The 59,564-nt window shown below is 34.4% G+C and overlaps 7 protein-coding genes and 1 long non-coding RNA gene across 14 annotated transcripts; 4 read left to right on the top strand and 4 right to left on the bottom strand.

The window, feature by feature from the left end:
• The first annotated feature begins 1,725 nt into the window (after positions 1-1,725).
• Positions 1,726-3,940, top strand: LOC148212032 (uncharacterized). The gene is made up of 2 exons (XR_015790381.1): positions 1,726-1,791; positions 2,534-3,940. It is a non-coding gene; the product is annotated as an uncharacterized LOC148212032 (long non-coding RNA).
• Positions 3,941-7,819: 3,879 nt separating this feature from the next.
• TMK1 (transmembrane kinase 1) lies at positions 7,820-11,280 on the top strand. Its single transcript, XM_022285846.2, has 2 exons — positions 7,820-10,294; positions 10,497-11,280. Exons 1-2 carry the CDS (start codon positions 7,954-7,956, stop codon positions 11,024-11,026), a joined length of 2,871 nt encoding a protein of 956 aa, XP_022141538.1. The 5' UTR covers positions 7,820-7,953; the 3' UTR covers positions 11,027-11,280.
• Positions 11,281-13,435: 2,155 nt separating this feature from the next.
• Positions 13,436-18,710, bottom strand: LOC111011770 (uncharacterized). 2 transcript variants are annotated; one of them, XM_022285657.2, is made up of 7 exons: positions 18,153-18,707; positions 15,809-15,971; positions 15,158-15,358; positions 14,836-15,081; positions 14,514-14,661; positions 14,146-14,386; positions 13,436-14,030 (listed from the first exon to the last, which is right to left on the bottom strand). In XM_022285657.2, exons 1-7 carry the CDS (start codon positions 18,472-18,474, stop codon positions 13,693-13,695), a joined length of 1,659 nt encoding a protein of 552 aa, XP_022141349.1. In that variant the 5' UTR covers positions 18,475-18,707; the 3' UTR covers positions 13,436-13,692. The 2 variants fall into 2 exon arrangements, with proteins under 2 accessions (XP_022141349.1, XP_087978422.1); XM_088122296.1 differs by having other exon boundaries at positions 13,862-14,030; positions 14,108-14,386; positions 18,153-18,710.
• A 3,858-nt stretch (positions 18,711-22,568) lies between these two features.
• On the top strand, positions 22,569-25,996 carry EXO70C2 (exocyst subunit exo70 family protein C2). The gene has a single exon (XM_088123325.1). The coding sequence runs from the start codon at positions 22,891-22,893 to the stop codon at positions 25,012-25,014; it is 2,124 nt and encodes a 707-aa protein (XP_087979451.1). The 5' UTR covers positions 22,569-22,890; the 3' UTR covers positions 25,015-25,996.
• Positions 25,997-26,297: 301 nt separating this feature from the next.
• Positions 26,298-28,522, bottom strand: LOC111011798 (HSP20-like chaperones superfamily protein). 2 transcript variants are annotated; one of them, XM_022285693.2, is made up of 3 exons: positions 28,216-28,522; positions 27,246-27,559; positions 26,298-27,163 (listed from the first exon to the last, which is right to left on the bottom strand). In XM_022285693.2, exons 1-2 carry the CDS (start codon positions 28,352-28,354, stop codon positions 27,273-27,275), a joined length of 426 nt encoding a protein of 141 aa, XP_022141385.1. In that variant the 5' UTR covers positions 28,355-28,522; the 3' UTR covers positions 26,298-27,163; positions 27,246-27,272. The 2 variants fall into 2 exon arrangements, with proteins under 2 accessions (XP_022141385.1, XP_087979452.1); XM_088123326.1 differs by having other exon boundaries at positions 26,298-27,157.
• Positions 28,523-32,378: 3,856 nt separating this feature from the next.
• On the bottom strand, positions 32,379-35,230 carry LOC111012024 (Leucine-rich repeat protein kinase family protein). Of its 2 annotated transcripts, XM_022286050.2 has the most exons (3): positions 35,078-35,230; positions 33,735-34,877; positions 32,379-33,326 (listed from the first exon to the last, which is right to left on the bottom strand). In XM_022286050.2, exons 1-3 carry the CDS (start codon positions 35,184-35,186, stop codon positions 32,656-32,658), a joined length of 1,923 nt encoding a protein of 640 aa, XP_022141742.1. In that variant the 5' UTR covers positions 35,187-35,230; the 3' UTR covers positions 32,379-32,655. The 2 variants fall into 2 exon arrangements, with proteins under 2 accessions (XP_022141742.1, XP_087979635.1); XM_088123509.1 differs by lacking the exon at positions 35,078-35,230 and having other exon boundaries at positions 33,735-35,071.
• A 3,164-nt stretch (positions 35,231-38,394) lies between these two features.
• Positions 38,395-48,567, top strand: ATSRL1 (PRP38 family protein). Of its 4 annotated transcripts, none has more exons than XM_022285805.2 (5): positions 38,395-38,545; positions 41,652-41,965; positions 44,657-44,737; positions 45,814-45,885; positions 47,329-48,567. In XM_022285805.2, exons 2-5 carry the CDS (start codon positions 41,678-41,680, stop codon positions 48,274-48,276), a joined length of 1,389 nt encoding a protein of 462 aa, XP_022141497.1. In that variant the 5' UTR covers positions 38,395-38,545; positions 41,652-41,677; the 3' UTR covers positions 48,277-48,567. The 4 variants fall into 4 exon arrangements, with proteins under 4 accessions (XP_022141497.1, XP_087978975.1, XP_087978977.1 ...); XM_088122849.1 differs by lacking the exon at positions 38,395-38,545 and adding an exon at positions 38,576-38,684; XM_088122851.1 differs by lacking the exon at positions 38,395-38,545 and having other exon boundaries at positions 41,926-41,969.
• A 1,694-nt stretch (positions 48,568-50,261) lies between these two features.
• GAD (glutamate decarboxylase) lies at positions 50,262-57,176 on the bottom strand. The gene is made up of 7 exons (XM_022285804.2): positions 57,016-57,176; positions 56,652-56,856; positions 51,982-52,182; positions 51,531-51,745; positions 51,192-51,445; positions 51,059-51,111; positions 50,262-50,978 (listed from the first exon to the last, which is right to left on the bottom strand). The coding sequence occupies exons 1-7, from the start codon at positions 57,099-57,101 to the stop codon at positions 50,493-50,495; spliced, it is 1,500 nt and encodes a 499-aa protein (XP_022141496.1). The 5' UTR covers positions 57,102-57,176; the 3' UTR covers positions 50,262-50,492.
• Positions 57,177-59,564: the final 2,388 nt, after the last annotated feature.

Genomic DNA, 59,564 nt, shown 5'->3' with positions numbered 1-59,564 from the left:
GAAAATGAAAGCGTGTAGAACTCAGATCTGTCGACTTTCTCTTCGATAAAGTCGTAGGCATAGCCTTAAAGTTAAGGGCGAGGTTCAAACGAAGAAAGGCTTACGGTGGATACCTAGGCACCCAGAGGCCAAAAAGAGAAGGACTTTCCCTCTGGAGGTAGGAAAATCATGATCGGAATAGCGGACCCAAAGCTATGGAACTTGGGTGTGTGTCTTTTGTCGAAATGGAATGGTCTTATCCTTTTATTTTTGAGGGGATGATAAGGCTGCTAATCCTGGTAAGAACCTTCTCAAGTAGGAAGCTTTATTTATGCTATTAAAATAAGATTAAATATTGAAATGAGAGAATATATATATTATTCACCACAGTAGCATAAGTGATATACAATAATTATACTAATACTACTAAAGTTGTAAAACATATACGAATCATGGATAAGGCTGCACACGAGTTGAGTTGAGGCTTAGAGAATTTTTTGGACCAACCCGAAAATTCAAATTTAAATTGTGTAATGAAACCTTTGCGTTTTGGATTAATTGTTGTTTGAATTCTTTTGGGTTGGGGATTTCTTTTACAACCCTAAATTGTGGTAATGATAAACCTTTGCTTTATGTGGAGGAGAGAATTAAATACAAATTTTATTTATTTATATTTAAATTATGTGATCCGTACCATCTCTACTTGATTATAGGGACCCTCTTTGAAAATAATGGTTCACAAGACTTTTTAACATATTACAATTTCAAAAATATTATATTGCCAACTGACCTAAAAGAGAATTTTTGGTATTTATTCAATAATTCATTAGATAATTAGTTAGTTTTCATATATATTTGATAGAATCCAGTTTTTTCACAAATATATATACACTTTAGTTTGAGTTTATAATTATCCAACCAATTTTACAGGCCAAAATTTGAGTTTATAAATATTTTTTTCAAGCTCAAATAATTGATTATATGAGTTATAGTAAAGAACTTAATATTTTTTAAGACATTCTCTATTATATATATTTTGATTCGATTTTCCACCCCACGACTATTTGAAATAAAAAATATATATTACAAAGAACTTGATTAACGATAATTAATCACCATAGGCCAGTACTTAAAATCATATGAAAAGATTTTAGATGACACTTCAAATTTTGTTCGTACAATAATCATAGTTGATAGTCCAGTTTAGAGGATGAAGTGGGGACACCCCTACCTCTCATTAGCTGCCTTTGCTCAATCCATGTCACGTGACGGCGGTGTCTTAAATTGGAGGAGTAAAGAGAAGAAAAATTAATGAAGGAGGCCGCCATAATCATATTTATTTTGGCTCGGGAAGAGGGCCAAATCTAGGCCATGTTACTGTGAGGACAAAGCGAATTAAGCCACATGCCTCATAAAATTAGATCCACAATCCATGCGTTGTGGTCCAAATTGCAGAAAATGTAACTTCAAAAATAAAATAAATAAAATACTGCCATTGGGTAATCGATATTGATCTACAATTTCTTCTCATGAAAAAAAATATTGATCTACAATTTTATGAGCTGTAAAATATTTAGGATAACGGATTTCATATATATTTTTTTCTTGGGTAGGAATTCAACCATTTCATACACTAACTTCGTGTGGCACTCATAAATAATATTTTAGTTGAATCTAACAAAAATTTAGTTTAAAAATTTTAATAATTATGTGTATTTAATCTTTAAATTTTAAATTTTTTTTCACAGTACAACAAATATAAGGAGGAAGGATTCATCTCCCGATAAGAAAAAGGATATCGTGACTATTGAGGTATATTTATGTTGGTCCTTACCTAAAGATCATTGAATCATATGTGGTTTATTGATTAGAGTAACAAGTGATTTGATGTGGATAAAATAAGATTGTGCCAAACATGTATATTATGACCACTTGTGCACCAAAATCTTTTGATTCGCCCAACTTGTATTTAATTTATTCGTTTGTTCTAGGATGTCACGTTAGATAAAATCATCGTTTAATAGTCCAGTTAAAACTAAAAACCTAAAAGATAATTGAAAATTTTGAAGTAAAAAAATGAAAGAAACACGAAAGAGGTTTCTGGGACTTAAATGATTGATTATTATTGAGACAGAAAAAGATAAAAATGTGTATAATTTGCATAATTTAAACTTTTGTCAAAATATTTAAATATTTATTTGACAAATACGGGGTAATATTTTCACATTACATTCTTTAGAAATTTATGGTGAAATGTTTTGTTAAACATTGCTAAAATTGAGGATGTGAGTCTTTGTGAGACATTAAAAACAGAATCGGCTGAAAATTTTGGAGATCCAATATTCTATCTTAGAAGTATTTTTATATCTAAGGTCCAGTCCTTGTTTCATCTTTCTTCTTATTATTATTATTAACATGTGTGAATAGGTGATCGAATTTACCACCCCTAAATTTGAGATATATGTTAATTACCACTATTTTTAAAATTTATATTTGATTTCTTATAATGTCTTTGACTTTAATACGTTATTTTCATCTTACTTGTTATGGGGAGATAAAAGAAGAAGAGACCAAACTACGGGGGCTAAAGGAAACCCGAGAGAAAGCACGAACCAGGAAAGGGGGGCCGGCACCCGACGACTTGGGCCGACCCCTGACCGACCAGTGGTAAGCACCGAGCAGTTCCCAACCCCCCGTTCGAGAACTGAAGCGGTTCATCCTGACCGTTTTGCATTCCCACTTGAAGTGTCCCGCCTTAATTCTCAATTCGACCTAAAGCCCACAACGAATGAGCGGGCCGAATATTGAGATGTGTGAGGATTCGACTGGGGTAAACCCTAAAGGAACTAGAACTCGACTTCTACAAAAACACCCTACTCTCTACATCTTAATTCCATTATCCATCTACTCTCCTTGCTAACTTAGGCATCGGAGCCCGTGTGACTAGAGTCACACCGGTTTAGGTTTGATTGGTTTTGCAGGTTCTTTGTCCCCTGATCATCAAGTTTGGGCGAACCTCGGAAGGAACCGGGAGAGCATTCACGCATCAACAATTGGCGTCGTCTATGGGGACGATTTAGATCCAAAAGTCAAGACGATCAACAAGTCGACCGAGAACTGCTCAGACCCGAGAAGGTACGATCCAGATCCAAAAGTCGAGGCGATCGACAAGTCGATCGAGAACTGCTCGGATACCAAGGACTGCTCGGATCCGAGAAGGGACAATTCAGATCCAGAAGTCGAGACGATCAACAAGTCGACCGAGAGCTACTCAGGATCCGAGAAGGTCTAGGGTGAAACGAATCGACAAAATCCAGGACCGATCCTGAGAGAAGCAAATCGACATGAATTCTGGAAATATACCACAACATGCTGGCCACAAACGTCATACGACTAGGAGGCTGCCTTTACCCGAGACAGTCAAGGGTGAAACATGTCGACAATTTTCCGAGCAGGCCCTGGGTGATACAAGGCGACAGACTCCAGGGCAGAAAGAGCAACAGACAGAAATTTCTGAACGACAGGAAAACAAATGGGCTACTTTAGAAAAGAAGATTGCAGGAGTGAACCGAAACATGTCTCTCATTCTTGAGAGACTTGAGCAACAAACTGAGAGTCCACCAACACTGGTACGAGATCCACGAAAGCTCCCACGAGTGGAGACGCGAAGAAGTCGACGAACAGCCCATTGGCATGGAGTAAACTGGTAATGGAAGGGAACGACAAACCACGGAATGATACTACCGTCGACAGGAAACCCGACCAATCCTCAAGAACACCATGCTACATAAAGAAAAATCGCTTTTTAGGGATGGGTGGACCGACGCTAGAAAACCACCGCTGATAGCCTAAGGATTTTGTGAGGAAGAAGATCGTTTTTGAGGGAGAGGAAAGAGGGAAGAATCACGATGTTGTGGAGGAGAATATTTTTTTGGAAAGAGAAGAATGAGAGGGGAGGAAGGAAACTAAAATTTGATTTTGGTATTTCCCAACAAAGAGAGAGGGGAATTTATGTCTTTTGGCTTCTTTTTCTAACATAAAAGATAGAGGAAATAAAAAAAAAAAACATAAAAGAGAGAAAATATTTATTTTAAAAGGTAGGGCAAAAATAAAGTGATTTGAACGGGTTACTTTTGCCGTTTTTCCTAATTTTTAAAAGTTACCTTTTTTTTACTTTTCAAAATTTGACTTATATTTAAAAATATTTGCAAACAATTAGATGATAAATGCATATACAGAAACACAAAGGTAGAAGTAGTGTTTTTAACTCTAAGCTTAAATTGTAAAATAAAAAATCAATAATGACCTAAATGATGAGAGGAATCGCTTAGTATATTTAGCCCAAATTATATTTAGTTGATTTTTATATTTAGTTATTGTTTTTTCTTTAAAGAAAACCATAAATAAAGATAAAAATTATAGTAGTTTTAAATATTCAAAGTATTGCATAAATATGGGAGGAATTTAAATATAAAATAAAGAACAATTATGTAACATACTTCTTTTTTTTTCTGAAAACTGAAAATAAAAAAAAACAATTTCATATGTTTTTGTTTTTAGAAAATGGAAAATGAAAAAAAAAACAAAAATATTATCAAACATTATCACATAACTATTTTGATGAAAATATACTATAATCTACGTTAATTCTAATTTCTTTTTTTGAGAAAATAATCACAAAATATAATAATCTCCAATTTATCTATAGCAAATCATTGATCACTTATTATTGACCAATAGATTATGAGTTCAAATCTCCACACCATAACTTACTGTGATTAAAATAAAAAAGTTAGCCTATCATTATATTACTTACTAAAACCTAAAAATATAGTCAATCAATAGCTATTTAGTTGGATATAGTACGTCATCACTAATGATAGGTTCATCAACAATTATTACATAGTCAAGATTCTTATTATTAGAAGAAACCACTTTTCTCTCTGTTCAACAAGAAATCAATTTTACAAATAATAAACTATTAAGCTCTATTCAATAGTACTAAACGGTTTTTTTACCACATGTACGAGTGAGAGATCAAAACTCACAATCCCTTGATTGGATAGACATATATATCAATTATTATTGAGTTATGTTTGGGTTCTTTTTTAAAGTATCACAAAGACATCTTTTAAATTATGAAATGGTCATAAAACTAACTCATAGTATTTTAAGATTTTGGAGATGTCTAGCGCATGTGTTAAAAGACAAACTCGAAAGGTTGGAATAAGTTTAAAGGTACAGCTATTTGTAGGCTATTACAATTGAGCTAGACACGAGGTAACATGTTCTAATGGTCCCAAAAAAACTAAGTGTTTGTATCAACAAAAATGTTACTTTTCTCCGAGGAAAATCACATAAAAGACAACAAATCTTGAAGTAAGAAAATGTCGGATTAGTTGGCTCCAGCTAAAAAGAGGAGCTGTTGTCATGAGTAAGGTAGGTATTTCATCATAATTAAGAGATTTGAGAGACAACCTGATTTTGATCATCTATTACATGAGCTTAACTGAAATCTAAATTATTGTTATAGATGAGTTAACTGAAATCCAAATTGTTATCGTAGAATGATAGAATATTGAAGAACCAATACCTTTAAGAAAAAAAATGAGTAAAGTCAATGAATTCCAAATCCATCGAGAAACTATACATATCTTCCTAACGAGTTAAAACTTATAGGTTACAAATGAATCTACGAAAATAAAGAAGGAAGTAGATGAAAATTGGTACAACACTTTGGCAAGACTGGTATTAGAGGCAAGAAGAGGGAGTGGCGGACTATTCTTGAAGGGGTTGTGCATGCTCAATATATATTACCTTTTTATAAAGATATAATAATGATACAGTGACAAGTTAATATAAGCATAGCTCAACGATAAAGACATCTTGCTCCTTTTTTAGAGGTCAGGAAATTCTCTATCTGCATATTTGTTGTACTAAAAAAATTATATAATGACAAAAGTAAAGGGACTTGAGAACCATAACATGGTAAAATATATTAGAAGAGTATCATAGTAGTACCAAGATAGTTTATAGGCAACATATATATTGATTTGTGTTTATAGGCTCTCCAAATACTCAAGGATTTGAAGTTACAGGTTTCTTTTTTGATACAACATATGGGGGTGGGAGATCGAATTCACAACCTCGTAGTTGAAGATATATGCTAATTACCGCTAAACTATACTCGCTTTGGCAATTTGAAGTTGCAAGTTACTTGGAGAGGATCTTTAATCCAGTAATACAAGGTATATATGTCACGCCCTCTAAAAGTAAAGTGGGAGATCACATTAAATATAAAATATGTTGAACTAGTTTGGTCCAAATCTCGCAATTATTAAACTAATATATTGTCTTAAGGCAAATAATTAACATAAGTGGAAGATTACTCAAGTTGGTCTCAAAGCATAGTAATTTATAAGTATTTTATTAGATACAAACAAAACCATCAATTTATTTATCTCTCCTAGTACCCATTAACTGAAAACATGTTTATAAAAATGCCCATAATATCTGCAAAAAGCCCTTGAGCAGTGTGTTTCCAGACAAATTAACTCTGAAAATATGTTCATACGTACACATATATATAAATATATATATATATTTTTTCTTTTTTCTTTTAGAGAAAGAGAGAGAAAAAGTGAGGACCAAGACAGAGCGATACCATATGAGGAGAAGCTGGAAAACAGAAAACAGAAAACAAAAGGAAGTAGAGAGAGAGAGAGAGTTGAATAATAAAAGAGTTTGTAAACAGTATCTTTTATTCATGATTTTAAATATCCGACACGTCGACACTTCCATCAATATACCTATGTTTTCATGGATTCGACATCGACATTAGGGATAAATTGACATTTTTATTATAGTACAACAAAATCAACAAAATAAGAAAAATATCAACAAAATATAATTAATATATACATAATATTAATATTAATTATTTTTAACTAATTTAGAAATAGGAAAATGCTTGTTCGTTAATTTAAATATTTTTATGATTTTTTAATTTTCTAATTTTTACAGAAATATTTATTGACATCGATATTTTATCGATATTTCCATTAATATTTCTATGAAGTTGAGACATCGATCGATATCAATATTTAAAATCTTGATTTTAGTTTGATTCGAAGTTGATATTAAAACTGAAAAAATGAAGGTGTATATATGGAAATGATCCAATAATGGCAATTCAAAAGAGAGAGAGAGAAGCATATGGGGCAGGAATCAGACCAACTCGATTACAGCCTTTCACTGTGTATCTCTCCTTTTGTTTTTCTGAGATGTGGTCCCTCTCCCCCACCCTCCCATGTGCTTCCCATCCCATTCGCTCTCTCCCGTCGTCTCGAAGATACGTGTCTTTCTTTAGTTGAATTATGTTTAAGTTAATCTTCGTTCAGCTCGTAATCTAAAAAATACGTATAGTTGAACTATACTCAAGTTACACAAGTTACATTCTTTTTGTTTCATGATTTCAGACTTGCGTGTGTTAACTAATTTAACAAATTGAACTATGTTCTATCCTCTCCACTTCATCTGCAATCTTGAAGATACATGTCTTAACCAGTTGAAGTATGTTCAAGTTTATATTCACTTTTTGTTTAATGATTTCAGACACACGGGTCTTAACCAACTTAACCAATTGAACTATGTTTCATTCTATTCCCTTTGTCTATAATCTCGAAGATACGAGTCTTAATCAGTTGAACTATGTTTAAATTGATTTTCACTTTATCCGTCATCTTAAAAATACGTGTCTTAACGTTAAACTATGACTCTGACTTCGTCCACTCAAATTGAACTATGTTTAGATTGAGACAAAAAAAAGGATTCTGGCAAACCTTTCAATAATTTATCCTCTGTGTTGGAACTGCCAACCTTTCTTTCGCTCACTTTCTTCTTCTCCATCTGAGCTCCAAGCTATGCTCTGAGCCATCCACGCCCAAATCTCTCTCGCTCTCTGTGTTTTCCTCTATGGAGAAGAAAACCCAGTTGGGATTCAACCATTTTCTGCTGATTTCTCTGTTTACTTTCTCCTCAATCTTCTTCTCTGCCAAGTCCCAAGAACTGACCATTGATGCTACTGTAATGCTGGCTCTGAAGAAGAGCCTCAACCCCTCTGAATCCCTCGGCTGGTCGGACCCTGACCCCTGCAAATGGAACCATGTCCTCTGCTCCGACGACAATCGGGTCACCCGGATTCAAATCGGCCGCCAAAATCTCCAAGGTACGCTCCCTTCAAATCTCCAAAATCTCACTGCCCTTGAGCGATTGGAGCTCCAATGGAACAATATCTCCGGCCCTTTACCCTCCCTTAGCGGATTAGCCTCTTTGCAAGTCCTTCTCCTTAGCGACAACCAGTTCACTTCGATTCCGGCCGATTTCTTCGCCGGAATGACCTCTCTTGATGCTGTTGAAATTGACAACAACCCCTTCTCGGCGTGGGAGATTCCGGCCAGTCTCCGGAATGCTTCCACTCTTCAGAACTTCTCTGCTAACTCTGCGAACATCTCCGGTTCGATACCGGAGTTTCTCGGCGGCGGCGACGACATTCCGGGGCTGACAAATCTGCATCTCGCTTTTAACAATCTGGAGGGGGGGCTTCCTTCGAGCTTCTCTGGGTCTCAATTGGAGTCTCTGTGGGTTAATGGGCAAAAGAGTGTCAATAAGCTAAGTGGGAGTATTGATGTTCTACAGAACATGACTTCTTTGAGTGAAGTTTGGTTGCATTCCAATTCATTTTCCGGTCCTTTACCAGATTTCTCGAGGTTGAAAGATCTACAGGTCTTGAGTTTGAGAGATAACAAGTTTACTGGTCCTGTGCCGAGTTCTTTGATGAACTCTGAGTCATTAAGAGTGGTGAATTTGACTAATAATCTGCTTCAGGGTCCAATTCCAGTGTTTAAAACAGGAGTTGCTGTGGATATGACTAATGGTTCGAATAGCTTTTGCAAGCCAGATCCTGGTGTGTGTGATACACGAGTAAATACACTGCTCTCCATTGTGAAATTTATGGGTTATCCTCAGAGATTTGCAGAGAATTGGAAGGAAGATAACCCATGTAATGATTGGATGGGAATCTCTTGCAGGAATCAGAACATAACCATCATAAACTTTCAGAAACTGGGGCTTTCTGGTGTGATTTCTCCTGAGTTTGCTTCCCTTAAGGCACTGGAGAGATTGGTTCTTGCTGATAATAACCTCACAGGTTCTATCCCTGAGGAACTTACAACCCTTCCTTTTCTAACTGAGTTGGATGTTTCCAACAATCAGCTTTCTGGGAAGATCCCAAAGTTTAGGAGTAATGTAATGGTGAGTACCAATGGCAACCCCAATATCGGGAAAGAAATGAGTAATCCGTCCCCGAGTGGTGTTCCATCGTCTGGAAGATCGCCTGACGGGAAGATTGCGGGTTCTAACGCTGGTGAGAAGTCTGGGGATGGGGATAAGAAACCGAATTCCATGATTGGAGTCATTGTGCTTTCTGTAGTTGGTGGTGTGTTTGTTCTTTTCTTGATTGGATTGGTGGTTTTGTGTGTGTATAAAATGAAGCAGAAGCGGTTTAGCCAGGTGCAGAGCCCGAATGCAATGGTTATTCATCCCCGGCATTCGGGTTCGGATAACGAAAGTGTAAAGATCACAGTTGCTGGATCAAGTGTGAGTGTAGGTGCAATTAGTGAAACACAATATGGTGGTAGCAGTGAGGCTGGGGATATCCAGATGGTTGAAGCAGGGAACATGGTGATTTCGATTCAGGTGTTGAAAAATGTCACTAACAACTTCAGTGAAGACAACATTTTGGGACAGGGAGGTTTCGGAACAGTCTACAAAGGAGAATTGCACGACGGGACGAAAATTGCGGTGAAGAGAATGGAGTCGGGAGTCATTAAAGGCAAGGGACTAGCAGAGTTCAAGTCTGAAATTGCAGTTTTGACAAAGGTTAGGCACCGACATCTCGTCGCTCTTCTCGGATATTGCTTGGATGGGAACGAGAAGCTTCTCGTCTACGAGTATATGCCTCAAGGTACACTTAGCAGGCATCTTTTCAACTGGCCAGAAGAAGGGTTGAAACCTTTGGAATGGACAAAGAGGTTGACCATTGCATTGGATGTAGCAAGGGGTGTTGAGTATCTACATGGTTTGGCACATCAAAGTTTTATACATAGGGATTTAAAGCCTTCAAACATTCTTCTTGGAGATGATATGAGGGCGAAAGTTGCAGACTTCGGTCTCGTTCGCCTAGCACCGGAAGGTAAAGGTTCTATCGAGACGAGAATTGCTGGGACCTTTGGCTATTTGGCACCCGAATATGCAGGTACTTGCCTTCGTATCTTTTTAATTTTTGTGTGCTGCACCTATGTCAAAACACCTTCAGTGTTAGATTTCAAATTTACACAGAAACTTATACCATGGCTTAGTTAGAACTTTAGCATCTTTTCATGGCAATGTTAGGAAGCTTATATTTAGTGCCTGTGTTTGCGATGACTCGATACTAATATAGATGTCCTGTTTTGCAGTTACTGGTCGGGTAACGACTAAAGTTGATGTATTCAGCTTCGGTGTGATTCTAATGGAGCTAATCACCGGGAGAAGGGCCCTCGACGAAAGCCAACCTGAGGAGAGTATGCACCTTGTAACTTGGTTCCGCCGGATGCAAATCAACAAGGACTCCTTCCACAAGGCCATTGATCCAACCATCGATCTTACTGAAGAAACGTTCGCCAGCATCAGCACCGTGGCTGAGTTGGCGGGTCATTGTTGTGCCCGGGAGCCATATCAAAGGCCTGATATGGGTCATGCAGTCAACGTCTTATCATCTCTTGTTGAGTTTTGGAAACCAACCGATCAAAATTCTGAAGACATATACGGCATCGACCTTGAGATGTCGTTGCCTCAAGCGCTCAAGAAATGGCAGGCTTACGAAGGTAGAAGCCAGATGGAATCGTCTTCGTCGTCCCTTCTTCCAAGCTTTGACAACACACAGACCAGCATACCGACGCGGCCATACGGATTTGCAGAGTCTTTCACTTCTGCAGATGGAAGATGAAAACTATTCTAATGTAAAAGATCACCTCTGGCTTTACAAGTTATTCCCATTTGCTTCTTGCAAAATAGTGTTTATATCTTGACCCTTCCATTTCCGCTGATTTCTCTATGTTTTTAGTATGGATATGTATTATTAGTGCTTGAACCAGAAAAGACTGTGAAGAGATGGGGAAAGGGATATTTAAATTTATCTCTTTAACTCTGAAACTTTTTGGGGACATTTTGTTAGAACTAAAACCTTAATTCTCCTTCTCACATCTTTGAGAGTAAATTTGGTTCTCGATACAAATAACTCAAAAATAAGTACAATTTCGTCATATTCTTAGATGCATTTCTAGATTATAAAGAAAGCATAACAAATAAAAGTAAATAATTGAAGTCTCCATTTCGTTTTTTTATTTTTTGAAAATTATGCTTATTTGCTCATTACTGTTTTAATATGTTTAAACTTTTTTTTGGAAACATATTTAACTACTTTGGTTAGTATTCAAATTTTAGCCTAGATTTTAAAATTAGATGCAAAACAAATAAATACATTAGTAAAAGTAGTGTTTCCAAACTTTATTTCTAAATATAGAAAATAAAAAAAATAAAATAGTTATCAAAAGAGAACATGAGAGAATAATTTTCTTTTGCAAGTTCTTTTCATTTGCAAGTGTTGGGTCATTGGCTCACTTAGGCCCAAATAAATATGTTTCAAAAAAAAATTAAGCTTGTACACACAACTTGCAAAAAAAATTGCACAATGAGAGCTTTCATTTCTACATGAGGAAAACAAGTTACGACAAGTCATGATTTGCAGAAAATTTAGTGTTAAAACTCGAACAAGAAATATATTGAAATATATAAAAGATATAGAAATTAAGGAACTACCAAGTAATTCGAGGTACTTGGACCCTTCCCTCTTCTCTTGAGTATTCTTACTCAAACCTAAACCATACTCACTCAATTCGATCCCTTCATCCTTAGACTTCCATTCTATTTATAATAATACTCCCTCACAACTTTCATATCTAATTACTAAGGTACCCTCGATACTCTAACAATATCCCTTTATAACCCTAAGGGCGATTCCTATCATTTAGATCAATAACTATCTAAAAATTATGATCAACCTAAACATAACTCAACTAATTAAAACACTTATCTCCAACTAAAAAAGTCATGAGTTTGAATCTCCACCTCTATTATCTATATGTTTGTACTAAACTAAAACTATCTAAAAACTATAAAGAGACCGAAACATGCAACAACTGTTGAAAGAGACGAAGCCACGATCAAGTTGGGATAGGAACGATGTAGAACATGGTTGGAGATGTCTTCGTCGTCTCATAGCGGATCCCCACCCCATTAAGAGACAGGAAAAATTAACACCCTAACCATGTATACATGGGTAGGTAGGTAGCCATAGGACTCAATGGCTCACATCTCACAACCAATGGCCTCCAAAAATCTTGCCCCATGCACCTGCCAGTCATAGCCAACCCTAGCCCAAGTCTGCATATACAATGTCAACTTCCGATTTAATGACTCATTTCACACACAAACTCTGACTGCCCTACTTTATTGCTCTCCTTTACTGGATCATTTCCAATGTATTATTCCACAATGTACAGATACATGCACAGATTTTAGATAGAACAACATACCCTTCAAGCGACCATATGAGGAGCTAAAGGTCAATCATGCACAACTTTTCTAACCAAAGTAAGATATTTGCATGCTTAAAGGACGCAAATTATCTCCTGTAGGATCCACTCGAAAAGATTCTATCAGCAACCTATATTATATTTGGGTCCCCTTTTACAATGTGGATCTAGGACCAATCATGACTCAATAGTGTAAATCTCGCACCACCTTCCTTTGGTGGCAATCCAATCATCAACCTTTTCGAGGTATGATCCAAGAACAAGTACAAACCAGCCAAACCATTCAATATCACTCACTATTATTATTCAAAGACATGTTCCTTCGAACTAACTTGAGAATCCAAGACTATTAAGATAATGATACTAACTGATGATAGTTGTCCATCTCAACAAACATTCCTTTTGCTTTACAGGCTATCTGACAAGAGACCATAAATTATCTGCAATCCATAAAAAGAATGTAGAAATCTGATCTATACTTTACACTTCTGCCTAGGGTCATCTTGTATAGTCAAATCCTGAGTTGGGTATCATTCAGCACGGTTCCTGTTAAGCAATGATTAACAAAATGCAAGACGGATTAGTCTTAACACAAATGAATTGAGAAAGATTTGTTCATCCCCAATGGTTTGGGAAGAATAAGGGGGGAAAAGGGTAGCAATCTGTGAGTTTCATTCGCAAACGTTTGAGAGAAAAATATGTAACATGATTAGTTTCCTTCTTAAATGTGCATGTTCTTCAACTCAGTCGTTCACTAGGGGTGTAGAAAATGCTGGTTAATACGTATTTGATCCAACGGTTCGGATTGAAAATCAAATTGGATGCTTTGTGGTATACAAGATTTCTTTTTGTAAATCAAATGGCCCCATAAATAAAAGAAGACAGTATTGGACCATTTGATTTAACAAAAACAAAATCCTGGACTGTGCGAAAGTTGACTAAATAAGCACAGTTCGGGAACGCTTCTAATAACTACTATAGTTATAGAGCTTACATGACAAACAGAAGCATAAAATGACTATAATATGAAAGGGATAGTCCTCACGACATTCTTCCTTGCATTACAGAATGATCGAAGGCTGTCTTCGTCAACGGTGCCGAGGCCCGATAAATTAACTCCATAGTTCGCCATTCTTTTAATATCTCGTGGAATGGGAGACTGCCAAAGTCCATCCCACCATGCTGGAGGGAGAAGAGGGGTTAAGGCACACTGATTAGGCTGGTTAGGACAGCTTAAAGGACCAGCAAATCTGTTCCAGATATGCCCCCAGCCAACCTGGTTCTTTAAACCTTCACTCAACAAATTACTTTGGAAGCTACTCAAGAATGAAAAATCTGAACCGGTAGAATTGTTCCCTGAGCATATTTGAAATGGCATGTTAGAAACAGTTGTACAGATGTTCATCTAGCAAATAATTCTGTTCCTACATTACCCAACGTGTAAAATGATCGAGAGAGCTTTTAAAGATACCGAGACTGTCGAGATTGTGTGCTGCTGCCAGTGCTGCGATTAGCTGAGCATAGGTAGTACCTACACGCCGGTGAGCACCAGAAATAACAGCATGCTTGGCACGGGATGCAAGAAAGAAATCAACAAAGGCAACCCATCTTGGTGACGGGCCCCAGTCCTTTACTCTGAAGTCCAGTTTATGGAATTCATCATGCATTCCAGAAATGTTTCCTCTGAAGTGTTCATAATCAAAATGAATGACCTGAAAACAGAATTGCAAATGAAACTAGTCCGAAATGGCTCTACAATCATAAGAAATATCTGGGAGGCTATGTTGTCCGCAAGTGACTTCATTTAACGAAATAGAATGGCACAATGAGGGCAATTACCTCTGCAAATTCACCTAAGATGGGCATGATACTCTTAACAAAATTTGGGGTATCTGATACTAAAACCAATCTGGGTTTTTGGACCCTGCTTAGATTAAGCATGGCTTTTCGGATGCACTGCAGTGCTGCCTGTAAACCTCGGCCGGATCTGAAATACAGATGTACATTACTCAGTGAAAGGAAAGGGTTACAAAATGATGCACATCCATGGTTTCTGTCAATCAAATGGAATTTATTGGAGGAAGACATTGTGGAATCAATTCTTATAGCTAGTTGCAGTAGAAGAGAGCAGGAAATAACATTAGTTAAGTAGTAATACCACCTATTCATAAGCATCCGCATGTGCAATGAAATATCAGGATCAATCCCACTTTTAAGGACTGAGTACATCGCTTCTTGAACATCCTCTGAAGGAGATATCAGAACTTTCATCAGTTCTCCAAATACATTAGGTCTAGATTCCAAAACCTCTGGTTGTCCAAATAAATTAGAAGCAGCAGCCCTCATAGTGGGATGTAAGTTCTTCAAGAAAAATTGAGCAGCCACAGCATCTGTTGTACCTTGGAACCTGATGCACTTCAGTCAGGATAAATAAAGTACACAGATTGAGTAACAGTTTAACATAAACTGAAAATTTACCATACCATATGATAGGATGCTCCCATTCCTTCCAATTACTACATAGAACATTTGTCTGTGCAGGCTTTTCAAAATTATCAGTTCGCATAATCAAAGGCCTGTTGTATTTCCTACCACAACCATTAAGTCTCCATAAATGCTTGATTTCTTTCAAGGTAAATGAAATATCAGAATAAGAAATGTAGTCCCCAAAAGGAAACTTGCCCCTGAAAATAGAAGTGATAGTATTAGTACTGTCAAATAGAGAAAAAGGAATATTTAAAGAAAAAAAAAAACATACACATAATAGGTCAGGTTCATATGCATTCCATCAATGCATGAATATATAGACCTATCTCATAGACATGTACAGTTTCTTCTGATTTTTTATAATGAGAAAAACAACTTTCAGTGAGAACAAATGAAAGAATACAAGAAGCCGAAGAAAAAGATAGCCCAAGCCAAAGGGTGCCAAAAAGCAATCAATGCAAAGGAAAGAAAGAAGGAAAAACAGAAAAGTAACCGTACATGATGCACCACTAGTTTGCCTATAACTTGAAATGGCAGTGTGAAAGAACTGTCATAGACATTAAATGCTTCTAACAACTCCATGCATTTACGGTATTCAAAAACCAATATTTAAAGAAATAAAAAGGATTGAGATAGAACTAACATGCCTGGTTTGCCCAATAATCAAGGATCGGTTTAGCATTATACTTAAAGCTCCAGCAGTTAGAATCTTGTACATCTCATTCCCAAAGCCTGCCTCTGAAGCTTTGCCTAAGACAAAACCGTGTTTGCAGAACTGCTCAGGAGGAAGATTTCGCACTCTTGAAGCACCTAAAATGAAATTTTTGAGTAAGCTAATAGATCTAAAAAAACAAGTTTTCCACCAGAAAACAAATATGACAAAAGTTTTCGCAGTGAAGGAAAATCCAAAATGGTTTGTCATACATATTGTCCATAAAAACCAAAAGAAGATGACATCATTATAAACTTCAAGAAACCCACAGATGGTAATCAAGACGATCAAAGCTTTAAAACTGTTGCGTGAATAAAGAATAAGAGTATAGACTCGAGCAAGTGTGCAGTTGCACAACACAACACCATACAATAACCAGTACTAATTTTCCCTATGACCAATTAATTCTAAAGAACATATCTGTGTAAACGATTCCTCCGTTATGTATTCTTTCATTCGCAGGTCCACCAGAACTCATAAGACACAAGGAGTTCAATTTTTGAGGTCTTCACTAAAACGTCCTATTCAAAGGTAGCAGTGGTTACAAAGCCATTTCACTTGTTCAAAGGCTGCTAACTCACTCCTTTACAAATAAAGTGGAGTACTTAACAATCCTGAGTATACTAACCAATACACCAGAATAGGAAACTAACAGCAGCATTTAATGACTAGAGTTATACTGAACCAACCAGCAGACTAACCAACAAATATAAGTGTCAGCCTATTTCATACTAATCCACTCCAATGATTGTCTTCTTTATTATAGACCTAACTACTTGAAGAACTATTGAGTCCTCATTTTCAATTTCATAGCAGCTCAAGGAGACCATTCTGCATGCACATGTGGTACCATAATGCAATTATGATAACCTTTTCTCAATTTCAATGTTTCTTCATATTCTTCCTAAACACTAAGGTTTGCAATTCTTTGCTCCTTCGTCTATGGCTCTACAGTTGTTTTTTCCATGCATGACAAAGAGACCCTTCTCTCTTCTTCTTTGTTATTCCATGTCTATCAACATCTGAAACAAGGTATCATCCCTATAGCTGGTGACTTTACATGCTCCCATCAACTCTCCCTTCTCCATTATTAGATCCTTTGGCAGGGACCTATGGGTTTTGTCTTGTTGGAGGGTTAAAGCAAAAACTTCACTTGTAATTCTTTCATGGAGAGCATTGCAGATTCTAACTGCTTGTTCCAAAAGGGGAGGTAGGCAAAGCTTTGTAGAAACTAGCTTTATGGAAACTCAAGCTCCCAAAAAGACCGATAGAGTGAAGCCTTTCTCTGAATTTATCCATATGTATTATTGTAGCATTTGCAACAAAAATCAGCTTATGCCTCTCTTTTCATACCTTCACAAAGTTGCCATCAGAAAGCTTGTTAAAATGACCTTGATCTTATGCCTATAACTCTGGCCTCTAACTACTTGAACCTAATAACTCTCAACTTGTTTCAGTACAGCGAATTCAATCCAAGGACTTGCAACAACTTCACTCGGATAGAAAAGGAAATAAGCAACAGACCAAAAGATAGATGTGTTTTAGTTCTAGCTTCCACAAAAACACAAAATTGTAAGTTTAAGTATGTAGTATCTTATTTTACGTCCCTTCATTGGAATGAATCTTCCTGTGACCAATAATGAGGTGGGGAAAAAAGGTTGAGCAAGTACCTTTGGCATCTATCTTAGTTATATTACAAGTTTAGTCCTAGAAGTTTCAAGGTTGTGTCTATTTAGTCTCCGTACTTCAAAAGGTTTCTAATAAGCCCCTAAACTACCAGGGTTGTGTCTATTTAATCTTTATAACTTTAAAAGTTTCTAATAGGTCCCGTTGTTCTTACATGGCACATAAACGGATGTTGGGTGTAATCGTTAAATAATACAAGTTTTAGTGAGGTTGGACAAAATACCTTAGTTTTTGATCTAGGAAATCATACCCCCAATACCCCAAATTATGTATTTCTGCCCTGCTAATAATCCATTGATGTTCCACAGCGAGGGTATGGTTTTAAAATTTTCTTTTAATCGTGTGAAAAAATACACTCACTACGGAGAATTGATAGTTCATTAGAAGGGGAAAAAATGGATCATGAGCCTAAAAAATCGCTCGTAGTCTGGTTATTAAATGGAAAATGAAAATCATCACTCCGATAACCTGGCCCAAAAACGACAAGAAATTCTGATTTCGAGTAACAATTTAATTGCTCATATAACAAACTATCAGACGATCAACAAAGGGAGTGCAGACAGTTAGCAGAAATGCATATAAGGAAATATTACCATTCAAATAAAAGTGATTTTGAATAATTTTTCTTACTCTCAGGCTTTCCTTCCAGACACCATCTTCTTTAAAGGCCTCTCCCATCTGTTCCACCGTCGCGCAGGAGCTCCGCCTTGGCTCCACTCCACTCCGAACCTGACTTTCTCCAACTCCTCCGTCGCCATTACCAAGCTGATCAGAGCTCGATCTCGATTCTCGAGCTTCAAGCCTCATAAAAATGTTGAGCATTAAGAATCCAATTGCAGCACCGACAGCACATAGAACGACGACATAGCGCGCAAACGGTGGCGGTCGCTTCCTCCTGGATCCACCATGCCTCATTTTTTCGTCTGCTTCACGATCTTCTGGAGATTCAGACTGTTATTCCGAAGAGAAGCGGATTCGACCTCAGTGTGTTAAATTTTCTACTTCCTGGATTGAGGATTCTATACTTCATATCTTGGCTCGGGTTTTCCACCGGGCAAATCGGAACAAACGAACTAATTACAAACGGGTTAAATTTAACCCATCTCTCAATCATTCAAGAAACAAGTGCTTTGGTTCACAATTCATATTCTGATTTTTGTCTTCGGATTCACTTAGTCGCGTAGATTTATCTTTTAAAATTATCCTCTAAATCACATAAATTTTAACAATTATATTCGTATAGGTCGTGAAAATAAGCATAGTTCAATAGTAACTGACATATCTCCAATTAAAATGTTGAAAAAAAAAATCGCTTCATTGAGTTGAACACTTGGAAGAGTTATCATGTCAATCACTTTCATTCCTTTCATTAGACCTTTTATAGCACACTCGTAGTTGTAACTCTAACTCGATTATTTTCTAATGATTCTTGTATTCCGTAAATCACGTCAATTCTCTCTTTGTTGACAATATCTTTGACCCAACCCTTTAACAAGTGTTGCAAGTATTAGACATTTTACCTCAAGAAAAAGCTAACTCTAGAACTTGAAATGATTCGAGCGATGTGTCTTAATTATTTTTTCAAGCGAGTTCAATCTTCGTCCTACTGCTGTCAAACTAAAAATAAATTAAATTTTATTATTTGATAATATTTAATTATTTTTATAAATTAATAAGGGATGGGGGTAGGAAATAGGAATTACTTAATCTTAAATATGTTAAGAAATTGATTTAAAAACATATTTTACAAATAATTAAAAAAGTTAAAGGATGGGAATTACATTCCACTTCTTCATTTTCCCCTACAAAATTTTAATTGAAAGGGAAATTCTCATTTTGGTTATTTTAAATTTTTATCTTATAAAATAGCATTTGATTTGAAGTACTATTGAGAGGTGAGTCCTTTGAGTTTGAACTTCATCTTCTTTAATTTATAACAATCAACCTTTAACTGTATTTTATTTATCATGCAGCATATTTATGTTTTTTTTTTTAATGTTTATGTAATTTATAGCTTGATTTTTCTTAATTCGAATTTATTTTCAATTATTGTCCAATTTCCTCTACTTAAGAATTTTTAGTCAATTTTAAAGGGAAACGTCTCTCTTTTCTTGAAATTCTTCTCTTTTTTTCTTTTTTTTTTTTTAATTCTCCATTTTACCTTAGAGTCATTTACGAGGTGGAGAAGGCCAATGTAGACATTACTGGTCCTAAAGTTTAGAGTTTAACCTTTTGGCAATGCAATGCAATTTTGGCAATTTTGGCAAGAAAATCTTAGAGTTAATTAAGGGATGAAATGTAACTCAAAAAAAAAAATTAAGGGATGAAATGTGTCGAGTTTAACCTCATTCTTGTCGATATTTTGGCTACTCGAAGGTGTGAGGTCGGCTGAGAAAATGGGACTTAATTTTATAATTATTGAATATATTTATAGGGAATCAAATGAGGTTGCTCATTTTGTTAATAGAGAGGGTTGGATGATTCATGGTTTTCTAATTTTCCTTGTCGAATTTTTTAAAAAGACGAGACGGTTTTTTTAGTACAACATGTGGGGTGGAGGGATTTGAACTCACGACTTCCTAGTTCGACATAGGTATCTTAATCCACTAAACTATGTTCAGGTTAGTGACGAGACTAATTTGATATTAAGATTCGATATAGATGAAATCGTGGAAACGGGCATGACTTAGTCAATTATTCTCGCAATTCAGATAAGATTCGGACCGCCACTTCTCTGAAAGCATAGTTCTTGCCTCCCTCCTTGGAGCTCGTCCATTCCTTGGGTGATCCATTGCTCTCACGTTCAAGTGTTTGTTTGTTGTTTAGGCTGGTGAGTGAGATCTCGTGTACTCCGACTAATAAGAGATAGGTTTTTTTTCTCCCCAAGACTTGCTTGCTTTGTATGGAGTACCGATCCCGTTAAATGCAATGTGGCGAAAAAGATTGATGGATGGGGTAAGTGGTTTAAATTTGGTGAGGTTGGACACTGATAAATTTTAGGGAAGAGTAAGTTGAGAGAATGACAAAATATGATTTGACATTGAATTGGATACAAACCTATCATCTTATTTATAAGGTAGGATAATATAAGACATTTAAATCAATTAATATCTAAATCAAATAAATTTCAATTCCTAATAGCAAACCTAAATCCTATCAAAATCATAAATTATATCAAATCATATCGTAAATCATATCACAACTAACAGTTTACTTTGAACTTTTTTTTTCATCATTGTGCTTTGTGGTTCATTTTGATCTTTATACTTTTAAAATGTCTATTTTAGTTTTTGGTCTTTCAACTTTTATTCATTTCAGTTCTCCTACTTTAAAAAATAATTTATCCCTTCATTTTCATTTTTATATCACTTATTTCAATCATAATTTTAACATGATATTTCGCTAATTAAATTTCTTTAAACGTAGTCGTTAAATGATAAATTTCAATCAAACACAAATTAACACGTCATTATTTTTTAGATTAATTATAAATTGACACATGTATATCCAAATTAAATTAAAATACATGAAAATTTGGACAATTAAATAAAGTCACCTAGCCGTGGTCTTAAAGAAAATTAGCAAAGTCTAAAATCCATTAAATAATCAACTAAGCCCAAGCACAAAGCTCAAGTTATGTGTGTGTATATATATTTCTATTTTAGCTCTTCTTTCTTTTTTGTCCATTTCGCTACCAAATTATCTATGGTATATATCTATTTCGTTTTTAACTAGTATTCAAAATCAAAAACACTCTGACAAATCGAGCATCGTTCAAATGGTTAAGACACTTACCAGAAGGTCATGAGTTCGAACCCCACTCCCATAATGTTGATCAAAAAGACAAAGTCGCGGGGTAATGAATTGGTCAACCAAGAAAAAGATTTAGCCATGTGGCTAGATTTGTGTGTGTGTTTTTTCCTCCTTTTTTTTTTTATTTTTCTAAAGTTATGTTTCTTTGTAAGCTTTGTAAGCACATGTGTTTTGTGAAAGCATAATCCTAACTCAATCCTAACTTTTATATTTATCCTATCTCTTATTCCCAAATTTGAAACTTCTTTAGTTCTTGAATTTGAATAAAACAAATCATTTTAATCATTGTTGTTAATTTTTTTAGTAGACTACATAACATCCATATACATTTTGTTTATGTACCTATATTTACATATAGCTAAGTGCTTTAAAGCACGTGTAATAAATTATAGGTTATATTTTCAAATGAATTTTAAGTTTTGGTTAAATGATGAATGAAAAATCAACAAAAATTACTATAATAATTTTTTATGCAAAATTTAAGGACTAACACTAAATAATTAAATGTCAAAAATAAAATTATACAAGTTTAATCCTGAATTTTTAAAGTGGTGCTTAATAGATTCCTAATCTCTAAACTTTTAAAAAGTGTTTAATACATCCTTAAACTTTTAGTATCGTGTTTATAAATCTTTGAATTTTATGAAGTATTTAATAGAGTCTTTGAACTTTCAAATTTGTGTTTAATAGCTGCTTCCCACTTATTCAACATTTGTTTTAAATTCAAGAACACACTACACACATAATCCAATTTTGTAGGTAGATACGAAGATTTTTTTTTTTTTTAATAATTAACTAGATACAAAATTGAAAGTTTTAGGTTGCATTTGATAACAATTACATTTTTTATTTTCAATTTTTAAAAGTTAATCTGAGAAACATTACTTTCCCCTACATTCTTTGTTTTATAATTTAGTTTTATAAGGATTTCCAAAATCTAGGCCAAATTTTGAAAATAAAGAAAAAATATCTCTCAAAAAGTAGTTTTTATTTTTGAAATGTGACTAAGCATTCAAATATATTTTGAGGAGAGATGAAAAATTTAACATCGAAATTATTCAAAAAAAAAACTATAAACGAAATAGTGACATAAATTTAAAATTTTATAGAGTTATTAGATACATGTGGAAAAATAATTTAACAGGACAAGAAATATTTAAAAATTTAGAAAGAAATATAAGAAATTGGATTGGAGACTAAAATAGGAGTTAGAAACTTAGAACATACAAAAATAATATATTTTTGATGGTTTGGATGATAAATAGAAAGGGGGGTCCCACCACAGAATCAGGTGCAGAGCGAAAATAACTAAATTCCTCTCAACTCCCGCTCTCTCTCCTCTCCTTCACAACGACCATTTCAAATCCCACCACAGAACTCAAGAAAAAAGAAAAACAATGATGAGACTCACAAAACCAAAATTTTCATATTGATGGATAATTTTCTTCACAATTCGCATCTCTGTTCTTGAAACTCTCCTCCTTTTTCGTTCTTCCCAGCCTTCCACATTCCCCGACAATGGAGAAGAGCAGCAGCAACCAACCTGATGAGAATCAACACCTCCTACGCAAGACCTCTAGCTTCGCTGACAAGGAGGATGCCCCCAAATCCGGCGTTGATGATGATGCCAATCCCGCGGTACCAGATCACGATCATCATCCTGATGCAGCAGCCGCGCCCACGGACGACGCCGATGTAAAATCTGAAGAAAAATTGGAGGATCGGGAGCTGGAGCTGGAGCAGGATCAAGATCAAGACCATGAGAAGAAGGAGGATGGAAAGGAGGAGGAGGAAAAGAAGGATCAGGAGGAAGAGTCGTCCCAGCAGGATGAACCGGATCTTCATTATGATCTCCACACCATCCTTGAAGATGTCGATCAATTTCTCCGCGATTCTCGAGATCGGGAGGATGATGCTGTGGTGGAGATTCCGAGGTTCATCGACAAATTCTTGGATCTCGTGGATGCGAAGATTGAGCAATATAATAACGATGCAGAATCGAACGCGAAAGAGAGAGAGTGTCGGGTGCCAGAGGACGAATCGTCGTTTCTGGAAGCTGTCGATCGGTTATCGAAGCTCAATAATGCACTCCGCGAAATGAAATTGGAAGAGGAGAAGAAATCGTTGATTAACCGCGTCGGGAGCATTGAACAGAGAGCAATTTCTTATTTGGAGGAGGAGTTCCGATTCTTTCTTGAGGAATCCTCCCGAAGCAGTAGCGACACGGATCCTGCTGCCGAAACAGATCGCAGTGACGCTGAATCCGATCAACTTCATTTTCCAGGTTACTCCGACGAGATCGTGAGGTATTTGAATAAAATCGCCAAGGCAATGATTGCCAGTGGATACGAATCAGAATGTTGCCAGGTTTACATGGTTGCGAGAAGAAATATATTCGAGGAAGCCTTACAGAAGCTAGGGTTCGAGAAACACAGCATCGACGACATCCAGAAGATGAGTTGGGAATCAATGGAGAGGGAGATCGCTACGTGGGTCAAAACCTTCAAGCAATGCGCCACAATTTTGTTCTCTGGCGAACGGAAGCTCGCCGAATCTGTATTTTCAGAGTATCCTGAACTCACCGATAGCCTGTTCAGCAATCTGACTCGCGGCATTGTGATTCAGCTCCTAAATTTCTCGGAAGGAGTTGCGATGACGAAGCGCTCCGCCGAGAAATTGTTCAAGCTTCTTGACATGTACGAAGCTCTCCGCGACATGGTCCCAAAAATGGAGGACTTATTTCCAGAGGAATCCGCCAACGAGCTCAAAACAGAGACCACAACTGCTCGCGCTCGTCTCGGCGAGGCCGCGATTAGTATATTCGGCGATCTCGAAAACTCGATCAAAGCAGACACCGGAAAAACTCCGGTACCGGGCGGTGCCGTCCATCCATTGACTCGATACACCATAAACTACTTGAAATATGCTTGCGAGTACAAGAACACTCTGGAACAGATTTTCAAAGAACATTCGAAGATCGAGCGAGCCGATTCCACCAGCCGGCCACATTTTGAGGGCGAACAAGCCCCAAACTACCAATCAAGCAGCGACAACCAATCGCCATTCGCCGTGGAACTGACGAAGGTGATGGAACTCCTGGACTCAAATCTGGAAGCGAAATCGAAGCTATACAGAGACATAGCCCTGAGTTCGATCTTCATGATGAACAACGGGCGATACATCTTGCAGAAGATCAAAGGATCCGCAGAGATCCACGAACTGGTGGGCGATACGTGGTACCGTAAGAGATCTTCGGATCTGCGTCAGTACCACAAGAATTACCAGCGAGAGACGTGGAGCAGACTGTTGAGTTGCTTAAACCACGAGGGATTGACGGTGCACGGGAAAGTGGTAAAGCCAGTGCTGAAGGAGAGGTTTAAAAGCTTCAACACCATGTTCGATGAGATCCACAGGACGCAGAGCTTGTGGGTGATCAGCGACGAGCAGCTTCAATCGGAGATCAGAGTATCGATATCGGCGGTGATGATTCCGGCCTACAGATCATTCCTAGGCAGGTTTTCACAGTACTTGGATCCGGGGAGACAAACGGAGAAGTACATCAAGTTTCAACCTGAAGACATCGAAACTTACATTGACGATCTATTCGATGGAAACCCAACCATGGCAAGAAGGAGAATATAAGCGCCGAGGCGCTGCAAACGAATTTGAAAAGGCAAGGCTTCATTCTCTTAGACTTTCTTCTTCTTCTTCTTCTTCTTCTTCTTTCTTCTTCTATATATAAGTTTTTTTTTTCCTTAAGTTTTTCAAAAGCTAAGAAAGAAACCATTGAAAAGCCCCCGCTGAGGCTACTTTTGTCATTTCAGCTACACTCTGCAATTCTTCAACTCGCTGAATCGCCGCTGCTCCTTTTTATTATGTTACATTTTCCCACTCTCATTTTTTAAAAACCGAACGATTACTTGTAATTGTCAAATTAACAATGTAATTCTTTGATTCTGCATTGTTTTCTTCTTAGAAATAGCCAAATATAAATTATATTTATAATGCATGTATATATTTCCCGGGTTGAATTCTTTTTCTTTTAAATTAAAATATAGTTTTTTTTTCAGGATTTGAACTTCGAGAGATAACAATATCTGTTTACTGTTGAAGTATATTTATGGGAGTTAAAATATAGTTATAATCTAAAAAAGTTTATCTTTTGTCTTTTATTTAACCTTTGAAGTTTAAAAAATTTGTTTTAGTCTCCAAAAAAAAACCTTAGAACAAGTTTGAAGTTTGATCCAAAAACCTTCTAAAGGAAGGTACATTTATAAACACATTTGTTTTGTATTCTGCAATTAGATAGTTCATATTTGTTTTGTACAAAAATTTATAATGATATATATGAGAATGTTTTGATAACTATGTTTGTTTTGCAGGAATTGTATTTGGAGGCGTCCAAAAATTATATATTGGTTCTACAAAAGTCTTTACGAATATTCATGTAATTTATACATTGCCTTTTATTCTTTTATTAATTTCATAGTTTTTTTTTATCAATTTAGTTTATATTAAATTTTAAATGTTATTTTGTAGAACACATTCATTTATATTAATTTGACATAAATATCTAATATTAACTGGTAATTCCAATTTTAACTTGAATTTTTTTCTCGAAAGAAAATGATATAATTGATGGCATTTTTATTGGATTAAAATTTTATATTATCAAATTAAAATTCTATAAAACAAGTGTCATAATGTGCGACCAAAAAAACTTGTGAATTCAATCACTTGTAAGAGAATATAGTTAACCACGCAAATATTTTAATCAAAGCCCTTTTATAGAAAATATTTTTAAAAATTAAAAAATAATTAAATTAAAGGTATGTCCAACTTGCTAATGATCCCACGGTAAAAACATAACAAATGTTTGTAACATGCATGATCTAACTTGACTGCATAAGCTTGTGAGTTGAGTAGAAGCATTAAAATGGTGGAACATGGTCCAATCTCATTTATCTAGATCTTAGTAGACCTTTAGTTACACATGAATTATTCTTCTCATTGTCAATTGGTATTGAGTTAAATCCCTCAAATATTGATATGATATTATAGTCTAACATTGAAAAGATAAGAAGCCTAAAAAATTTACTTGTGTTGAAAAGACGAGGGACCTAAAAGATTTATAATATACATGATTGTCAATTCACATCGGAAAATGAATCTAACAAATAATTATTTTGGTTAGGATCATAAGACAATCATACTAACCTATTATCAACGCTGCGCCACAATTTTCCGGTTGACTTCATTCAAATTTTAAGCATATTCTCAAATTGAGTTGATTCCATTCAAATTTTTTAACTTGGAGTTGAGTTCCACCCTACCGAACCGACATCTCTTAGTTTAGTTAAAATTTTAACACATTTTAGATGCCTTAGTCAGTGCTCCTCTTAGTTTAGTTAAAATTTTAAATTTTAACACATTTTAGATGCAGTTAAACTATGTTCAAGTTGAGAACTACGTCATAAATATCAATCTATCTTTTATTTTTAATAAAATGTATATTGGCGTTTTTACCATAAAAATCAATTCTCAATTTTAAACAATGAAGTTCCACCTCCTATAATTAAAAAAACACTATTTGTTTAAAATTTACATATTTTTGTACCTAAATCACTTATATTTTGACACTCTTTATATTGCATCCATATATCCATATGTTAACAATATAACGGATGAAAATATTGATACGTAGATGGATATTGACCTACTCTAGAAACGAACTTAGAGAAATGTTGAAATTTAAAAAAAAAAAAATACTTACCTCTTTTTGTAGCTGAGCCTACGAAAGTAAACAGAAAGAATTAGAAACAACAGTAAAAAGAACTGCCCATTATTTATTAACAGCCAAGGAGAGAACATACACATCAATTTGGATATGGATAGCATTCTCAAAGCTTGCTGGTAATGTTGATGTTCCTGACCTTTGATGATCTTGTGGCTGTGTCTTTTGGCACAACAATGGTGAGGACACCATTTTCGACTTGAGCTTTAATTTGGTCCACTTTAACATTTTCAGGCAATTCAATCTCCCTTGAAAATTCCCTCTTCTCTCTCTGTCTTTCGGCTAAATGCCAAATGGTATCTTTCGCAACAGGTTCCTCTTTGCCCCTGCTTCCTTTTATGTGCAGAATGTTTCCCTCATCAACCTGGACCTTTATCTCATCTTTGCTGAAACCTAGAGAATCATGAAATAGCAGCAACCAATTAATCTACCAAATAGCAGCTTACACGGTAAGATCAAAGCTGTGTTTGAAGCGAGTGTGTGTGTGTGGAGAAAGGGCCAGAATGTGGTGGATTCATACAAATTGACTTCAATTTTTCAAACATTTTCTTGTTTGATTCTTTCTTTACTAGTGTTCACCACAAATAAAATTTTAGTTTGTCACTTTCTCTGAAAGAGAATTTTTCTCCACATACTTCCATCAAACACGCAGAGACAAACCACGTACCAACATTTAATCACCTCAAAAGCTGAATGCAAAAATACTATATCAATTTTCAACAAGTTTCATAGATTACGATCGATTGAATTATCCAAAAGAGAAAGCACTGTCTAAAACTCGAACTTGTTACGCTCGATCCTTGATTGTTCACAAATAATCTGAAGTACGAAAAATAAAACGATTCCTCAAATAACCGAACACGAAAGAGTTGCTTAAAATCACTCCGAACAAACAAAACAAGTCTAAAATTAAAGCAAGAGGAAAGAAATTAACAATTCAATCCACAAAACCTAGAGAATTTCTATTATGGAGACATTACAAACAGAAATGACTAAAACCTCAAATTGAAGTGCGTAATCGGCAGTTAAGGCCAAATTTGAAGCGGTACCTGGAACGTTAACCTTGAAGGTGTGAGCATTGGATGTTTCGAGCCAGTCCAAGAGCGCAACGGCGCCGAACGGTTCCCGGAACACGGCAGGGCTCCAGAAGAAGCGCCGAAGAGGATATCCAAAGAAATCGTCCGCCATTGTAGGCAAAGGGATTGAACTTCAACTCCGCAGAAGGCACCGACGCTTGCAGCTGCTGCAAGATTGAATTTATGGAAGGAACTCAACTGAAAGTCTCAGGAAAATTGAAATGATCTTCTGGCACACGATTTCCAGAAACTTCTTTCTTCGTCCCTTGTCATTTTGGCACTGTATTCTAGACTCTTCTACTTTTCCGAAATCTCATCGTCCATCACGTGCCGCCCACGTGCATCATTATTTTTATTTTTTAACCTTAAAATTTTCATTATAAATTATAATATCAAAACTTGTCTAATTTATTCTAAACTATCAATTTGTATCTTATAAGTCGTTGATTTACTTAAAAATACAAAATATCACCTCTAATGTCATGTTTCGAAACCCTAGTCTGTAATTATTGAACTAAAATAATTAAAATGGTGTTTTTTTTGTTAAATTACTAACGAGTTCCTAAACTTTTAGAATTTTCAAACTTATATATATTTTTAAAATTAAGTTACCAATGAGATACAATCCTCAAAGTTGATACCAAATTTGAATTTTTTTTTTTTCAGACTAGAGTATTTGAAAGTTAGTGACTAAGTTGAAATAAGCATATAATTTTATGGTCCAAAATAGAATTTAAATGTTTTTTTTTTCAAAAATCTAGATTAAGTTTTTAACAGTACATATTAATGAACATACAAAATTTGTAGTTTTTTCAAAAGTAATAAAATAAAAGGTTTCAACATGGGAATGTTGTCTGATATAAAAATTTGAATAAGGAGAAAATTGCAATATAAAAATTTAAATGACTGAAGGTAGGAAACTGATAGATTTAGTATATTAATATCTATTTACGATAAAAACGAAACAGACGAAACACAAAAAATGTTAACAATAATAATATTATTAATAGTAATAATTAATAAGTAAAGACACGCAATTCTATTTCTAATCAATCAAGCCAATAAAAACTAAAAGAAACAAAGAGTTTGTTTTTCTCTCTCTTTTTTTAGTACAAGATGTCGAGAGGAAATTCTTATATGTCAATTACCGTTAAGCTATGCTATCTTTGGTTTCTCTCTCTTTTTTTAGTCCAACTACTATGTGAGAATCAAATAATCGAAATAGTAATATGTGTTTAATCAATTAAGATAAGTTATGTTTCAACAAATAAAAATTAATTAAGGTTACTAAAAATAAAAAAATAATTAAACTATATAAGGTCATTCTCATCTCAATCAACCTTAGATAAAAAGAAAATAATAATGTACATGAATTTAATAGTGTGAAGTGAGAATCTAGTATATACTTAAACATATTACAATAAAAAAATATTGATATTTCAAACTCATTATTAATGAGAATTAATTATTTGAAGTTTATAAACAATGGTACATAATAGAATAACGAGAGCTACTAAAAAAACCAAAAAACAAAAGAATAGAATAATGATATTTGATAGCTATTGGTATGGGCTTGACTTTTTAAACCTAATTAGTTGTTACCTACTCGTTTTTAAATTTATCTTTTAACTTATCAAATCAAATTAATTTGAGAATATTAAATGATATTTTTTACATACAAATAAAACAGATTAGATTAAAGGTAAACGTGTCACATCTAAAAATGAAAGAGTCAAGTTCATTTCAAGCATCATTTGTTCATGTGAACATTGAGATGGACGGTAACAAACAAAATGTTTGATTCTATTTCCTATAAATTCAATAGAGTAGTTTCGCTCATTTCCTCGCTAAAATGACTTTGTTTATTGCTTTATAAAAAAAAATATAAACTTCTACTTTTAGCTTTTACAAAGAAATTTGCCAACATATATCATTTTCCTAAATTTTCTTCATCTACTTTCTCTTATTAATTTTTGTTTTGGCCATAAATTTCATAAGTAGAATGCAACCGTAAGTAATTATTTAAGTCTCGTCTCAACTCTTTCTTTGAATTCTTTAAATTGGAGTGCTTTCATCTAACCTCCTTCTTCTGATGTATATTTTTTACATGGTGTTCCTATCTTTCAAAAACAATTAGAAAAAAATTGTTTCAACTCTCTTGAAAAAGTTAGATAAAAGAATGTGAAAAACAATTTTGCCTAGGACGACACATCTCAAAATGGAGCATTTTTTTATTACTTTTTTTTAATACTTAATTTTAGGAACAAGACGGAAAATATAATCCCTACTTCGACCTCAATCCTACTCTACTTTCAGGTTGAAGGTTCAAATTTCTATAGTCTATACCCACGTTAATGTACTAAAAAAGTCTTACTCCATCTTGTTCCCCTAAAAATAAGTTATAGTGAATTGATGATAACTGCATTTTAATGAAATAAAAAAATTTAATTTTCATTGGGACTTTCTCACTACTATTTTCTCTTACACGTTCTTGCTACTAGTTAACAACACATGTGTTGCACTTATTTTTTCTAACGTGTTTAAATAATGTATAACGGTAAGGTTTTTAACCTTTTTAATAAATGTATTAAAATAAAAAGTAAATATAATATTTAGGTTGTATTAATAATTAATTTTGAAATAAAATATACCGATTAATTGTCAAATTTATCTTTTTAAAAAAATAGAAATATAATTATAGTCTAATAAGTAAAAAATACACTTTTGATCTCAAAGGTTTGAGTTAGGTATGCTTATATTGTAATTTCAAACGATTAATGTCATTATAAATATTTAATTAAAATTAATTTCGTAAATTATTAAAATTTATTGACTAGAATGTGTTGTTCGGATTGCTAAGGTGTGCAAACAAATGAGTGATCATGATGATGACAATTATCTTCATTGCTATGAAGTTTTTTTTTTTTCTGAAACCAAAAAGTGAAGCTGTGAGGGTTATGTTTAAAACGGTAAAGATTTACTCTTTTACCAAGTAAACCTACCTGTTAGAACTCTATTGTAACAGGGTGAGAGGCCTTAAATACTATTTCTTAAATCAATAATTGCCATAAAGTTATTTCCTTTTTTTCTCTCTCTCAAATCATTTTTAAAAGATAGAGCCATCTATCCTATTTTTCCAGAATGGCACCAAAAGTTAGGTTTTTCTTTGCTTAATACAATTATTTTCTCCAAAAAGATCTATAAATTTATTGTTTTCTCCCAGCTTTAAAGTTTGACTTCATCACTCTACACGTTGTATGACAAGTGACAATGTCACCAATATGTAATAAAATATGAATTTCAAAAAAAAAATGTATGACAATTGTTGCCTTGTTTAGGATGCTTGTTATTTTATGTCAACGGTTTTAAAATCATACCTAATAAAATAAAAATTAATAAATTAATTAGCAAAAATACTCAAGGAGCATTGATTTGATTTGCCCCTAAAATTATAATAAAAAACTTCAAATGAAGATGAACTTGGAGAATTGGGGAGCATTATAGAAAGAAAGTGTTAGCCATGTTTACAAAATCTTAGGAACCAGCTCATCATTTGCTTTTCATTTTTCAATGATCTTATTTTGGATGTTAGTTTTATTATTATTATTTTATTTCAAAATACCTAAATAATTTTTTTTCTTCACGTGAACTTAATTCAACTGGTTAAAGTACATCATCCCCATTAAAAATCATGATTTCAAATCTCTACTCTACATGTTGTATTAAAAAAATTAATACTTCTCTCTGCTCCACAATTTTTAATGTTGTCCTCCAAAAAGGCACACAGTCAAAACTTGTAGGTTTTGATTGGTTACAAAATGATTGAAAATGAAAAAATAACAGAGAGGAACTCAACCAAAATTATGAAAAGGAATATAATCAAATTATAACTGCACAGAACCATCACAAAATGACAATATAAGAATACTTAGAAGATCAATTATGCAACATGAAAAATAAAAGATTTTATTTTTATTTTGAGTATAAACGAGAGAGGTTGAGAATACAAATTCATGATCTTTTGATCAAGAACATGTGTCAATTTTATGTCAATTAAGGCTAATTTCTAAGTTTATGTTTAGTATGAATTTTTATTGTAGACCTAAGCTTTAATTTTAGAATATTAGACACATTAATAAAACTAAAAGTAAAATAATAATTCCCAAACAATGAACGAGTCTTTGAAATACAACCCAACACGGTTTTAAATTACATACCGAAAGAGAATAATAATAATCAGACAATCAAATCAAAGTGAACTTTATAAATAAACCTGTAAAAATCTGATGAAAAACTCACAATTATAACAACAGAGAGACACAAAACCAAAGAATCAACAAACAAATTTATGTTCAATTAGTGCTATAGTCTTGTCAGCAGCTCTCCTTTGAAATCTTCAGCAGAGTAAACTTGCTATACTGAAGGTGGAAGCATGATTGAATCAGCCGAGTAAAATTGCTGGGAAACAGAACTGTCCACGTCATAAAACTTATCGATGCCCGTCTCTTGTTCTTTCAGTAAGATCGAGTGATATATTTCGTCGATTCGACTCGTCACCTTCGCCATCGAGGGGCGGCTGTCGGGGTGTGGAGCTGTACACAGCATGGCAAGATGCAGAAGCTGAACCATTTCATCCAAGCCATTCTTGTGTCCTAACAGTTTCTCATCAAACACTTCAGCTGTCTTCTTCTCTTCGACCTTCGAGTGCACCCATCGCGGGAGGTCTACTCCATCATCATTGAACATCGGCGAGTTTGGAGCCTTCCCTGTTATAAGCTCTAGAATTACCATGCCGAAGCTGTAAACGTCTGCTTTCAGGGATACTTTTTGAGGATCGGTGACTTCAGGGGCCCGGTAGGCTGCAACATGGTTCGGAGTGGATGTGGGGCTTGCAATCTGAGTGAGGCCAAAGTCAGAGACACAAGCTATGTGGGATTGGTTGAGGAGAATGTTTGAGGACTTTATATTGCCATGGGAGGTCGGAGGTCGTCGAGAATGAAGATACGTAATCCCCCGAGCGGCTGCGCGCGCAATGCCAGCCCTTGCTTCCCATTTCAATGGAGCCTTACCAGCATCTCTGCTGCCTGCACCCACAAGACAGCCATAGACATTATGCTCTAACTTAACCAGAGGCACGGCAAAATACTAATGGTTGAGCACATGTGATTGTTTCAAACAAGTTTCTTAACCATAGGCACAAAGTTGCAATAGAAAGAATGCCATCAAAAGATAACAGGAAAAATACAAAAATCTCCTAAGACTAACCTTATGAAATTGGTTGCAATTCAATCTCAGCCATTCTAATTCCATTCCATTAGTTGCAATTGAAATGTGCAAACTACTCCTAAACTAGAAAGGTTGCTGTAATCAAACTCTAAATCCTAAATCACAAAATGCTCCAATTTAATTGTTGATTGTACTCATGAACATTGCTCAAATTAAAAGCTTGAGTTTTGCAATTTCACTAAGGTAACTAAAAGGAAGCAGCTCACCATGTAAAAGTACAGACAAGCTTCCCATGGGGACATAATCACATATCAGAAGCTTCTCGTCTCTGCCATAATAGTAAGCGTTAATGGGGACCAAGTTCTGATGATTCATCATCCCCAAGCTTTCAATCTTCTCCCTGAATTCCTCCTCTGGAACTCTCACATCTCTCAACCTCTTAACCACCACAGCCATCCCCACATCCAGAGCTACCTTGTAAGTTGCCCCAAAAGTCCCCTTCCCCAACACCTCTGCAGATGCTTTCAACAGTTCCTCCAAATCAAACACACTCTTTCCTTTCCCACAGAACACCAGATTCCTCTCATTCCCACTTCCACCGTAACCGGTACCTGGGTTCTCAACCTCCGAGGACATTCTCCTGGAGGTCGTCGTCGTAGCATCCATTGAACCAGTTGTTCTCTTCGTCTTCCGGCATAAAAAGAACAAAATGAGAATGAGGATTAGGAATGCAATCAACGCTCCTATAACGATACCGGCGATTGCTCCGCCGGATAATTTCTTGTCCTCGCCGTCGCAAGGGTGCAGCGGCTTCCCGCAAAGCGAGTTGCCGTCGAAGGCACTGGCTGGCTGATCGGAAAACTGCGAAGGGATGGAGCCGTTCAGATGGTTGAAAGAAACATTGAGAGTCTTAAGCGAGGGAACGGTGAAATCAGGAATAAATCCAGTGAGTTGATTGCCTTCCAAATTCAGGACCTCTAATTTCGTGAGATTACTAAACCTAGACGAAATTGGACCGGCGAACTTGTTATGAGCCAAATTCACGCGAACCAGACTCTGGATACTGAACAGAACCTGAGGAATCTCGCCGGAAAATGAGTTCCGTTGCAAGTAGAGGCTGCGGAGGGAGCGGAGGTTCGCAAAATCAGACGGAAGAGAACCAGAAAGCATATTAGAGCGGAGAGATAGGGTTTGAAGTTGAGTCAGGTTTCCAAGCCCTAGCGGAAGTTCCCCGACGAGTCCGACGCCGGGAAGCCGCAGCTCGGTGACCCTCCCGCCGCCGCACTTGACGCCAAGCCACGAGCAGGGAGTCTCATCGGAGAGGTTCCAGTGGCGAGTCCGACTACTAGCGCCCATCGCCTTCTGGAGCGCCACGAGCGCCGCCGTGTCCGATGAAAGATCCGCCTCTCCTGCAGGAAAGAACACGGAAATGACAAACACCGCCGACAAAAAACACAGCCGGAGCGGGCTCCGGCGCGCCATTTACGGCGATGAAGAAGAAAACAGAGCTTATCCCGAATATCGAATCGAAAATTGAAAGCGAGGGAAGAGGACCAAGTAAAATCCAGAGAGTCAATCAATAGGGCAAATCAGAGAGAAGATGGCTCACCATTGTACACAAACGTGTTGAAGTTGAAGGGTACAACAACATTGGTTGACTTTGTAAAAATGGAAAACCATATCAGACTAGGAGATGATGAAGAAAGATTCTTAGACATTTATGGGAAGCTGACGGATTTCTTCCAAAAGTGGGCCTCCGCCATGAACGCCATTGCCGTCTAATATGTAACGTAACCTACGTTTAACCCAAGGCAAATGATTAATGTGCCCATATCACGAAAATATTAGTTTTTTCTTTCTTCTTTTGTTTTTTTTTAGTTGGAGGGTTAAATCTGAATTATGATTTGAAGTTGGCAAAATATAGAGATTACTTAAAAAATAATAAAAGATACCCATGCAAATATATTAATATCAATAAAAATACACACATATAATATATATTTTGAATTCCACGTATAATTGTAACTATAAAATTAATATTATATAATTTACGTCTATATTTACTTAATTTTTTTTTATAAAATCATAAATAGGTAGCCACCATGGTTTCAACCAATCTCTCCAAAACTTTTATTATTTATCTGGGTCCTTATTTATTATTATTATTATTTTCTTTTTTAAAGAAATTTACTTTAGTTCTTATTGGCTCACTAAATCAATCTGTCATGATTCAATTGATTGTTAATATTATGTTGGAGGCTCCTATTTATGAAAATATTGACGAAGGATGAATATAAATAAATAAATATGTATATATATTTTTTATTCTATCGAGTACTGCTAAATAGGTTTTAAGTTAAAAAAAAGTAGCTTTATACATTTTGGTCTTTTGTATTTCTTTTGTGATTGATTTAGTTTCTATATACTCTACAAAGGGCATTAAAAATCCTACTATAATTAGTCAAAATGTTTTGAACAACTTTTAACTTCATGACATAAACATTCATGGAAAATATTATTGTCTATAATTTTAGAATATTTGTGTGAATAGAAAATCGGTATAAATAGAATTAAATTAGTTGGATCTATTTAAGAGCCATAATTGAGCCTAAAACAAGAAAGTGAGCTTTTTTTTTCCCTCTAGTTACTTTTTTCTAGCGAAGTTAACGTAGGAAGTATTAGAGTTGGTACTTTTACGACTATCATGCCTTAATTGTGTTTCTTATTTTTTATTTCTATTTTATGTTTTTTAATGGTATTTTAATAAATGAAAATAGAACTATGTTTGGTAAATATTTCTTATTTCTGGTACGTTTTTTAATTGGAAAACTATTTATTGTTTTCAATTTTATAAAATTTTAAAATAAAAAAAAATAATTTTTTTATATGTTAGGTTTATTTTTTAATATTTATTATGCATTTTATAAGTTAAAAATGATAAAATAATGCTTCCATTCATACTTTGGAAAGAAACGAAAACAAAAACAAAATAAAAAAATAATTGTGTTGTTCCAAACTTTCTTTACAATTTTGTAAAATTTTCTTAGATAAACGAAAAATATAAAAAGAAAAAAATTATAAATACTTATGTTTTTTAAAATTTAGAAACGATGAACAAGAAACAAAAAATAAGGTAACTTCCTATTCCTTGTATCTTGTCTCTTATTTTTTAATTAATAAAAAAATCATTGCAGTTGGTAACTAGTTTTTCATTTTTTTATTGAAGAAATAATGAAAATTTTAAAGTAAATTTAGTCATTTATACGATATTCAACGAGAGTTCAAACACAGGATCTTCTACACTAATACCATCTTAAACATGTCAAATCACCATGAACCGAAAAGCTTTAACCTGGACAAATTTAATCATTTATAATTATAGGATATCTAATATTTCTTATTTTTTATTTTATTAAAAAACTTAAATATTTTACTACTATTTATGTTTCTTGTTTTTTTTTTTTATAAACATTTTCGAAATTGTATACAATTTTGGAAACAACAAAAAGAAAGTTCTTTGTTTTTTTTATATATGTTTTCAATTTGTTCCAAAATATAAATAAAAATATTGTTGTATTATTCTTGAACCATAAGTATTAGAGTCATGCCATTCTATTTTTTCTTTGGTAACTAATATTGGAGAATATCCTTGCTTCCTCAACATATATTTAGACAACTTTAGGTTTAGAGATTTCAATGACTACAACAAAAATTATGGTTGGAATAAGATTTAAGAATACTATTATTATTATTATTATTATATTTTGCATTGCATAAGCATAACTAATTGAACCCAAGTTGCCGGCATTGCCCATATATTTTATCTACCTAATTATAGGATATTTACTAAACTTTTCTTTCGAGGGTAGGAAATTTTACCAACCTCAATTGATATTTACTTGTTAATTGGTAAAAGCTTAACATAGTCCTTTCAAAAATTAGGTGAATTAGTAGGTTTTTGGGATTGCTTTAGGGAAGTTGAAATGGGTGGAATTTTACTTATTTATATATTTTTACGTAATTTCCTCCATACTATTAATATATTATTCAATTGCATCTACCAATTAAAACATGTATTACCGATTTGATAGATGTCTACTCAAAGATTAGTCTATCAGTAAAGACATCTCTATTAATGATATAGTTTATCACACACATAGATATCTACGTCGGCTATACCATATTAAGTTTTCCTCCCAGCAGCATAAGATAAAAGTGTTGTATTCTATCATTTATATAATCTATAACTTATGTTTATCAATGATATAGTCATTGATAGGCCGATAAACGTTTGAAGGCTATTTTAGTATTTTTCATGAGCGAATTTGGCTTGTAATTTTTTTGTTGTTGCTATATTTGCAAATTTAAAATGCTGTTGCTATATTTGCAATTAGTCAAACTTGTTTTGTTATATATGCTAGCACCCATTTCAAATAAAGTATTTTTAACAAAAAGTGCTTAATAACAAATCATTTTGAGGTTTGATTATACACCATTAAAAGTACTTTGAGATCAAGTACTTGGGTAGCACTTGAGCGAAAAACACTGTATAAGTGTTTTTTTTTTTTCACATAGTACTTTTAAGGTATTTTAAACTTTTCCAAAAATACTTTTATGTTACTCTTAGATACGCGTATATAAAATTTCATATGAAAAATATTTATAATCATGCTAAAATCACTTCTAAACATAGTCTAAGAGAGGAAGAAGCATCATACATCACAAAAAACTTAAAATAAACTAAAAAACACATGATCATTAACCGAACGTCATCTACAACTACACTACCTCCCCAATTTTTTCCCAATCAAAATGCCTTCAAAGTGGAGGAAGAATAATAAAATGGGCTGGGATATTGGTTAGCAAGGCCCAATAAGAAATTATCGTGTAGGCCCAATAAAACAGAATAAAGCCCAACACAAGAATTTCCGCCACCGGTTGGGTCCGACACTATAAAAGCCCTAAGGAGCGCAATTGCGGAGTCCCTTCCCACCCCGCGCTGCTACGGCGAGATTTCCTCCATCGCTGCGCTGTCTTTCCCTTTTCCCCCTTCGACTTCAGATAAAATTAACTTCAGGTTAGGGCTTATTTCTTCCCGCTCTCCACACTTTCCACTACTTAATTTGATTTCGCATCCCTATCTTCTGTTTCTGATTGTTGTTTGCTCTCTTGGGTTTTTCGTTTTTGGGATGCTCAATCAAAATTTTTGAATCCAGGTATTTCCAAGGATGTTTGTTTGTATTTGGGGTAAAGTTGCTTGGTCGATAGGATTGAACGAACTTTAGCAATTGACTTCTATTAGTACCTTTTTCTTTAATCATAACATGTGCTGGTGGTGGGGGTGGTGGCGGTGGTGGCGGTGGTGGTGGTGGGCATTTCTATTTCCAAGCTTTCGCCCCTTACTACCTTTCTTTGTTTACTGTAATGGATATTGTTTGAGTAATTTATCGGGTCATTTTGTTCATACTCGTGTTAAATTGCAGTTGTCTTCTTAGATGGGCTTGTGAGGGAATTGGCATCTTTGTTTTACTTCTTATTTATTAGTTTTAGTTGAGGATTTAGTCCCTTTATGGTTGGCATTTTACGACATCTTTTTTTTTTTTGTTGGGTTCGGTTGGTTTTATTTGATCTCAAGATAATTGTGGTTTGCGGATTGTTTGTTTGTTTGTTCTCATTGATTTGTTCCGTCCCTTTTTAATGTATGTAGTCAATCATGAATCTTTTGGTTTCAATTATAATCCTACAAATAATAATGGGTTTCTGTTCTATTTCAAAATTTTAAGGTTTATAACCATTTCGACTTAAATCCTATGTAGGAAAGGATTTGGTACAAAAAATGGATAGGTTTGAGGTCTTCAAACTTTGATCACTATTGGAAGGCCTAGATGTAGTAAATATGAAGAGACTTGTTATCTTTTCAATTAAATGTCAGATTGAGGAAATAAGTGAGGTGTTTCTGACCTCCAACTTGATAATGGCATGATTTTATTTTGTTCTAACAGAGAGGAATGTTTTTCACACACTCAGATTATTTGAAGCATCCTTTAGTCTTAAGATTATTATGGATAAAAGCTATATCACCAATATCGACTGAACACATTTTCTTCTTCTTCTTTTTTTTTTAATTTTTTTTTATGAATGTATGGTATTTTCAAAATCAACTAAGATATCTGAAATATTAGCTGGATGGATTTATCAAGTACTCTGCATAAGTTTGGTGGGTTCTTCTAGCCAAGAGCATTTCTTGCAACTTCTGGTTCTGGTTCTGGATTTAGGCTCCGATTCCAAGGATGATAAAAGCCTTTCTATCCAAAGGAGAAGACTTATTTATTCGAGCTATGCTCTATGATGTTGTTAGTTATTATCTCTCTATTAATGGATGGATGTTCTAAAGAATAGATGACTATCCTATAATTGGGAGATTCTCCACTTTGGTGTTTGAACTGTGATGCATTTCAATATGATGCCTTATTTTAGGCTTTGGCTAATGGCTATGAAGTTTTAGGCTTTGGCTAATGGCTATGAAGGATTTTTGTAGTATTACTCTTTTCTTGATTGCTCATCTCTCTTTTTAGTTTGAATGGTTTCTCGTGTCAGTGTTTTCTCAATGTCATTGGCGTTGTTATTCTTTTTGCATCTTGTTGGGAAACCTTTCTTACTATTACATTCTCTCAATGAAAGTCTTTTGTTTTATTATTATAAAAGAAGTATCGGGTTTTTACATGAGAAATGGCCAATAATTGTGGCTCAACCTTTTACGCAACAAATTTTTACATGACCATTTTGTTGATGGATGGCTTTAATTTGCAAGAGTTGCAAAATGACTATGGAGATATCATCCCGTACTTTGGCCTGTTCCATTGTCAGTAAATATAAAGGGGACCCCTTTGGTTGGAGATCCTTCAACTTTGAAATCGCTGTAAGAGTTGTGGAATTTTATTTCTTCCATATTTGAAAATCTTTGGAAGCTAAAATCTGATTTTGTACAAATCTGACAAGGGATTGAAGTAGATTCTAGGAATCAGGTAGGTCTGTAATCATATTCCTGAGGAAATTACTCAACCCCTTTTTTGAAACTTCATTCGTTTCTTTCAATCCAAGGTATCTACTATCTACATAGAACACCCTATTAACAGGAATGGCCAATTAATCAACCAACAACTCAACCAACCATTAACTACTATTGTAGCTATTTAACCAAGATTGAAATACTATAAAACTAATCAGCATCTGTTAAACAGTAGTATGCTAGGAAAAATACAATAATAGCTCTATAATGTTACTTAGTGCTTTCTCTATTTATCCTTGAGTTCAAGATGCAGATAAAACCTCTAAAAGTGAAAAAGGGCCATAGAATGATAATGAAGTAGCTTCATCTTGTAACCACTAACTAAAAGTTGTTCTCAACCACATCATAGCGCCACCGTAACACCTAAGGATTCTCCAAATGACTGCAAATGTAAAATATTTTTTTTTTGAGAAAAGTAAAATGCGTTCTTGTTATATGAATTATATGTTTTTTTTATTTAATAAGTATAAACACAAAGTTTATAACCCTTAAAAAACTCACTCTGTCGCCCAAATTGATGTAAGAATTTTAGTAGGACAAGTTTACAAATAGTCAAGATGTAGAAATCTATCAAACTGTTCAAATCTTTTATCTAGCTGATCCTCTTAGAACAAGTTTTGGATTTTATTTAATTGGAAGAATTGTGGGTAATTGATCTAACATTTGTCTATTCATCCTCAACATAAAGGTTACCAAGTTTAGATAAATTTATTCTGTTCCATTTATCCTTCCCTCTTGAAAGTTACTCTTGTAAAAAACCGTTAGAGCTAAAAAAATTCCTTGTGCCTTCTATGACTGCCGACTGTGGGAGGATGCCTCATTCTTCCTGCTAGCTGGCACGTCTTAAAATACTTTTATGCATCAGTCCAATGTCACTTGTGGGAACAAGACAGGATTTCTGGTAGGCGTCTTTCATTTTTAGTTTTCTTTAGATTTGTTTTGTTGTATGCAGACCACGTACAGTTTTCCTATGCCATCAGATTAGAGTGATTGTTATTTGTATTCTTTTTACCAGCAACTATATTTCAGGCTTGCTGTTAAAGAGAGAGGAAATTTTTTGTGTTATTTTTAATTTCTGAATTTATGATGTAGTTGTATATTCTTGTCCTTGCAGGTCGATGTCTAGTTGATGACCTATAAATGGAGATAAAGACTTGCGGGAAACCAATTGATTCTTTGCTGGAGAAGGTTCTTTGTATGAATATTCTGTCTTCTGATTACTTTAAGGAGCTTTATCGTTTGAAAACATACCATGAAGTGGTGGATGAAATTTATAATCAAGTTGATCATGTGGAGCCATGGATGACTGGAAACTGCCGTGGTCCTTCAACAGCATTCTGCCTTCTGTACAAGTTTTTTACCATGAAACTTACTGTAAAGCAGATGCATGGGCTGTTAAAGCATGAGGATTCGCCTTACATCAGAGCGGTAGGTAGAATCCTCTTGACCTTTAATTATCATATTATTTTTAATATAAAATTGATGTCATATATTGTTTTGTTGGTACCATTTATGTTATGTTACCATTATTTTTTGTTTATATTCCTTTTGTGGATTCTATATTGCTTAATCATTTTTTGTAAATATATAATTGACATTGATACTGAAAGCTTGCAATGTATCTATTTTAAAACAACTAATATTGAATGCACACTTGCAAGCTTTACCGTAATCTGAGAAAAAATTAGTATATTATATGTAGTTAGGGTGATAATGTACAAGCTGGATTAAATTAAATGTTGTAAGTGGTTTCTAATGGTAATTTAGCTACTGTCACTGTAATCAAGGAAGCAAGTGGTAGAGTTTGAAGTGTTTTCTTGGAGGTTTCTGTTTCCTACATCATGAAATTTTCTTGTGGGCACTTTGAACACAATCAAGTTCTTTATTCTTTCAATGTATTTAAATTAAAATGCATTTTAGCTAGATATTTGTTAGTAGTAGTAAGTGAGCCATGAATCTTGGAAAAATCTGCATTTCCATTTGTTTTTTTATTTTAAAGTTAAAAAATTATGATGCTTCTCCCTGATTAGTATAGTTGGTTAAAAAGTTGATACCTATATTTCTAAATTTGTAGTTATTCCTCGACCATGTGATGTTTAATAATGAGCACCTTATTTTTGTTGGAATTTTGTCATTGTTACCTAGAATGGACTGCTATCTAAACTTGAATGCAGTTTGAAAATCGATTGGAGACTAGCTACGTACATAAATGTACTCAAGTTGCTCTCCGCCAACCTTTATTCCATCTCTTAAATTTCTGGCCTTTATGACCTGATGTTTCCGCTGTACAACAATCAAACTGGGATTGGATATAAACATTACTCTTTATCTCTCTCCCCAAATACAAGGGAAAAGGAGTCACTTGGTGGGTGGAAAATTTTCTGCACCATCAGCCATTCCTTAATTCCCTGCTAAGAAGAAAGAAAAAAAAAATCCCTGCTAAGAAGATTACTAGAGAAGGTCTCCAATTAGCATTACAAAACAAAAAAGAAAAAAACAGAAAAATTACAGAAAGTCCCTAGCCAAAAAGCTTGATCACGATGTATGAAATAAATGAAGTAAAAAAATATCATGATGTTTTCTACATTTTTCTTAATTTTTTTTAGGTTAAAGTGTCGTTAACTTTATGTTATATATAGATATTTAGAGAAAGAGTTTAGCTGATTGTGAAGTAAAATAGTTGAGTGTTGAGTATAACGCGATGGATCTAATTAAACAAATATGTTGCCTAATTAGCAAAGTATTCTCAATAAATTTATGAACGAATGAAAAATGATTATCCAAAAAACTGCATCTAACATGAAATCTGAACTGCTTATTAATATCCGGGTGATATTAGTGTGTATGTAATATTGGACTAGTAATTGTGGTTAATCCTCAAATTCGTGCAAATGATTACGAATCATTTTTTTTTAGAGGTTGAAGGGTGTGTTTGGGAGTGATGGTAGAATGACTGAATGAGTGATTTAGATTTAAGTATAATTGATTTTTCTAAATCACCATCCAAGTGATACCTTATTTTAAATTTCCCTAAAATCAATTTTTTAATTTGTCATCATTTTCAAAATGATCCAAAATCACTCCCAAACACATTCCAAATCACTAATGAATATCCTTGATAGCTATTGGTTATCTTGAAGTTTAATTGTGAAATGTCTTATGCAATGAGTTAGTTTGTTTGACTAGTTTTTAATTTTCACCGTATGAACAATTAAAACTTTTACGATAAAAAAAGTTATTCTTTTGGGCTTGCAGTCTTTCTGCACTTAGGTTTCCCATTCTCATTCAACTACACAATTTAAGCAACAATTAGGAACACAGGTCCTCTCTCTCTTTCTCTCTATAAAATTATTACTGCTCGGTTTTGATATTTGTGCTACTATTTGGAATGAAATTTATGAATCGATTTTATTGGGAATGTCGGTGAGCTCCGCAACTACTAGTAGGGCGGCTATTATGATTAGAAACTTAGTGGTTTTTTTACCATGCTTTAGTAATGATTTTCAAATCGACCCAAAAAATTCATTGGTATCAGAAATTCTTTTTGAGATCTTCTGTGCACATTTAATATCTTTTTGGCTCTTTATGCTAGCTCTTGCAGATTATTGTATTTCTTTAGTTTGTAAAGCCTTGTCTGATACATGCATACGCTTGGTAACATTCTTGCCTTGCTCACCAGATGTTATGAACAAAGGATGAGCCTTGTCACTTTGGGTTGCTGATCCCTTTCTCACTATAAATTAATAGTGCCTTTGCTTTGCTTTGCAGTTATCTAAGGTTTGAGGTGACCTTTTTTTTTTCTTAAACATACTGAGATTATTTCAATCCCCTGGGTCTATTTTTCTGTAAATTGATATTTGGTGAGTCTGTCTACATCATTTTCATATGCCTATTGCATCTGCTTCTATCTTACTACTTCATTAATGGCAGAATACTATAAAGAAAAAAAATAATGTGATTATGCATATTCTTTGCATGCATCTTTTTCTTAAAAAATTTTCTTTCTTACTATTTTTGTAATGATGCCCTTCCGTTCCAAGATTAAGAAAGTTATGGGCAAGCTGTATTATATAGATTTGATTATGCTATCATCTAATATTGTTTTTTCAATTTTTCCAGATTGGATTCCTCTACTTGCGTTATGTTGCAGATCCGAAGACTCTCTGGAATTGGTTTGAGCCTTATGTTAAAGATGAGGAGGTATGTGATGCTTAGAGGTGCTTGATTCTTTTATCATGTGGACTGTTGCTAAAGCATAACTATTATGTTAGCATGCATGTGTTTTCTGTACTTTGTGTCATTGTTTTTGTCTGCCTTCAGTGAAATTACACTGATAATCGAGTAAGCACAGACCTATCTTGAATATTACTGGTTCATAAACATGTTTGACGTGGACTCACACAGGACATGGTGATCTGTATTTTTTTTGTTCATTATGTTTGAGATCATTAAAATGTGTAGAAGTAAAAGATATAGGTGATATTAATCCCTACCATTTGCTAGATGCAACACCGACATCCATTGATTAGAAGAGCTTCCTCCTTTATATTGATCCCCCCTCCCTTTTTTCTCTTTGTACTTGTTAGAGAGAGAGAGAGAAGAGTAGAGCGATTTTTTTGAGGATAGAGATGACGGGATTTGAAAATTTTATATTTTTTCGTCTCCTTTCAGGCTTTTCCCAATGGAAACCCCTTTTTTGTTAATAATATTTTATTATTCATTCTAATAGTTTGGGGGTTTTCCTTGTTGTAACCTTGTTAGACCCTCAGTTACTAAGACTTATTCTAGAAGGGGCAATAGGGGAATTGTACTTGGGGGCAAGGAATAATTAGAGGGAAAGATTGTAACGGTCTGGAGAGAGAAGGTGGGCTTGGGCCGTAAGGAGAGGAGTGTGGGGGATTGGGATAGATATATTCCCCTAGTTTGTAGGAGGGAAGCAGTCTTGATTTCAGTGTAAGGACGGTTGTAGGGAGAGTTACCCACCCTCTCGAATTGGTGGGGTACCTTTGTATCGCCTACAGGCTCAATTCAGTCAATTCCAAGAAGAATTGTGAGGAGTTACCTCACAAACCTCCATTGCCAGATGTTCTTCAAGGGGTTTCTGGTCCGTCCATCTGTTGTTTTGTAGTCTCTTTTCCCCCATCCCAAGAAAATAATATATGAGAAAAGACTGCTTCAATACAAATTCATGATAATTTTGCATGTTTTATGGTTAATAAGGACGTAAAGCTATAAAAAAGCAGAAAAGTAACTAACAGACTAAATGTGATTTTCAGGAATTTTCACCAGGATCCCATGGACGAATGACTACAATGGGTGTATATGTGCGTGATTTGCTCCTTGGACAGGTTAAATACCAACAACTCCCCTACAAATATTATGTTTCTTGGTTACATCATTGCTCTTTCTTTGTAACTTTGATTCATAGACATGCTAAATTGTGTGCATGTACAGTTGGTATGTGAATCTTGTGACAACCTGAGGTTGACATTTCTGTAGTGTTAACTGGGATGAAAGCGTTGACTTGTTTGAGCATTCTTTGTGAACTGATATCTATCTTGAAGCTCTCTCACTTCAGATTTGTTAGGTTGGAAGATAGTGTTAAGAACTATATGTATGTGTAGTGTAATGAAATTGAAGTCTCACTAATAGATGAACGTTCAAGGAGGTGCAAAAGAGTTAGGGAAGAAAGAACAACTACGGCATAACATTAGCCCCATCCCCTTGACATATTTGGAAATTCCTTTTCTTCACTAAACATCTTATATTTGGTCTGTTTGTCAAGGTGATCGAAGGCCACGTTCTCTGTTTTTGAAGGTGCTTCTAAGCTCTATAGACTTGCACTTGCAAGATGAAGTGACTTTGCAGTGTGTTCTGGTGTCATGTCCACTTCAGTGTTGTCTTAATTTTTTCTGTCTTTCTTAATGCTTCCAATGTTTTCTTACTCCTGTTTCCTTGTACAAGTCTTTTCTTTTAGTTGTATTTCCCACTTGTCATAATGGTCTGCTTGTTTTTTTCCCTTTTCTTTTGTTTTCGTCCTTATATGCTTGAAGGTATTCTAGGTGTTCTATTAAAAATAGTGTTCTTAGTTTCTTTTTTTATTGATTAAATTAGTAGGTATACTTCCTCAAATTTGCTAATTGCTTTGCACCTTGTGGCTAGACTACAGAGGGCCTTTCACCTTAAAAAAGTACTGGTTGTGTTGGATTTTACCTTTCAAAAGGGATACCTTTTAGGGTTTCCCCTTCATATACTTTCATAATAGCGAAATGAAAAAGAAGTGTTCGTTTCATATTCCAACAATTCATTTTTCTAATCATATTTCAGAGTCCAAATTATGAATGAAATTTTTTTTGGAATGTTCTCTAAAGTCAATTTTATTTTATTGTTTGGATGCAATATCTTCTGTGATAGTATATGGTGATAGGGATATGTCTTAAAGAAAAAAGAGATGAATGAAGTAATATGAATAAAATGAAACATGAGAACCAGGTTTTGCTTTCATCGCATTGTTGGTATGAGCAAACTGAAATGTTTTCTGTTTTCAATGTCTAATCGAGTTGAAAGCTAATATAAATCTTGATTTCTGTATATGGGTTTGCATTTGGCAAATAGAACGGAATCAACATTGGATCTCTTATTTTATTTCTCCTTTCAGCTTTTAACTGGCAATCATTAAGTTTTGAATGTTCTCTGGTGGTATTCAAGTGTATTTTGTTTGTTTGTTTGTTTTTTCTGCACTTTCTGTCATTGTAGTTGTAAGATAACAACATTTTGTTTGGCTATTGCAGTACTACTTCGATACCCTTTTCCCTCGTATTCCAGTTCCTGTTTTACGGCAAGTTGTTGCTAATCTCGAGAAGTTGAAGCTTCCCAGCAAACATTCAGGTGTGACAGGGGAAACACATCGAATTGGGTCTGAAGACACCGCACGGCGGCCACCTTCTGTAAAAGCTTCACTTTCAGTTTCATTTGGACAACGAGCTCCACATCGTGCCTCAACTAGGGACTCATCCCCGGTTCGTCGTACACTACCACCATCTGCTAATGACAAAGATAATGGCGATGATGTACGAAGATCTCCTAGCAGTCGCCGTAGTCAAAGTCGCGAACATCCAGATAATGGAGAGAGGAGCAGGGATAGAGATTACGACAGGGAGAGGAGCAGGGATCGAGATCACGATAGGGACAGAAGCAGGGATAGAGATCATGACAGGGACAGGGGGAGGGACAGAGATCGAGATCGTGATCGTGACAGAGAAAAATATAGAGATCGGGAGAGGGACCGAGATAGAGATAGAGATAGAGATAGAGATAGAGATAGAGAGAGAGAGAGAGAAAGAGAGAGAGTTAGAGAGAGGGAGAGAGATAGGGACAGAGAACGAAGTTATGATTATGATCGAAGGTCTCACTATGCGGATAGAGATAGTAGAAGGGACTACGAAAAGAGTAGCCGTGATGATGGCAGTAGGCACTATCGAAGGAGTCGAAGCCGAAGTAGGAGCAGGAGCAGAAGTCGAAGTCTACAAACAGTGAATGCCCATCACGAGCGAGTGCCAAGTCCTGTAAGAGATGGGAACACCGATAAGACATCTAATATATCAAGCAACCTGGCAAAACTTAAAGATATCTACGGCGATGTGAGCGATCAGAAGGGGGATTGTAGCAAAGAAAGAGTTCCTAAAAGGGATGGCAGTGGTGAAGAGGTGTTTAGATTGGGTGGTGGTTCCTGGAAATAGTGAGAGATGAGTCCACTGTATTGAATGCACCATGTTATCTTCATTTAGAATACAGATTTTAGTTTCTTTTGGGAAAGGGAAAGAAAAGAAGTGAATTTGTTGCTTGATTCATCATCTCTCCAAAAATCTATTTCATCTAAAATGTAATAGAACCTGAACCATGGTGGCTGTGTAGTGTAGTAGATTATGATAGAATTGAGTTGGTTACTGCTACTGCTTGTTTTATGTTTGGATGGACAGAGGAAGCCAATGGAACTTCTCTATATACACTGATTACTTCCTTTGATTCAAGGTTTTTCCCTTAAAAACCATATGTTATTATATCTGTCATTGAATTGTTGTTTAAATACTAAATAGGGTTGCAATTTGTTGTACCAAATCCCGTGGCCTCCCTCATCCCAAGAATGAACTTTTTACTAAAATCTTCTGCTTTTAAACTCTCCACTTCTTGATGATTTTTGCTATTCTATGTCATTACTTGTGCATTTTGGGTGGTGAAGGCTAAAATGAGCTGATGTAAGATTTGCTGGTATGATTTTTAGTAGGTTGGTTAGAAATTTAAAGAGATTTGTAAGAAGTTAGAAATTTGAACTTTTTCTCTCTGATTATCGTGGCTTCACATCAACTAAAAGGTGTTCAAATAAGATTAAGTTGAAACTTTGTTGGAAAAACACCCAACATTTAAGACAAAAATATATATTTAGCTTATATGAAAGAATTAAAGACTCGAAAAACAGACACTGCTGAGTTGGCTGCAGGATGTAACATATATAAGCTATGAAATAAAATTAGCACCTTCAAGAAGCTTCTGAAATTGCTATAAATCCAAAGGCCACTCCCCAAAACATTCAACAAAGAGATGGAGAAAAATTGGAATTGCAGAGTTGGAGTAGCCGTGGATTTCTCTGCAACAACCAAATCAGCTTTAATGGGCTGCACGTAAATCTTCTTAGGCATGGATAGATCTCTTAGTTCCCATCCATATTCAGCCTCCCTATTCTGATAGTCCCAAAAAGCTCCTCTTCCAACACACTTCCATTTACATGTATACTCTAATGAAGCTTTCCCTTTTTGTTCAATTGTTTTGCAGCTTTGGTTCCTCTTGGGGGAATTCATAGAGGTTAAGTTTGAGAAGTAATATGGACTGAGTAATGATCTGTCCCTCAAGTTTGTGGCAGCATCCATTTTGTCTTTATGTTATAAAAAGTTTGTAATGTGTGTTTCCTACGTGGACAATTCATTTAACCCTTACTAGGGTTAATTTTATACTTAATTCTTAAATAATACAATTAACGTATCAATTGGGAAAATTTTCAAACGTTATGAATTTTTCTTCATAAATAATTTTGATATGCTGTAGACTCCACATCATTCTTAAATAATGTTGATTTGACAAGAATTTGGTGGAAGTGGTATCTATACTACTTTAGTATTGAAATTTTCCACTATCAACGATGTAGATTTATTAGAAACAAAATTGAAAGTTGAAAGATTGGTTAGAAACCTGAAAGTTTAAAGACATATTAAAAAAACTTTAAAATACAAAAGCTAAATGGACGGAGAATTGAAAGTTTAAGCCTATAACTTATAATTTAAGCTTCTCTTCCTCTTCTTCTAACTATTATTTGTAGAAAGAAAGGAGAACGAGATTGATTTTTATTCATTGGTTGGTGAATGAAGCAGGAAAAAGTGGCTAAGGTTTATTGGAGTGATCCATTGTGAGGATTTCAAGTTTCTAGTTATTGGAAACAAGGGTTTAAGCTACACTAGATAGATGTTAAAAGTAAAATTCAAATAGCGAACCTGAGTTTAGTTTAATGGAGATTTGTCTCTCACTAAAATTTACGAGTTGTGATCTGGTATATAGATAGAGACAATTATCTCTATTGATATGAGACATTTTGGATAAAACCAAAAGCAAATAGGAAGGATAACTGTTGTCTTTAAAAAAAAAAAAAGATAAATTAAAATATTAAGCATTATAATAAAGAAAAAAGGACTAAAATTGTAATAAACCTCGTGTAAATAAACATAGCAAGTTTGTAGAGTTGAATGGAAGAGAAACAACAACTTGAACCATTGGAAAAAGGAAAAAATAAACTCTAAAAACACCCACAAGAAGGCACAAACACTCTTCCAAATTGATAAGATTATTACATAAAATAAAAATAAAAATAAAAATAAAAATTATCCTTAGCTTTCAAATTTATGAATCTCTAGCAAACTCCATTGGTCTTCTTCTTCTCCATGACGAACTTCCTCCAAACCGTGGTGATCTCCCTCTGCGTCTCGAGAGCGCTCTTCTTGGCCACAACGACGTCGTTCTTCTGCGTCTCTTCTCCGGCGACCGTCGTCTTGAAGTCCGCCCTCGACGGCAGGCTGTCCAGCTCGTGCAGCACTTTCTCCACGTCCTTCACCAGACGCTCAGCAAGTGTTCGAGAAAAGTCCTCTCTTATCACCACTCTCAGCACCGTTATGTGCTGCGCGTCCGGCGGCATCGTGTACGCCGGCACGATCCACCCGAATCTCCTCAGCATCTCCGACACCTCGAATTCCGTGTGCCGCGAGTTGTCCTTCAGAGAGAACGCCACCAGCGGAACCCCGTCGTCCTTTGACACTATGTTGAACCGCCCTGTGCTCTCCAGCCCCTCCTTCAGCACTATCATGTTCTCCCGGCAGTTCTCCATCACGTTTTGGTATCCCTGCGCAAACACCTCTTTCAATTTCTCCATTTTTGTTTCCCACAATTTTGGGTAGCAATGTTTGTTACTCAGTTAGTTACCTCATAGCCCAAGCGGATCAATTGGTAGTACTGGGCAATCACTTGGCTGGAACCTGTATGTATGGTTTGATCAGACCTCAGTAATTCAGCAATCTTGAAATGAAAACAGAGCAATCAAATGCTGTGTACGTACCCTTTGAGAAATTGAGTGTGAAAGTGGGCTGGTCAGCTCCGAGATAGTTGATGTGGAAGATGAGTTCTTCAGGCAAGTCTTCTTTGTTCCTCCAGATGACCCAACCGATTCCAGCATAAACGAGCCCATATTTGTGCCCACTCACGTTAATGCTCTTTACTAATGGTAGCCTGAAGTCCCACTCCAGCTCAGGGTATATGAATGGGGCAATGAACCCTCCGCTTGCAGCATCAACATGGATTGGAGTGTCCCATCTGTTTCAAATTCCAGTGGACTCAAAAGCTTAGGTTGATGGATTACGTGTGTCGAAAAACGAGAGAACGAGAGAGAGAATTGTACCCAGTTTCCTTGTTCTTTTCGACTAAGAGATCGTTTAAGAGCTTAACGTCTTCGAATTCTCCATTGAGGGTGGAACCCAAGATGGCTGCAACACAGATGGTGTTCTCGTCGACCAACTCCACAGCTTTCTCTGGGTCCATCACATAGTAACCTTCCCTCAGTTTCACCTCCTTCAGCTCTACCTCAAAATACCTTGCAAATTTCTCCCAGCATACCTTCACAAGTAATATGTTTAGGACAAGGCCAGCAAACCATTGCTCAAAATTACTCATAAAGCACATAACAGTACATATGTAGCAAACCACTCAATCTCAAGCTATGGTCGGATTGACATTTTCAGAACATGGAGTGCATAAAACTAGAAACAAAATGATACCCAAGTGGAAGATTAAGCTACTTAATGAATGTTGTAATGCATAAATAGAAATGAGAATAGAGAAATAAGTGATACCTGGACATTAGCTCCAGTGACAATGTTGGGCTTGTCACAAGGCTTGCCTTCAGCCTTCATTCTGTTCTGCCACTTTCTCTTGAAAGCCAAACCAGCCAACATTATGGCCTCCGACGATCCCACAGTCCCCACTCCCACCGCCGTCTCTGACTCTCCCAGTGGGGCATTGAACAAGTGTGCTATCATGTTCACACATCGGTTCTGCTTTCAATTCCATTTCCAACATTGTTAAAATCTTAATCAATTGCTTCCAATTCCTAAACATATCCAGCAATTTACTGTAGATCTTGTCTAATTTATCTGTTAAGTTTATCTAATGTTTAATTGGATAAATGTATATGACTTTTTTCGTAAGGTTTTTGAGAATGCAAATTGATACCAGTCAAATGAATGTATTAAAAGCACAGTTGCATGTCCTTTTTGCTGGGAGACAGGACGGCCAATAAGTTTAAGTTGGTTGTAGGAATAGTCAAATTTGGTTGACACCAAATATTATAGTAAACTAATAATTGACAGACATCTAATATACTAGTTAATCAATAATTCAACTATAATCAGTCAAATTAATTGCTAGTATATCGACTGAAATCAACCATGAGCTTATATCATTTGGGAAAAAAAAAGGAACTATGTTTTTAAAACAGGAATGTGTATTTCAGAAAATGATAAACGAATGTCAGGAATGTGAATCATGTGATTCTTAAAAAAAGCAAAAACAACAATATATAATTTTCAAATTCTGACAGTGTATCTGACATTTTTTTCTTTTTTAAGTAGTTATTTTAAAAATACAAAAAAAATACAAATTTATTTAATAATCATTTTGTTTTTTTTTTAAATTAAATTTATAAAAGCAACATTGTTTAGTTAGTTTATAAATTGGTTAAATTATAACAAAATAAAAAAAATTTTGAAACCCACATAAGTTTCAAATGAGCATTCGTACTCAACTTAATAATTCAAGTTTTATAAAAGTAATTTTGTTAACTAAATAAAGGAATAACATTTAAAAATAAAAAAGAAGTGGACTTTTAGGGAAAAAAACAAATCAAATTACTACTTCCCTAACTGTCATGCATCTCAAATGCATAGGTGAGCTCAACTGTTAAGGCATCTCACTCATTTCTTTGGGGTCAGTAGTTCAATTCTCTTATTATGCTAAAAAAATTACCATGTTAAATGCATAATTAAAAGTTATTTTGTTATTTTTTATTCTCCTATTAATTAGCTCATCTCGAAATTTAGATTCTGACGTGATTTGGAATTTGGAAATTGTCATTTCTCTCGATTTTCTTGAAAAAGAGAAATGTCAATTTCCAATGTAACAAATAATTTAACATTACTTGCTTTTTCGTACCTCAAAATTTCAAAAGTAAACAGAGTGAATCAGGAAAGAAAAAGGAGGAAAGGATTTGAAATCAATCCAAGTTTTTAGAAAGAAGGAAAAGTAAAACCAAACTGTCAAGGGTTAGGCAGAGCCAAACATTTTTTTAAATACAGAATTTTAACATTTTAATTCAATCTTTCAATTCTCAAAAAAAAAAAAAATATAAAAATACTTATAAAAACTTAATTTCTTTATATTATTTGTCAATAAATAAATCTAGTTCAACATTTAAGTTATATACTTCTTTTCTTGAGATTGGAAGTTTAAATTAAAAAAAATAATAATCTTTCTTCCTATGGAGGGCGATGTCTAGAGACATTAGCGGTAGGGTTTGGGCGGACAAAATGGTAATATTACATTCCCTCACACCGGTGAGAAAATGGACCATTTTGGTGGGCCAAGAAGTTATTACTATCGTTTCCCCCTTTCAGTTCTGACAAATGGGATCCATTCCATAGTCCCTTAAATCTCGGCAATTATTGAGGCCAAATTCATTGAAATCAATGACGGCCATGAAATCGAGATATTTATTTGTGCACTTCTACCACGACAAGCTTGGTTTATGTTAAAAGTCTGGACCAAGTCGAATATTTTGAAGACTTGAAAAGAAAAAAGAATTCAATAATATTATTGAAGATAATTTTTTCCCCGACGAAACAAAGATGTTATTGTTGTTACCCTAATTTGCTTTTTTATAAATGTAAACAAAAATGAACAATTATGGAAAAAAATTCCATATACTCAAAAAAAAAAAAAAAAGAGGAAAGAAAGATTATATATTTAAAGACTAGAATTTTTTTTTTTTTTTTAATAAATTTCAACTCGTCAAGTTGAACCTCCCGTGGGAAAGCAATGAGTTGCTTGCAAACTTATTTTGAAAATGACCTTTTGACTTAACTTCTACTTCTAGAAACATCATTGAAAGATGTTCATTATATATATATTAAATAACTATCCACCATTTTTTAAAAAAATAAGAAATGAAAACAAACTAAACTAACAAAGTAACAAAACAATTTTTAAAAAGGAAGAAAAACTCTGGAACATGTGTAACGCAAATTTTATAATAAAATGAAAAGAAAAGGTTCAAAACAATTTTATATTTTTTAATTCGAAAATTCTAATTTTTCTTTTAATCTCTTCTTACAAATAATCACGAAAAAACGCAGGACCAAGACCAAGCAACCGTGACGTGCAATAACACTACACGCAGCACGAGCACGCTCTTCCTATGCTGGGACCCACCATAACCAATTATATTGAAACACAAATAGATGAAAACTGCCCCATATTGCCCTTTCCCACACAATAATAATAATGATAATGCTAATATTTCCATTATCGTTACCCTAACATAATTGTTCTTAAATGCCAACCTGCATTCTAGGATATAATAAAGTCCGGTTGGATAACAATTTTTTTTATATATATATATATATATTTTTGAAGGTTTTTATTTAGTGCATCTTCACCAACTTTATAATACATTTGAAATTCAATCAAATTTTTAAAGACATACACGTTTTCAAAATTACTTCTTTTGTTTTTTAAATTTTTAAAAGATGACTTAAATTTTAAAATTTATTTTAGAAAGAAGATAAAAAAAACAGAAATAGAAATAGAACTAGTGTTGATTAAAAAAAAACAGAAATAGAAATAGAACTTGTGTTTATAAACTAATTTTTGAAAATAAAAATAAAGAATAAAATGGTTATCAAATTAGTAAGCATGGTGATATGAAGAGGGGAAGGTATAAAAAAATTTGATGCTAATTATACTTTTTTTTTTATAATTTTAAGAATTTAGTTTATAATCCCATCAAATCTAACCTTCAAAGGAATTTTGACTGATTTGTGTGGTGAGTTTTGTAGGGGACACGAAGAATTAACGACCCGCATTTTGTGAGAGTATAAGGTAACAAAACGGTTTTGGAGCCTACCACTAAATCCTAATGTTTGCCTTTTTAATATTGAAGGGAGGCCAAAACGAACATAGTTCAACGATAATTGGCATATACATCCAATCGAGAGGTTGTGAGTTCAAATCCCCTCTACAACGTGTTGTACTAAAATATTGAACGGAGAGACGGACACATATGGTATTAAAGAGCTAAAAGTGTGGGTGATTTGGAATCTTAGAAACAATGTCGGTGTTTAGAGGAGAAAAGCCTAATTCATTAAATTTTATTTGGGCAGGCCATAAAATTCATCACAAAAAATAATAACAGGAAAGCAACGGATTCATTGCATCGCAACAACAGCAGAATAATTCTAAGGAACGTTCAAAATGGGTACCTCCCCCAAATTTATATTATTAAAAGTTATGGGAGGAGCAATATAGAGTTTAATATAAAATATATATATATATATATATTATTTGTGCATTTAATTAGATAAACTATTTGTCGTTACTTTATGGTTTATTTATAATTTTAATGAAATAGACTTTGAGTCGCGGAGATTCTCAGTTTTTTTTTTTTTTCAAAAATACAAGTTGCTGTTAATTTTCTGCCTTTATTTTAATTAACCCCTCAGCTCAGCCAATAAAAGCCCAACTTTGACTCTTTTTAAATTAAAAATTTAAATACTATTTTAGTATTTATCGATTTAACTACTATCGTTGTTTTAAAATATAATTTTAGTATTTATCAATTCGGTCTCTATACTCGAAAAAAGCGACAATTTTGATTCTTTTATTTCTTATAATAAAAATTTCAATATAACACTCCATTCAATAAATTAATTTCTTGAAATCTAATCATAATGATGTATTAAAGAGGTTCCTTAGATTTAGATTTTATGGTAAAATTATATAAATAGGGACTAAAACGACAATTTTTTTAAATTAAATAAATCTTATATGTGATTGTCAAGTCATTGTCAATTCTAAACATTAATATTTATTTTTAAATTTTCTTCTAAAATTAATCTTGCCTTAGGTTTTTCTTTTAAATAATCTGATAAAAAAAGAATATATGATTTTCTAAGTACAAATCTCACAAGTCAAATTATTTTAAAATCTTTTTTTTTAGTTAAAAAGTTGGATCTCTAAACTAAAAAAAGGTATTATTGTAATACTTTGTTTAAAGCAACTTTAATTTTTTTTGTCAATATCTAATTAAACTCCTTTTTAAATAACAGAACTCCGCCATGACCGACGCTGCAATTTGCAGAATTTCCAGAGGATAATGGTCATTGAGGGAAACGATAGAACAACAACGAATCGATCTAAGCTTTTCGATTAAGAGTAGTAGAGAGAGAGAGAGAGAGAGAGAGGAACGTGCCTGGAGTTCTGTAGTGACAGGATACTCATCCATATCGACGTAATTCTTGTTAATGGCGGCCATGATGAGTTTATCGCACTCAGGCTCCATCCAAGTGGTGACAAAGGAGGCCAAGTTGAGCCTAGGGTTTCCATCGAGCATGAGTTCGTCGTTGATGATCTGGTACGCGGCCTCCTTCGGAATCGAATTTTCCGGCATTTTGAATCTGCGGAAAACAGGACAATCAAATTAATCCGATCCGGATCATGAAGCACAAATCAAATCGCACACAACCAGTGATTTCGATTTCGAGATCTAATCGAACGGAAAAAACAAAACGAAGGACAGATTGAATGGATCAGATCAGTGATTAATGGATGATTACCTCGGGAGAGAGGTGCGGACATAGCGAGAAGCGAAGGTGGAGTGGACGGAGACGTCGGTCTGAGAGGCAGTCTTGGAGAGAACCATAGTTGATGAAGCGGGAGATTGCAGAGAGAAATGAGAAGTTATGAATGGAGGATGGGATGAGGAAGAGGGAGAAGAAGAAGGGGGCTTAATATAGAGTGAGTTTTGGTCAAACTATGGCGCCTGGACCTCACAATGGAAAATGCGAAGGGTGCTTCCGACCCCAGTGGCGTTCTCTGTGGTCCCTTCTTCCTTTCCTTCTTGTTTTTTTATTAATAAATATATATGTTGGACGTGAAACGGGATGGAGTTTAATTAGAAATAATAATTTTAAATGTTTACCTTAATCTTAAACCACGGTTAACTTTTTTAATGATGATAAATAAGAGAGTTTTAAAAAGTCCTTCGAGCTACTAAAAGACCAGCCAGCGAAAAATTTACCTGCTCTTTATTTTTTTTTTTTTGAGAAATAGAAAAATATATATTTTTTCTACGTGTCTCTCGTTTACTTTGTCAAATATTATGGTGGTAAGCAGAAGATGAATGTTCACCGATAGATTAAGATACCTAAATATTGTTCTTTTCATCCATAGAGTAGTTCATCTGAGGGCGCGGAGGTTAGGGACTGAAAGAAGTCTCCATCACAAGGCACAGTGAGGCCGATGTCATGATGGAACCCAAATTCCATAGCGGCTTATTTGAAGCAAGCTTTGTTCTTCGGCTAGAGAAGTTTGAATTCTCTAAGCATCAACTTTCGAATGGCTTTCTAAATATATCTTCGTTTTTCTGTTTGATAAGTGGAAGGCACCAACGGATAACCTTTGATTTCAAGGATAAAATGAAGTTTAATTCATGTTAATTTGAGAGTTAGTCATGCAAATAATGTCTATTTTATGCATCCATCATGTAGTTAAATTTGTGAATATTCATTGAGCATACTTCCTTCTTGCATAATTTAGTAGAATTCCAATTAATCTTACTCACATAATTATATATTTTTTAGAAATTGAGGAGTTAATGAATTGCATCGAGGAATATAGATATTTTGAACCATCACACCCACGAAGAAGTAGAGAAGTAGAAGAAATTAGAGACTAAAACCCGAGGGAACAACGTTGAGACGCTGTTATTGGCATCTCCACACCATCAGTAATCAATCAAGTTATATCATCTGATTGGTAGCGTCTCATTACTGCCCTTGAGTGTCTTAACACTACGAACAGTACCCAAGATCAATGCACGAATATTTTTGTAGCTTCTCAATACTATAAAGTATACTCTCCACCTATTAGGGTACAACGTTTCAACGTTGTCCCCTAGCGTCTTAAGGTTATTGGAATTCGATTTTGGAGGGCAAGGAGACTATAAAGAAGCCGATGAAAGGAATTTCAAGGCTCGTACTTGTGGAGATTGACTTAGGGACGATCAATCGACACAACAGATTTAGTTTCTCTCATTTCCCAACTTTTTCTAGTTTTAATATGAAATTTTCGTTAGGATTTTCCTACACTCTTATGAACATGAATAGCTAAACTAATTGTCTTAGGAATTAATGTAACCACTGAATTTATTGAGTTGGATGAATTAATTTTACTTGATTTGTTTGTTCTTAATCTATTTGTTTAATATTTTAAATCTCTCGATCACAAATTAATTGTTTCTAAATCTGAATGAAGATGTGAGTTAGATTGAAGCTTGAATGCATGATTGAGGTAGTTATAAGATTTATAAGATTTTGGGAGATTTAGGAGTGCTCTAAAAGTTGTAAAAGAAATGAACTTAAAAGGCCTTTGCTTGCTAACAAAATTGGATAGGGATATTAATAAGCAAGAAAATTAATTGTACTCCGAAAAGGCGGCTATGATACATTGTTTCTTTGACTTATAGATTAATTTTTTTTGTCAATCTTAACATGTTTAATTTATCTACTCGTAAATTTAATTAGTGAAGTCAATTCCCTAAAGCTCTTTTATCTAGACTTATCCTTAGCTTTTATTGCTTGCATTTGATTTTAAAACTTGTTATTTCTATAAATAAAATCAGGCATTAGTATTCGTAGTAATTTAGTGGATTAGAAATTTAGTTGATATTATTTTATTATAAAATATTATAAATTTATATTTAATTTTTTAATTTTACGTTATTATTATTAATTAATATCAATAAATTTTCTAAAATATATTTCATTATTATTAAATATTGGAATTATAAATTAATAATATTTTAAATTAAATGATAATTGTTTTAATAAAACAGTCCATAGTAATTTTATTTTATTAATATTAAATAAATTATTATAATAAAAAAAATATTTACTATCAATAATAATTAGTAATAAAATAAATTAAAATTTACTTTCTTTTTTATTAAAAAAGATTAGCATGTATTTTTAATTAACTAGAAAGATAAAAGGAACAACATTCTCTTCTGATTCCTTTCCGATTAAATTGTTAGTTTTAGAAACTTTAAGATCAAATAGAACTAATAAGAGACCACACATGTATTTTACCTTTAATTATATAATAC

The sequence above is a fragment of the Momordica charantia genome, assembly GCF_013281855.1.
Source record: "Momordica charantia cultivar OHB3-1 chromosome 4 unlocalized genomic scaffold, Mcharantia_2.0 BLBB01000004.1, whole genome shotgun sequence".
Taxonomy (NCBI): Eukaryota; Viridiplantae; Streptophyta; class Magnoliopsida; order Cucurbitales; family Cucurbitaceae; genus Momordica; species Momordica charantia.
The sequence above is the reverse complement of the archived record's forward strand: the minus strand, read 5'-3'. Positions and strand labels throughout refer to the sequence as shown.

Excerpts from the sequence above, each read along its gene's own strand:
- TMK1 (XM_022285846.2), top strand. The coding sequence starts at position 7,954 with ATGGAGAAGAAAACCCAGTTGGGATTCAACCATTTTCTGCTGATTTCT. Across the intron at positions 10,295-10,496 it reads TTTGGCACCCGAATATGCAG|TTACTGGTCGGGTAACGACT; the intron begins GTACTTGCCTTC and ends CCTGTTTTGCAG.
- LOC111011770 (XM_022285657.2), bottom strand. The coding sequence starts at position 18,474 with ATGAGGCATGGTGGATCCAGGAGGAAGCGACCGCCACCGTTTGCGCGC. Across the intron at positions 15,972-18,152 it reads AAATCACTTTTATTTGAATG|GTGCTTCAAGAGTGCGAAAT; the intron begins GTAATATTTCCT and ends ATTTCATTTTAG. Across the intron at positions 14,031-14,145 it reads ACACAATCTCGACAGTCTCG|GGAACAATTCTACCGGTTCA; the intron begins GTATCTTTAAAA and ends AAATATGCTCAG.
- EXO70C2 (XM_088123325.1), top strand. The coding sequence starts at position 22,891 with ATGGAGAAGAGCAGCAGCAACCAACCTGATGAGAATCAACACCTCCTA.
- LOC111011798 (XM_022285693.2), bottom strand. The coding sequence starts at position 28,354 with ATGGCGGACGATTTCTTTGGATATCCTCTTCGGCGCTTCTTCTGGAGC. Across the intron at positions 27,560-28,215 it reads CTTCAAGGTTAACGTTCCAG|GTTTCAGCAAAGATGAGATA; the intron begins GTACCGCTTCAA and ends ATGATTCTCTAG.
- LOC111012024 (XM_022286050.2), bottom strand. The coding sequence starts at position 35,186 with ATGTCTAAGAATCTTTCTTCATCATCTCCTAGTCTGATATGGTTTTCC. Across the intron at positions 34,878-35,077 it reads CAACACGTTTGTGTACAATG|GAGAGGCGGATCTTTCATCG; the intron begins GTGAGCCATCTT and ends TCTTTCCTGCAG. Across the intron at positions 33,327-33,734 it reads CTTGTCTGTACTTTTACATG|GCAGCAGAGATGCTGGTAAG; the intron begins GTGAGCTGCTTC and ends TTGTGGGTGCAG.
- ATSRL1 (XM_022285805.2), top strand. The coding sequence starts at position 41,678 with ATGGAGATAAAGACTTGCGGGAAACCAATTGATTCTTTGCTGGAGAAG. Across the intron at positions 44,738-45,813 it reads CTTATGTTAAAGATGAGGAG|GAATTTTCACCAGGATCCCA; the intron begins GTATGTGATGCT and ends TGTGATTTTCAG. Across the intron at positions 45,886-47,328 it reads GTGATTTGCTCCTTGGACAG|TACTACTTCGATACCCTTTT; the intron begins GTTAAATACCAA and ends TGGCTATTGCAG.
- GAD (XM_022285804.2), bottom strand. The coding sequence starts at position 57,101 with ATGGTTCTCTCCAAGACTGCCTCTCAGACCGACGTCTCCGTCCACTCC. Across the intron at positions 56,857-57,015 it reads GTCCGCACCTCTCTCCCGAG|ATTCAAAATGCCGGAAAATT; the intron begins GTAATCATCCAT and ends TGTTTTCCGCAG. Across the intron at positions 50,979-51,058 it reads TGATCCGCTTGGGCTATGAG|GGATACCAAAACGTGATGGA; the intron begins GTAACTAACTGA and ends GTGTTTGCGCAG.